The 72,089-nt window shown below is 38.1% G+C and overlaps 2 protein-coding genes across 2 annotated transcripts in view; one reads left to right on the top strand and one right to left on the bottom strand.

The window, feature by feature from the left end:
• Positions 1–4,874: 4,874 nt before the first annotated feature.
• UBE2N (ubiquitin conjugating enzyme E2 N) lies at positions 4,875–40,107 on the bottom strand. The gene is made up of 4 exons (XM_045830612.1): positions 39,919–40,107; positions 6,619–6,865; positions 6,291–6,431; positions 4,875–5,601 (listed from the first exon to the last, which is right to left on the bottom strand). Exons 1-4 carry the CDS (start codon positions 39,946–39,948, stop codon positions 5,561–5,563), a joined length of 459 nt encoding a protein of 152 aa, XP_045686568.1. The 5' UTR covers positions 39,949–40,107; the 3' UTR covers positions 4,875–5,560.
• Positions 40,108–59,350: 19,243 nt separating this feature from the next.
• The window catches only part of MRPL42 (mitochondrial ribosomal protein L42), a 23,221-nt gene continuing 10,482 nt past the window's right edge, over positions 59,351–72,089 (top strand). The window contains exons 1-4 of the mRNA XM_045830575.1: positions 59,351–59,425; positions 61,338–61,500; positions 66,291–66,354; positions 68,029–68,113. Coding sequence (XP_045686531.1) covers positions 61,431–61,500; positions 66,291–66,354; positions 68,029–68,113 — 219 coding nt within the window. The 5' untranslated portion in view covers positions 59,351–59,425; positions 61,338–61,430. The remainder of the gene's footprint in view (positions 59,426–61,337; positions 61,501–66,290; positions 66,355–68,028; positions 68,114–72,089) is intronic.

The following is a 72,089-nucleotide window of genomic DNA, read 5'->3' on the forward strand; positions in this document are numbered from 1 at the left end:
TAAAATGCCCTGGACTAAAGGGGTAATGGTTAACTAGTAACAGTTTCACATAATGGACTATTATAGACATAAAATACAACCCTGTCACTGAACAACTCCATTTCTGGGAGACACTTCGAGTTGCACAAAGTATGGTCAAAGGTGTGTACTGCAGGATTTATAAAACATCAATCTGAACTACAATGAACGGATTAAACTACGATCATTTTGTCAATAGATATCACTACCTAGAATTGTGCTGCCACAGGTGGAGGTCCTTTAACAGCGATTTAAAACAGAACTACTCCGAATTACTACTCAGAACTACTGAGTAGAACTACTACTCAGAATTAAAGCTCACATTTTAAAAAGGAGCCTATATGTCACATTTCAGGTTTTCCTTTAAAATCTGATTTTAAAATGAAACCTGAGAAACTCACAATGTGGGAACGTGCAGTAACCTTACATGAACACAAGGGGCTCCATGAATGCTCAATCTGTACATAAGCTCCATCTGTTCATAACTTTTATCAAAATATGTATCAACATCAAAGGGAAAAGAAACCTGTACAAATGTTTCCACTAATTGTTACTGGAATAGCTTTTTAAAAGGGGAAATACACATTTGCTTGTAACACTACAGCAGTGAGTTATCCATCAATCACTGCCAAGCAGGAAGGAAGCTGGACCTACAGGCCAAACCTAGCCCATACAGCCCAAAAGCTTAGAATGGGGTTTTTTTTTCACATTCAGTGATTTAAAAAGTTCCAAGTCACATGTGAAAATTCAAGTCTCAGAGCACAGAAGTCTTATTCGTTTAAAATTGTCTATGGATGCTTTCTCGCTACAGTGGCAGACTTGAGAAACTTACTGGAGACAGATCCGTGGCCTGCAAAGACCAAAATACTTCGTTTTAGAAGGAAAAAATGTATTGCAAGAATGTAATCAGCTTACATTCAACTGCCCTTGGTTACTCACTCCTGATTTTCTTGTCAAAACTGAAGGAAAACAGCACCAAGTTCAGATCTATTGCCATCAACCTAACCTGTCTAAGCCACTTTGGACTGGTCTTAAGTAGTCTACTGTTGAACATAAACCAGAATACTTTGTGAACTTGCTAGGCTGGGTTATAATGAAATTTAAATTATTGGGATTTACTAATCTAGATAATGGAACAATTTCAAAAGGAGTCATGTGTTGGGTGAGAATGGATCAAGAGTGTGTAAAAGTAAATACACTACTTATTCTACAATGGTAGGAACATGAGGTTATCAATCTTACAATTTCTAAAACATTTTGCCCCATGGATGTGAATGATTAACAGAAAAAAATTTAAAAGCTCCTAATAAATACCATAAAATGTACTTTTACAAGATAATGGGACTTCAGCTCTGGCTGGCGTGGCTCAGCAGGCTGAGTGCCAGCCTGCAAACCATGGGTCTCCAGTTCGATTCTCAGTCAGGGCATGTGCCTGGGCTTCCAGTCAGGTCCCCCAGTGGTTTCTCTCTCATATAGATGTACTGATATCTCTCCCTCTCCCCCACCTCCAAAAAATAAGTAAAACCTTAAAAAAAAGAGATAATGGTATTTCAGTTGTTGCTCCAACTGGAGACAATGAGCAAGGTCTAAATATTCAGGCAATTACTATATGCTTCCATAACCAGTAACTGAAAAATCACATCAAGTCAATAGAGAGTCCGACTGGCAGTAAGTCTACATTACACACTTCGAAGTGCCACAGGCACATATGAAATGAGATCAGTTGAAGAGCGGCAATGTAAAACTGGGGGCCAGAGGGAGGACCCAAACATGTTGAGTTCTACACTCAGCAGGAAAAACTTTAGTCCAACACCCAGTTTTGCAGCCAATGGGAACTTGCCCAATGTTTAACAGCAACAGCAAAGCCAACTCTTGGAACCAATCCTCCCAAATTCCAATCTCAATGATGAAATGGAAATTAGTGCACGGGTATAGATAAAAAAACAAAGTATCACCAGTCTTGGTGGTAGATTATTTATTCTTTGTAGTTCAAATCATTACATTCAACATGTTTTGCTTTTGTGATCAAGTCATTTAAAAAATAATTCCTTATACTAAGCAGCATGCTAAATAGCTAAATGAAGTGTTGCCCCAGATCCCAAAATACATTATTTCAATGAAGTATTACATTTTTCCTAAATACACCAATGAATTAGCTGCTCTATAATCATGGCATTCTTTTGGGCAGGGGCCGGGGGAGCAGCTTCTTTACATAAGGCTGTCTTTTTAAACTTTGCTACCCCAACAAATGTGGCTAGAGTAGCCAAAAGATTCCTGGACCATCAAATAGAAAAATTAAGCTAATCCCTATAGTTTCCATGACACCACTTAGTTTCATTTAGCTAAAATTGTGTTTACCATATCTTGTAGACTACAAGGTTCTGGCTTTTAAACAGTGCTAAGCAAGCACCTGTGGTTTCTGTGCTGATTTGTATTTGATCTTATTTTTAAATCCTTCTAAATTTTTGTACTCAAGTATGCTGTTGATCTAGAGCAAGAATGAAGTTCTACACACTTCAGATCAAGACCTTGCTGTGCTGCCTCCAAGAGAACTACTGTGGAAGCAAATCACCAAAGTAGACTACAACAAAATTGAAAAATCAAGTAACACAAAGTCCGTATCAACACCTCAGGATCTCAGAAAGTCATGAATGGGCAGAGCTGATTCTCAAGAAGCCACTTATTAATATATGCAGATTCTTTTCCTGGCTCACAGAGTTTTGCTCGTGCTATTCTCCCTGCCCGGAGGTATTCATCTGGCTGGAATCCAGAAGACCAGCCCCTCCCAAGTACTTTCTTCCTTTCTCCAAGACAGAGTCACTACTGCTGTCTTGTCCATGCCCCCTCTGTAATTAGATTAGGAAGTCCATGAGGGATAAAAAGCCTTATGCCAGTCTCATTCACCTAAGCATCCCCAACAAGCAGTATGATCTTGAGCACATATGAAATACTTTTATTTGTCAAATAAATTAAGTTTCCTTAAGCTTAGGAATTACAAACTCAAAGGCTTACAAGGGAACAGAACTACATAAAGGAGCAGGTGGGCTGGGGAAAAGGGCAGAAAGTCACTGGATAAGGATGGAGGACTACCACTCAGCCCCTCCCAGAAGACGCCATGCACAAAGGCAAATCACGTGTCCTATGTTGCCAGATATTCAGATATTATCAAAATTCTGGATTTTCATGTAAATCTGATTTTTAAAAATGTTGGCACTGAATTCAAAATATTTAACCAACCACACTATATGGGCCAATAAAAATAGGCCCCAAAGCCAGACACAGCTTCGAGCTCCGCCTTGGCCTCTCCCAGAGCCGCTTACACCCTACGAAAGCTCAGTGAACACTGTGACTCCTGTTTCAATCCACTGCTACCGAAAGCAGGTTTTACCAATCAATGCGGACTCACCAAAATTACAAAGAAAAAAAAAACATGATGCCATGAAGTTAAGAATTCATGAAAACTGAAATTCATGGAAATGAAAACTGAATTATTCCATTTCAGTACGTCTATCTCAAACTTAGTAGATATCAGTCCTATTTCAGACATTTTATAGTGCAATAGATTTAAATGTGTAATACTGTAACTATAAATCGCTGTGAAACTGTTCATGAGCAGTGTCACCTGCAGTAAACAAAGGCGATCCATTTGACCCCAGAATCAGATTGTTTCCTTAGTTGTAGGACACTCTCTAAAAAGCTTAGGAATAGTTATAAATGACAACTGCTGTTAGTAGTTTTTTAATTTACAATATTACAATTATGAACAATTTTATTCTGAATTAAACTTATATTTGTTTCCAAGCAATGTATTGATTTGGTAGGATACCAGTTACCAGTCATCAAAAACTTTTGTATGTTGAAAATGTAATTTTAATAGATAATTCTTCATCTTACATAGGAGCACAATAAAATACACCACATTCTGAAGAAACTCCAAAAGTTACGAGATTAAGAGTGGGGGAAATTCAGGTATGGGCTACAATATCCGTTACCTTGAAACTGCAAGAGACAAGGGTTCCAACCCATAGGTTAACATTTACATACTTAAGACTGGCTACATTGATGACTTAAAAATAACAACAATCAGGAATTAGATATGGAGAGTGGGAAAGAACAGTCTTGGGGGTACGGGGTGGGGACTGTTAACACAGAAAAAAGTTACTGAATATCAAAATAAAGAATAAAAGGAGCTCCCACAGCAAATACTAGAGGGATGAAAAAAAGAATAAGTAATTGAGGATTTGATGCTCTCAAATGAAGAAGCCTTTCTGATGACACTTACACAAGCTGTAGTTTGAGATTTGTTCATGGGGTCTATGAGGAAGACTCAAAAATGGCTCAGCAAACCCCAGATGATTATCAGACTGGTGTTTCCTAATAACACGCATCAGTGGTCACATGAAGTTTTCAGACAAGAATGAAGAAAAGGGTCATAACTCAAATGCCGGTCACATATGTGGCACAACATGTGACAGTCCTGCACAAAGTCAGCCACACCGCGGCTTTGCTGGGACTCTCACGTACAGTAATTTTCAAACATTGTGGCAAGACACCAACGATCATCTAGCTAATCAGACAACACAAACATTTATTTCAAATTTCTAGGAGGTAAAATAAAATGTTAGATATGGATGCTTTAAGCACGCTCAGGGCCAGCTTAAAAATACTCCATTCAGTGATATCTTAATACAAATTTGCATCAGTGAAAATAAACTGGCACAATCCATCTCTTGCCATTCGACTTGTCAGATGGTGAAGACCAAAACAGAATGTTCCATCAGTTTTAATTTTTAAATACGATTGTCACATTGGGAAAATGAAATAAACACAGTAAAATAAACTGTACAAAGGCGAAGTAGAATAACAAAAAAATATTTTACTAAAACATAGCATTTACAGAAGTTTTCAGACAAGCCATACAAAATGGTCACAAGCTTTTTCTTGAAGGGAGGATTCTACATTTGACAGCAAAGTCACAATGTTATTAGTGAGGGCCGCAATATTTATTTAATGTTCCCATTTTGGTTCAAATAATCAAGCTTGTCCATCTACAGCGTCTAAATAAAGTTAGACTTGGCTAGAGAGCGTATTCTAAAGAACTGGTTAGCTGCTTTTAACCAATGCAATTAAATCACCATAAAAAGGGGGAAAGGAGCCCATAAAATTAAAACTACCTCCCCCCCTAAAAAAAAATAAAATAAAGAAAAACACCCATTCCCCTGCAGCTAACCCTGACTACTACCTTCATTCACAGTGCTTTATACTTAAATCATGATGGGGGAAATGAATAAAAGCAGAGGGACCACTGCTTTTAAACGTTTCGCAACAATCCAGATGATACTTCTAGCCTCTGCTCATGCTTTGTAACAGTGAATCAGGACAAGACATAGATTTGCTAATATGCATTTAATCACCAAAGGACTGAAGATGTTGGGCTTTTATTCTGTAATGTTTCTAAGACTGTGTCCATTAAATGCAAACAAAAAAGGAAGAAGTCTTGGCAGAACAGGAGAAGTGATGCACACTTGATGATCAGATCGATTTAAATATTATTCATGGCATATAGCCTAGTCCATGCTCTAGCTGCGGACAAAAACAAACATGCAATTATTATTTTACTTAGTTCAATACATTACTTTCCAAGCTCTATAAAAAGGAGGTGAACAGTATAAAGTTAGTTAGGAAAATGTCATGCTGTAATCTCTTAAATTCATGCCATTTTCCACAATCTGGATCAGGGTAAAGACTGTTTATATGTCTAATTACCAGGAGTTCTACAACATTCAACAGAAGGAAAAGAACTGTCTCTTTTTGTCACCTTCATTTCTAGATATAATGACATAATGCCCCCCACTAATTGTTATAATCTGTAGAAGCAGCTTATTAATTTCAAACTCTACACAGCTGTATATACTGGTATAATTTAATCAAATGGACTGCAAAATCGGGTAGTTTTCCATTATCTTTATGTATTTGCTAGATGAATGGTCGACATAACAGTATTTGTAACATTGGGTGTGGTTACACAAAAGTACAAGATCTACCAATTACATGTTGACTTAAATTTGAGGGTTCTGAGTAGGTCAGAAAACAGGGTATGAAGATCTTTTGTTTAAGAGAGATTCATTTACATACTATAACTAGGATCTGTTTATTCCTTTTAATACAGTTTTTCTTCCCTTGTTTAAGACTCTAAAAGAAGTCTCTTAAGAAGTAGTAGAAACTTGTTTTGAGAAGTGGAAGTGGTGTAAGAGAGAATGAATACTAAATACCTGTTTCTATGGCTTGGGCTTCATTGGTCTTCCACTGCTCCGCTACATCATTTGCTAACGGATCGTCTGGATTGGGAGCACTTAACAAAGCCTGGATCGATAGCAGAACTGTGCGGATCTGCAGTGCTGGAGACCACTTATCTATGAAGGCAACAGGCCCAGAATGATCAAACATGAAAAAACTGCCCCAGAACTGCTACATTTCCCTCCCACAGACCTCTATGGTCTTTAGATAAGGCAAGATTGCAATGTACAGATTCTCAATATGGAATGCTTAAGAGTAAATGAAGAAATCTTAATAGCACATAATGATAAAGGTAACACTTACCTTTCAAAATATCTAAACATATTCTTCCCAACTTGTCTACATTAGGATGATAAATTTTGGTCATGAAACGTACTTTAGGTGCTGCCATCGGGTATTCTTCTGGAAGAAATAGTTCAAGTTTAAAAGTCCCTCCCTCAAAGGGGGAATCCTGGGGGCCAGCAATGACCACATGAAAATAACGGGCGTTACTCTCATCTGGTTCTGCTTTAATGCCGGGAACCGGTTCTGCCAGCAAACGCTGGGTTTCCTACAACAGAAAAACATAACACATCTGTAAAACAAATGTCATTTCGCTGAACACCTAAATAAAAATTATAAAGTTCATTTTTTAAAACTGAACACAACTGAACCTCTCCAATCCCTTGATGGGTGTTTAATATAGCTTATGAAACACAAAGTTCAAAGAAAAGTCCATTTAAATGATCACAGTCGGCTTAATGCAACTGCAAGCATATACTGGTGACACACATTCCAGCTAAGATGTCCACAAATACATTGATGATAAATTAGGCTAAAGAAACTGATTTTATACTAAGGAAGAAAAGAGGGGAGGGGAGGGCAGGGCACTAGGATTACTACACACAGCTAAGGCAACTTGCCCTCAAACCCCAGCTGTTAAAAAAGGAAACTTAGTTTTAAAGCCATTGAAAACAGCCCCTCCTAATCAGGTCTACAGAAATACATACAACCATGCCAATAAAGTTGCTAAGACTGACAATGAAACATAAAGGGACCCTTATTGTTCCCCAACTATCATATTAGTTCTCTTTTCCATTTTTCTCCTTCTCTTCTAAAAACCTAACATTCTTCCTCCTCTCTCTTCAAACTCCCAACATTACCTTCATTCCTCACTTTTGGCAGATGATTTTGCTTTCAATATTTCATAAGAAACCAAAAAAAACAACTTCCTGAAGTTCCCACTGCAACATTTGTACACCTACCCACATCTGTGCTCTGCCTTTCCTCCTGTCACTATGGATGAAATGGCTGTCACTATGGGCTAAGCCAAACTCTCCCCTTGAGCACTAGATCTTAACTCCTCCTCACCTACTCATGGACATTGCTCTAGCATCTCTTTCTTCTCCTGAATCATCAGTTTTTCCCCCTTTACTAGATCTTTCCCCAAACTGTACAAACTTGATGTAATTTCTCCCAATAAGAGAAGAATCTGACCTTGATCTGACCCCCCCCCCCCACCAGCTACTGCCCCATGGCTTTGCTCCTCTTTGAAAGTTATCTGTATATATATACTTCTCTCCGATCTCTCTCCTTCTCTCCTATCTTGAATACAATTCTCCAATCAGGCTTAGCCACTAGCCTGCTTGGTCAGGTCACCAATGATTCCCACGTGGTTAAACCAAATGGCCAATGTTTAATCTTCATCTTACTTGACCTAAATGCACATCTTACTCAGCTGGTCTGCCCTCCTCTTTCCTGTAGCCACACTCTCCAGGCTCTGTCTGGTAGCAACCTCCTAGCTGGTTCCTCCCTAATCTCCCCAATACCCCAAAGCTTAAGTCCAACATTGAAGTGTGCCAAGGATCTGTTTTGGGGCTTTTGTCCACACATTTCCATAGTGATCTCATCTAGCACAATGAATTTAAATACTGAACACACTCTTGTACCTGCTGAATTCTCTCCAAAATCATATCCTACACAGATCCTACCCTCATTTTGTGCCCCTTCTATCCATAACCACCTGCTTGATGACAGTTCCTCTTGAATGTCTAATAAACATCCCAAACTTGGCATGACTGTCTACCTGAAGCCTGTTCCTAACCCCAAAAGCCTTCCTCATGACAGTCAACCTTAAACCCATCCTTCCAAATGATCCACATTGTCCTTCATACCCCACACATCTAATCCAATCAGCAAATTTTGTTAGTTTAACTTTGAAATCTACCCATGATTGGACTGTTTCTTACCATTCCACTGCTACACATCTGATCCAAGCTACCACCAGCTCTCCCCTGGCATGCTGCTGTAGCCTCCTAACTTGTTCCCTGATTCTGACCTTGCTCCCTGGCTCCCTCTCTGGTCTGTATTCCACAGCCCCCTCAAAAGAGGCTTTATAAGATTCTTTCACTCCACCCATCTCTTACTCATCCATCTTCAGCTATGCTTTCCCCACCCCACCTGCTTTGTTCCAGTCAGACTAGCTTCTTTGTAGTTCTTCAACCTGCTAGGCACACTCCTCTTCCAGGGCCTTTCTCACCTGTTCTTCCCAAAATTTCTATATGGCTCACTTCCTCAGCTCCTAAGATCTTCATTCAAATCTGTTTTCTCGTGAAGTCTCTGTAATTAAAACTGCAAACCCTGTATTACCCTATCCCATACCCTCCCTATCCTCCCCACAGCACTCGAATACTTTACATATATCATTTATATCAGGATGGAAGTACCATAAAAGGAGAGATTTGTGTCTGTTTTATTTATTGCTATATCCTCAGTATTTGAAAGAGTGCCCAGCATCATAGATGTTCAATAATACTTGCTGAATTATAAATATGTATGGTATTATACAGAAAAAGGAATAAACTCAGAATCTCACCTTCAATATTAAAGCAGTGTTATTCAAAGTAGGATGTGCACTTCATAGCAAAAAAAACAAAAGAATCATTTCAGGTGTGGGACCAAATAATCTAACTTCTACTTATAAATTATTTCTACTCGTGTTAATATTTAATATGCAAACTGACAATGGTATCTGTGTTGTTTATATTAGCAACATATTTCCAACATTTTGAATAGGCAAAGTATAAATGTTTCCAAAAACATTTTGAACACTGCTATAATTAAGCTTTGAAAAACAATGAATGAGAATACTGTATTCACACCGCTTTCCCCTAAAAAAATTATGCACCTTACATCATATTATTCTGTCAGCAGTCACACACTGTAATAAGTCATAAGATACAGACACAAAACTAACTCCTTCCTCAAAATGAGTTAAATCCATAACCACTTAAAGTAATGCCTTTAGCGCTTTAATTCAAGACTAGATTTTATTTTAATTGTGGCAAAGCAAGGGCAAATGAAAACTAAAATGCTGTAAACTACTTTCAGCAAAAATGTCCTTTAGGTTCAAAGTAAAACATTTTTAGAGCATTAAAAATCTCAAAAAGTAATAATGAAGCTCTCCCATTTCAGGAAGTCCTCCAATATATAACTAGAACAAAAGAAGCTGGTCTTCATTTTTTAGGAAAAAAGTAAAGATATTAAGGATGAACAGCAGGAGTACAAGAATGATAAAAGAACTGGATGCTAAAATTCCTTGAATTTTGAAGAGGTCTCCCCACCTCAATCCTCCTTTTGTTTAGCTCCAGGTCACCGTATTTTTAGAAAGCCATAAAGAAGACAACTGGAAAAAAGATAAAGCTGAGGTCCAAGAGCCCCGAAAACACCACTCCCTGATTACACAAAATAGTCGCAGCAATACTCAAAGCTATAAAAAGCTGCCAGAAGGGCCTCCAAGATCATATCCCAAAATAGCTTCAAAATCACTCTCACTCAGTATACTGTCAGAGAGATACAGCATTAGTTTCCTCATCTTCAGTTCGCACTCTTAAAAAATGTACATATTAAATATATCATGTGGCCTGATCAAATTATTGGGTTGGCCAAAAGGTCTGTATGGTTTTTTCCATAAGATAAAGACCACATTTTTCATTTTCACCAGTAACTTAATTGATTTGGATATTCTGAGTATTTTGGCTATCTCCTGCTATTGGCTTATAGTGGGTAGAAGCCAGCGGTGCTGCTAAACATCTTTCAATGCCTAAGACAACCCCACAGCAAAGAATCATTTGGCCAAATTGTCAACAGTACCGAGAAACTCTGCAAACCACTTTTGACACGTTCAGTCAGTCACAGCACCTTCTCCATACACTGCACAAATCTTTGTGTTTCAGCTGCATTTTTACCTTTCCTGAAATAATAAAGCATAATACACCAAAAATGTTGCATAGGTTCTTCCATCTTCAATATTAAAATGGCTGCCAAAAAATCCACCAATTTTGATAACTTTTTAAAATGCAAGATGATTATGACGGCTGTCACAATACAATTGTGACACACTAACACAACTGTTTCTAGTGAATTAAAGACAACTAAGCACTACTAGAGCCATGGTATAGAAAAAAGTAAATGAACTTTTTGGCCAACACACTATAAGATTTCATCAGAACACATTCTAGAATAAGCTTTAAGGTGTGAAAGACTTTCTGAAATAGTCGGATATGCTCTCAAATTCTAATGGATTTTTAAAAAGATTTTATTTATTTATTTTTAGAGAGGGAAGGGAGGGAGGGAGGGAGAGAGATCTATGTGCAGTTGCTGGGGGTCATGGCCTGCAACCCAGGAATGTACCCTGGCTGAGAATCGAACCTGGGACCACTTTGGTTCCCAGCCCGCGCTCAATCCACTGAGCTACGCCAGCCAGGGCCCAAATTCTAATGGATTTTGATACAATGAATATTGTATCAAAAATATTCTGTGCATATTATCTGACTAGATGGCACTGATTTTCCAAACAAACCCAAAGCATAAATTATTGGAGGGGAAAAAATGAATAAAATCCACACCAAATGGACAAGTCTCACTCACAGAAGTTGGTGTAGATTTTCCTGTAAAAAGACAAAAACTAGATAGGAAATAAAATCCTTCCTGCTACTATTCACATGAGGTTAACTATGAAACAAACACCTTCTAGTTTTATACTACTCTTTGGTAGAAAGGCAGTGAAGTACAGTGTGATTTCTTCGAGTCTAGAAGTAACTAATTCAAATTCCCATTGCATTGCTTGCTTAACTATATTTTTGAGCAAGTAATTTACATTGCTGAGCCTCAGCTTCTTCACGCAGCAGAGAGCAAATGAGATAACACTGTAAAGGGACTTGACAAATGGATCACACAAGAAAGCCCTAGTCATATACAAGTAACTAAAAAAGAATGCAGTTTAAGAACCAAGCACAATAATAAATCTCAAAATTTATTAAGTAACAGTGTTTGTTTTTAATGAAAACAGAATAACCCTTAGGTGCATTTTGTGATCCTACTTGTTTAAAAGCAATCCTAGGACCGAATCCCAGGTAGTAGTGAGAGTAAGCCATGCAGAACAAAATGCACCACAGACTATGTTGAGGAAATCAGTCACTAAGAAGTAAAAAAGAAGTACATAGAGTACGGATTTAAGCTGCAACAAGATTAAGTTTCAAGGAAACTCATCTTGCAGAAGGTGTGTACAACAGTTCATGCTACAAATACTTTAAAAAGAAATAAAACATCAAAGTAATATGATTATCAATAGATTTATTGTGACTCAAACAGCAAATCCCAGAATTATACCACAATATCCTATAACACTGGACATCCTGTCAGCTACACTCCATTAACTAAGACTTTTCCCATTTTTAAGTTTATTAACAATTTGTGACTCTTTCTGCCACAAGAAGATACAATGAGAAATCTGTGACCCAGAAGAAGGCCCTCATCCAACCATGATAGCACCAAGATCTCAGACTTCCAGCCACCAGACCTGTAACAAAATAAATTTGTTGTTTATTTAAACACACACACACACACACACACACACACACACACACACAATCTGTGTTAACTATGAAGTAACTGGAAGTCTTATACATTCTGTAAAGTAATGACTGAATTACGAGCAGGGGTTCCCAGGCTGGATAGCAGTACCAGTTCAGGCCTGTTAGGAACCGGGCACACACAGGAGAGCTGGAATGTCATGCGCTTGAGTCGTCCCCAAACCATGCCCCCCTACCCCAGTCTGTGGTAAAATTATCTTCCACAATACCGGTCCCTGGTGTGTGTTAACTATGAAGTAACTGGAAGTCTTATACATTCTGTAAAGTAATGACTGAATTGTGAGCAGGGGTTCCCAGGCTGGAGAGCAGTACCAGTTCAGGCCTGTTAGGAACCGGGCACACACAGGAGAGCTGGAATGTCATGCGCTTGAGTCGTCCCCAAACCATGCCCCCCTACCCCAGTCTGTGGTAAAATTATCTTCCACAATACCGGTCCCTGGTGCCAAAAAGGTTGGGGAAACACTGAATTGTATAGTAAAATTTTAGATAATAAATTAAGCAGTAGTCTTAGGAAAAGAGTGGTAATTTGTGCATAGGAAAAGCTGGTCCAGTTTGTAACTATCTATACCCAACACATCATCTGTAGAGCAATTAGGTTTTTCTCCATTTAGAATATTTTGAGGAACAAAACTACATTGTATGATTAATAATACCAATTATAGATCTTTTAGTTCATCCCGCCCAAGAGCTATTTACTATACTCAATAACTATTAATCAATAGTTAACTATTAATTTTATAGCTATAAATAACTATTTATAACTATTAATTTTGTTATCACAAAAGTCTTCTATAATTGAGAAATGCTTCAATGATGCCCACTCTGTCTACTCCAACCTCTGTCACTATATCTTTTTTTATCCTCACCAGAGGACATGCTTATTGATTTTCAAAAGCAGGGAGGAAGAGACAAAGAGTGAGAAACATCAGTGTTAAAGAAACATTGATCAGTTACCTCTCCTACCAGCCAACCAGGGAGAGAATCCCCAACTTAGGCATATGCCCTGGGAATTGAACCTGCAAACTTTTGGATTATGAGATGAAGCTCCAACTGAGTCACACTGGCCAGGGCTGTGGCTACATCTTTTAACTGATTTTAAAATATTAACAAACAGGGGATCCTTTGGAGGATTTACAAATAAAACAAAAGTCAGTTTTTCATTATATACACAACTGTAAACTACTTAAGGGCATCTAAAAGTTCATCCTGTGTATGTGAGTGAGCATTTAAAAAATGTTACCAATGTTTTTGAGTGCCATGCCCCTAACATTTTAGCCCTGTGGTTTTTACCACACGATTCTGCTTAACAGTTAATTTTAGGAGCAGATTATGCCTCATTATAGAACTGACTGTATGTATTCTAGTTGGGATTAAAAACAGAGCCAAAGTTGTGTTCAATTTCCTAACTATACTACTTACTTATAAATTGTAAGGCCACCTAGAGGTACACTGTGATAAAAATGGTCAATTAAATAAATGTTTTCCTCTAGAGCCTATAGCACTGCTGTCTAACACAAAATATAATGCAAGCCCCATTAAAAAGTAAAAAGGAACAGGTAATTCAAGATAATATCATTTCAATATGTAATCAATATAAAAATTATGAATTATGTATTTTACAATCCCTTTTCATACTAAATCTTCAAAATTCAGTGTGTATATTTTGCCACGTATAATGATTACATACCATGGGTATAATAATCCCATGTACAATGTGCACAAAAATATGGGTACACATTATACACAGGAGCACACTATACATGGCAAAATACAGTAATTTATACTTACAGCCTATCAATTGGACCTAACCACATTTCAACTGCTCAAGAGTCACACAGGGCTAGTTACTATACAGGACAGTTAAAACACAAAACAATCCTGTTACAATGATATTACTTACAGGTCATTAAGAGTAATTTAACTTATTTCATACACAGTGAGTAAAATTTGGCAGAGAAACTTTAGTATCATTTTTTTCCCCTCAAAAAAATTCTACTCAAAAAGTCGTGTCGGAACACCTGAATCACGGTAACACGGATGTATGTGTTTTTGTTTATTATAGTCATAAGACTGTATTTGAAAATGATTTGTAGCATTCAAGAAAACTGTATAGACAAAAATTAATTCAAATAAGGCAACTGTATTATAAAATAAGGCTTAATCATTGAGGAATAATTTTAATTTTTACGGTCCACACTACCCCCTAGTGGACATTAAGTCATCATCTTATTTCAACCCCATTTCCTTTGTAAATGAAAAGCTGATGCTAATGTTATTTTACCCTAATTCACTAACTTTTAAAAAACTGCTTATCCTACAATCAGGTAAGAATAATATTTCTCAAGGCAAACTTTCTTTTTTCTTTTTTTCTCCTTCCCACATACTCAAACCTGATTTTTTAAGTGGTAGGCAGATTCAGAGGGAAAAAAAGGGAGGAACCTGTTTCAAAGTCTCAATCTTAAAAGATTTTAGATCAAGGTATCTGTTTGTTGAAATGCTTTATTTCCAGTCGAGTCAATGAGTAACAGGAAAGTACTCTGTATTCCAAGAGATGGGGTAGAATGACTTGGGCTAGAAATCTCTTAAATTCTAATTCTTCCCCTCACCCCAAGACTAGATCAATACTCCTGTGAAATTCAGTGAAGAGAACAGAAACCTAGAAGTCAGAGAGGGATTTCTGAAAGGCTAAGAGTATCTAACCAAGTTGTTTCTCAGATCTGAATTAGTCTGGAAGAGTCTCCCCTGTACTTCCACATTGTGCATTACCACCACTCCTCCTACTATAACTAGCACAGTAATTGTTGGTTTACTTGTCAGACCCTAAACAATTTAAAGATGAGAACTCCAGCTAGCATATGGTGGTGCTGAGTACTAAATAAATGCTTGTTTAATGAATAAATGCATGCATGCTTAGGTACTACACAGAGCTGGTGAGGATCACTATACCTGCTGTATTGTTAGTTGGTTAACTTCCACCCCGGGAATGGCATTTAGATTATTTCAATCACTGACAGTGGACAAAAATCTGAAAATCCTAACAAACTGTGCCTTTAACAAGGAAAAGTTAGGATGGATTCCTTCATTTCCTTTTCTACCAGTCCCCAATTCTTCTGCCCCACTAAACACATCACGTTATATTATATGTAGTTTTTTCCTTCCCCCTCCTACCCCTAGTTTGTAAATTCCTTTAAATCAGGGGCTCTATGCAGTTATCAAAGCACTATTCCCAGGTATGCAGAAAATCAAGAAAAGCTCAAGTAACAATAAAAACAATGCCAAATACTGACTTAAGTGCTCTGCATGTATCATTAACTCATTTAATCCTCACACCCATTTTACAAATGAGGAAGTAGGAATAACCACTTAAGAGTATAACCAAAGCTCAAAAGTTGTAGAGCCAAAACTGAAATTCAGGCTATTGGACCCTATTCAGTCTGGCTTCAGAACTTGTTTTCTTAATCTCAATGGGCTATAAAGAGACAATTAACAAAAAGACAGTAAATGTTAAATGTCTAGAAGGACAGTAAATAGCATGGAAGTTAAGAAAGAGCTATTTTCAGTCCTACATTAAACATGATGAAGTGTTTCACGAAAGAGGTCAATTAATTTAAGCCATAATGTCACTCCTTCCATCCCCTTTTCTTTTGGGACTGCAACTGAAGAAGTACAGTCTTATTAAGGTAAGTGAAAATTTTTTTTAAAATCTCCTTTGACTGAATATTGGTATATACCATTGTGACCTGGAATAATCTATTAATTATTTATTTTGTATATGGCATTGTGGTATTACGTAACTCAAAGGAAGAGTGAAACAAAATCCCCTGCCCCAGGAACTTACTTCACTGTGAGTATAAAGTATACATAAAAGTCAGTTTTTGAAAGGTATGATTTAGAATGAGTATGTCAAGGTCTTAGAGGAGGGACAGCGTATGAGTTAGGGATGCACAGGGTTTTTTTAGGATGCACTATATGAATAACACTAAATTGATGGTATATTATGTTCTTTATTTCTAAAGATATTTTAAAAGTTTTCTGGAAAGTTAAGAACTTTACGTCTCCATCTTTTGTTCTTGTTTTTTCAAAGATTTCTAAATATTGGAATCACAGTTAAAGACAGTGCCAACTACTCCTTCATAACACATTCATGAAATTCCTGGTAAAGAATGTCTTTTGAATACCCAGTACTGTAATAGGTAGACTCATGGAAGCTAAGCTTCTCCATTTTCTCTTCGTTTCTGATTTGATAGATGATATAACCCTTCATAGCCTGGATTTTCCTTAACATCAGCTCAAAAAAGTAAAAATAAGCCTTTAGTGATTTGAAGAATGTCTTAGAACTCTGAATGAAGAGGGGGCCTAGCTTAGTAACACTTTTGACAGTGCTGCCCATGTAAAGGGCATTATGGCACTGTTAACAACCCACCAAAAAGTATTTTTAAAGAACTGGCATATGTTAGATTCTGGGAGGAAGTGTGTTACTTAGCAGGTGGGAGAAAAAAAGGTCTTCTGTATTCATCCTGATTGAAAATTAGAGTCATTTTTCAAATGCCCTTTTTTGTGTGGTGTACACTAAAATTTTAAGTGATACATTTGCAAAAACCAGTGAATTTGTACTTTTAAAAAATCAGCTTTTAAATTACAAATAATCTAGGTTGTGGGATTCTTTCTTTCTTAAAATTTTTAACTGGTTATTTAAAGTTGATAACTCATTTTAAGGCCCTATGTGTAATTTCAGTCATCTGTCTTATAAATCTGTCCACTGTTAAGCAATGGTAAAAATTCCCCCATTTGTTATCTTCCCTCTCTCTCCTTAATATAACTATTGGAGTTGGGAACTTAGGAGAATGTGAGAATTCGAAGTAACTGCTGCAGAAAACAGGAGAACTTATCTATGGTCACAGAGAACATAAGGCAAAATGAAGTTTAAAGAGAACATTTCTTTTGACCAACCTACAGCTAGAACACCCTTGTTTGGGAGTAACATCCCTCCCTTCAACCTTTATGGTTTCCCACCTCCCTCACTAGAAGCTTTAGTCTTTTATCCTAACTCTCTTGTAGCTAAGTTTGTGAGATCTAGGCTCAGGCAAAACCTGTGCATCAGAAGCTAACTACAAAAGAATCCATGCTGGAGAGAACAGCAGTAGTTACCTTAGACAGCAACAGAAGAGGTTCTAGTGGAGCGTCCTGTACTCGGCATCAGTAATCACACTGCAGGGTGCATTGCACACAATTCCAGCAGTAAGTCTCCAGTATGATGTGATTCTGAGCCTTATTCCTGGCTGCCTCTTTCTTTGGTGCTCAAGATTGTATGAGGTACCTAAAAACTCAATATTTCTACTCACAAAGTTGGCTTCCACTGCTTGCTAAAAACACAAAGTCTAAACCAGATATGGGAGTGAAGAAACAGAGTTAATAGTATGTGTAAGATGAGATTAAGAAGCTAAATATCCTTCTGTGATTAAATGGGATCAAAGGAGAACACTAATGCCAGCTAACCTCTTTATCAAAGAACTTCTACCTAGTAAAAGCCTTGAAAGAGGGGACTAATTTTACCTTAGAGAACTAACTTCAACTGGGTGTACCTACTAGGGAAAACAGTCAGAGCTAGAACGTCTGAATTTAACTCCTATTCTAGTTGTACCAATTTGTTATGCAACCATACAAATTGATTTACCTCTCCAGCCCTCTAAAATTTAGAGGACCTTGAACATTTCAAAGGTCCTCTCTAGCACTAAAAGTGACTGAAGGTTTTATCACTGAAATGAGTTAAACCTTACTGCTATGTTTATTTCTACTGGAAGGTGCCCTTTTGTTATACTCTTTTAACTTGATTACTGTTCAATATTTCACCTTCCTTGTTGAGCAGAGAGAGAATATTACAGACTGTACCCCCAACATCTATGCCAAGGCGCAATATCTAAGTAAGAAAGAAATTTTTGCTAATGGTACCTGCATTGTTCCTAGGTTTTTCTTTTCTCACCTGCTGATTATAGTATATAATCTACTTTAAATGAGCAATACTACTAATAATCAAAATCTAGTTAACATTCTAGTATGTTTATGTTTTGTTCTGACAAAGACAAAAGCCCTTAAAAAGTTTAACATGTTTACATATTTTTCACTTACTTTGTCATTGCACTCTCTTTCCTGGTTGTTTTATAGGTAAATGGATCAATATGCTTTGCAAGCCATATAGCATAAGCAGGTACTTTTCCTGGCCTACAAGCTAGTGGCTACACTTTTACAGTTACCATGTATTACTTCCTCAGTCCTTTTCCTTGATCACTAATAATTTCAGGTTTTAAATGTGGTAATCATAACAAAGTTAAGTGCTAAATGCCTGAGGACTCCACAAATAGGAAAGGCCTATGCTTAAGTTGAAATTTTCAATGAAGCAAATAAAAACAAGTTACAGTTGTTCCTGATTTACAAACTAATTGTGCCATTACATAATTTTGTCCAAAACCCAAACCACCAGGAAGGAAGGATTCATTTTTTCACATTCTGCATACTAAGAGTAACTGGGAAGCAATCAGATACCAGGGTTTCTCTCTCCTCCAAAACAGGCTTCCTTTGACAAGTCTGCCATACTGGACAGCTCCAACCAAGAGAGGACCATTCACATTGGTCTGTATGAATCACACCCCCTAAAGCTGCACAGTGCAAAATCCTAACTACTCTGGACTACAGAATAAAACCAGTCTAGCAGCTATAAGAATCAACTTTATTATCGTCTAACTCATGGAAAATTGATTATATATAACTCTTTAAAAAATCGATATATGTTTACCCCAAGCATCCCATTCTCCTACCCAGGGTTGATAAACGGGCATTCACTGTGCTTTAAGAATCTATGCACTTCAGAAGGTTGTTTAATGTTACCTATTTTGTGGGAATAGTACATAAACATATAGTTTTCACATACTGGAAAGACATTAATTCTTTTCAAGATTATGGTGAAGCAGCATCTTTGTGAAATTAAATACTAAATATGGTTCAGTATTAGGATAAAACCTATTCTCTGCACCCTAAACCTCCCAGCCACCTTAGAGCTAGATTAGCATATTAAGCAGATAAAAAGAAGCAAGAAAGTCAAGTGAGGATGTCCAAGCTAGTGTTTGGCTGAGCTAGAAGTCAAGCCTAGAGAACCCAGCCCCAGATTCTGTGCTCCCCAAATCCTTTTGCTCTTGAGAATTAGAAGACCTAGGCCATTTAAGCCATACAATAATATTTTACCCACAAAGCAGCATTTCTACCATTTTGAAAGCCAACTGTTAGGTAAAAGGGTAAAAGCGACTGGCTAAATGCTATTAACATTGTTGGAAAGTAAGGGTATACCTTCTGTAGATCTCTTACACACTTTGCTACCCCACCGTCTCCCCAGCTATACTAATTCCTATACATCGAGGTCCAGGTCTAATGTTTGCAGCCCCAATGCTGAGCACCACAGTGTCTTACATGCCATACCAGCTGAATGAACAGATGTAACTCCAAGAACTTCCAAAAAGGTTGGGTCCAAGGCCTTAAGGAGCCAGATGGTGGCTGTAAATGGCAGTATGCAGGGAAATAGGACTTTTTAAAATTCCAAACCCAATCTTCACAAACTATTTCTTAGTTTTGTTAAAAAGCCTTGCCTTTGATACCTTCCCTACAGGTTGTACACTTAATGGACCAAAAACTAAGTATCTGAGATAGCAGGCTTAGGTTTCTTTGGCCCATTAGCAGCTTTGATGATGACAGTCATTTGCTCTATTTTAATAATAATCATTTGCTCAATACTGAATAGTTAGCACATTAAAATTCAGTCCTTTACTTCAAGGTTTTCAGAAGAATTTGAAATGATATGGTCTAAGAAACCAAATTAACACAAGATTAGAAATTTTAATATTTCATTGAATATTGATAGGTTTTGAAAGTTAAATAATCTTAAGAGATCCAGCTGGAGTATATAACTCAGCATATTTTTTATACTTCTACAATTTCAGATAATTATTTTGTCCTGTGCTACTGAACCAGAGCAGGAAATGACCCTGACAACTCAGTGTTAAGACAGGTAACCTTGCAGATATTGGGCTTCAGTTCCAGACCGCAGCAACGAACTGAGTCTCATAAAAAAGCAGGTTGTGCCCTGGCTAGTGTGGCTCAGTGGTTGAGTGCCAACCTACGAATCGAGTAGCCACCGGTTTGATTCCCAGTCCAGGGCACATGCCTGGGTTGCAGGCCAGACCCCCGGTGGGGGTCATGTGAGAGGCAACCACACATTGCTGTTTCTCTCTTTTTCCTCCCCTTCCTCTCTTCTAAAAATGTATAAATAAAATCTTTAAAAAAAAGCAAGTTGTAATCTCTTCTTGCCTTCAATTTATGAAACACAACATCTGTGTTTTGTAAGTGCAATAAAGCAAAACACAATAAAATAAGGTATGCCTGTATAACTGAAAGAGACACAAATATGCATACTGAGGGAGACATATTATATGAAAGAACATCTGTGTACAATAATATATTGGGTCACATTCATCCACTCTATGAAACATGCAACAATACACTTAAAAGAATATGAATGCTGGACCTTGGAGGCTTGGTAGCAATGGGAGTTAATAAGATATTATACAAAACTGTACCTGAACAAAAGCAACAAGTTACAAAATCATAAAACAACCGATTTAAATTCTGCAAGTAAACAGAGACTCAAGACAGTTTCTTAATGAGTACTTTTTTGTTGCATTTTATTAACTACTTACCCAAAAAATCAACAAAAAGTGTTTTTAAATAAAACTACCTAAGGAAATTATGTAAGTATTTGAGTAACTCTATTTTGAAAACAACAATGGTTGATTATCATCAAAACAATACCTAAAACTCAGAAGAGACAAAGATAAAAAGCAATGCTATTTAGTGTTGTGGAGAAAACTGATTCTACAAGCATGACCACTTGGGACTACAAACTCGTCTATCCTGTAACAGTTCCACCTCTTTGAATGTATTTGAAAAAAATGGGTATGTGCTCAAAACTACACCTCCCAAAATAATGATCATATCAAAGCCTATGGGGAAAAGATGCTGTAAATGTAATATGTAATACCACAGAAAAATATCCCTTTTATATAAACTGAAAGCACACTTCAAACAGTATAATCTTTTAATCAGTGTTGTGCTGGGGTAATGGAAATTTCTAAATCTTACTGAGATAATGAGTTCACAGCTGTACACATTTGTTAAAACTCAAATTGTACAATTAAAATGGGAACATTTAATTGTATGTAAATTATACCTTAATAAAGTTGACCTGAAAGGAAAAAAAATGTGTAATGTACACCTTGAGCTTACTGAGGGTAGATACTGGATCTTAATTTGGGGAGGCAGGGCTGGCTCTTTATTCACCTGAACACTTGTTGGGATTTGAGGGCCAGAGCTATGCTGTTTGACCAGGCATTCGGAAATTTGAGCAAAAGAAATGGGAAGAAAGAGAAGAAAAAATACCAATGAGGTGGCTTATAGCCATTTGTTGCTAAATCCTAACTCTTCCATAAAAAAAAACAATACTTGCAAAATGTTTGCAATTAGTAGATTCTTTTGTGGAAATTGATGAAAGGGCTGAGCTGTGTATCTGACTGAACAGCATTTACAACCCTAGAATCACAGACAAAAGGAAGTCTCAATACTTGAAGCTACTTGATAAATGTCCAAACCTTGGGCAGGGCACTGGCCTTCTAGGCTAAGCAATTGGAAAGATAGATACATTTAGTTAAAACTCTGAAGTGTAAGGACTGACACGTGGATTAATCCTTAAAACTGATTTGAATGTTCACATACATGTTTCGTTTAATACTCAGAACCACCTCTGAAAAAACTTTGTAGAAATGTGCACAGAACTTATTAAGTGACACAACACAGACTAGAAGCCCATTTTAGAGTCAAGAGCTCACTTCACAATTACAACTTGGAATCCTCAGCATCTAGCAGTGCTTTACACCTATGTATCTGCATTGGGTGAATGACCAACAGTTATAACCAAAAAAGGTGTATGAGAGCTAAAAATAGAACATTTTTCTTAATTTGTTCTGATATTGGTAAGAAGTACCCATAGAGCTGATGCAGGAGTCATCAAGGATAGGGGAAAGGGTAAACCCTTGAAGCACCATATGCCTGAATCCCTTGGCATTTTTCTTTCTCTAATCCTTTTCTTCTCCAATATCCTAGCTTGAAGGCACGCAACTCTCTGTCTTGAGAGTTGGGGTTGGCCCAACAAAGGAGGGGAAAGATTCAACTGATTTAGAACAGAGGTATTTATAGTATACACTAAGGCCCAATTTAAAAAAACCAACAGGTCAGATAATAGGTGGGGAAGGGGTCCTTCCCCTAAACTTAATCAAAATAAAAATGAGTATTTTCTAAAGTCTTCTAAAGCCTGGCCTGTGTGGTTCAGTTGGTTGGGCTTCATTCTGCAAAGCAAAACTTTGATTCTCAGTCAGGCCACAAGCCTGGGTTGTAGGTTCAGTTGCAAGTCAGGGTGCATACAAGAGGCAATCAATGGATGTTTCTCTCCCCTCTTTCTTTCTTTCTCCCTTCCCCCCTCTGTATAATACATACATACATAAATAAAATATCTTTTTAAGCCTCATAAAATTCCTAATTCTGCAAGACTGAGGTCAAACCAAGTACTGCCACTTCTCAAGGGCTGGGCCGGTGGTCAGGCAAAAACTCTACACTGGGGACTTCCAGTCGAAATGGAGGTATGAGCAAATAAGCTTCACATCTGCACACAACTACAGCAAAAATAACAATGAGACTACAAAACAAGTATTACTCAGATTCATCAGGAAATCTAGCCGCATGGAAGTCCGAACAACCAAAGATTTAAAGAAGCCACATTCACCCAGACAGGTAGGAGGGGTGGAAGTAAAGAGAGGTGGAGAGGAGCTGAGATTCAGAGTGGCATGGAGAGATGGTAGAATAGGTTGTCCCACATTCACGTGTGGTGTATAAAAACTGGAAAGGATACCTCAAGAGCAAGTGATCCTAGCCCCAGACCAGACCACCCAGCCCAGGGTTCCAACACCAGGAAGATAAGTCCCCATAACTTCTGTCTGTAAAAACCAGTAGGGGTTGGGGCAGCAGAAGAAATTGCAGGTTTCTCAGGAGACCCCTCTTAAAAGGCCCGCAAGATTATCAGGACTTATGCAGATCCACCCCCTCTGGGATTCAGAGCAACAGCTAGAAAGGCACAAGTGGCAAACGAGAAGGGGAGAAAATGAAGTGACTGCAAACAGCATGAGAGTTGGGAGACAGTTTCCTACCAGGCAATCCAGAGGCCAGGCAACAGCACTGTCCCCTCACAGAGCCACAACGCAGTGAAATGGGGTGCCCCATCCTGGCGATTATCTAACGTTCCTCCCCACATGATTTACAGGTGCCTTTTCTACAACAGGCCATGCTACTAAGACAGGAAGTCAACACAGCTCTACAGAATACACAGAAACAAACACAGGGAGGCTGCCAAATTGAGGAAACAAAGTATGGCCCAAATGAAAGAACAGACCAAAACTTCAGAAACAGAACTAAGTGAAATGGAGATATGCAGCCTATCCGATGCAGAGTTCAAAACACTGGTTATCAAGATGGTCAAAGAACTCACTTGGTACTGCAACAGCATAAAAAAGACCCAAGCAAAAAGAAGGTTGTATTTAAAGTGAAATAAAGAAAAATATACAGGGAATCAACAGCAGAGGGGATGAAGCCAAGAATCAAGTCAATGATTTGGAACATAAGGAAGAAATACGTTTTCAATAATAATAATGGCAAGAAGAAAAAAGAATTCAAAAAACAAGGATAGAATAAGGAGCCTCTGGGACATCTCCAAACATACCAACATCCAAATCATATGGGTGCCAGGAGAGAAGGAAAATCAAGAAATTGAAAACTTATTTGAAAAAATAATGGAAGAAAACTTCCCCTAATTTGGTGAAGGAAATAGACATATGAGTCCAGGAAGCACAAAACAAGTTGGACCCAAAGAGGACCACATGAAGACACATCATTATGAAAAGGCCAAAGGTTAAAAATAAAGAGAGAATCTTAAAAACAGCAGGAGAAAAGCAGATTTATATACAAAGGTGTTCCCATAAGACTATCAGCTGATTTCTCAAAAGATACCTTGTAGGCAAGAAGGGACTGGCAAGAAGTATTCAAAGTGATGAAGCTCAGGACTTACAACCTAGATTACTCTTATCCAGCAAAGCTGTCATTTAGAATGGAAGGGCAGATAAAGTGCTTCCCAGACAAGATGAAACTAAAGGAGTTCATCATTACCAAGCCATTATATTATGAAACGTTACAGGGAACTATGTAAGAAAAAGACCAAAACTATGAATATTAAAATGGCAACAAATTCACAACTACCAACAACTGAATCTAAAAAACTTGTTAGCAAACAAGCAAAACAGAAACGGAATCATGGATATGGAGGTCATTTGGAGGGTTATCAGCAGTGAGGGGGTAGGGGAAAAAAGGCAGAAAAAGTGCAGGGAATAAGAAGTACAAATTCGTAGGTACAGAATAAGGGTTTGTTAAGAACAGTATAGGAAATGAAGTAGACAAAGAACTTACATGCATGACCCATGGACATGAACTAAGGGAAGGGACTACTGGAGGGAATGGGGGTACTGGGCAAAGGGGAAAATTGGGACAACAGTAGTAGCATAATCAATAAAATACATTTTTAAGAAACTCTACACTGGGAAATTTGCACCTCTGCCGGATGTAAATTAATGTAATTTTCTCCACTTATCCTTCTAAACTTTGTGGTTCTGGGGCTGGGCCTCAGTAAACCATATTTCTGCTTTGCCATGGACTCCCTGTTAAACTCTGCAGGTGTGTGTTGAGTGGAAGTGGTGGGGTGTTAAAGGGAAGCTGCGAGAGGAGACTTGCCTTTCCCAGGCTTCTTGAGCCAGAGGTGCCTGTATCACCCAACATTTCTAAAGCACATTTATCCAAATTGCAGTTTCTCACACTGAGAGAACCAGCTTAACCACTGCCCCACTCCCTAGAGAACCAGACTCTCTTCAGATCCCAGCTGGGGCTACTTCTCCCAAGTTCCTAAATTTTAATAATTTCAAACTTTTCTCTTTGTTTTTTTCCCCTCAGACTTCGGAGTAGCAAATGCTTTCTACAGTTACTAGCTCTAAAACACATATAAGTTCTCCTTTCTCCCTTTCTGAAACCTAAGTAACAACTTTATGGATGTGATAGTTCTCATATGCTCACAAAATTGCCACAGCAAGAATTAGCCCAGTGGCCTGCATACCAACTAGTACTACCCCACCCCTCTTGCCTTCCACTCACAAAAGGATACAAAACACAGCTTGGAAATACTGGGTTGGCCAAAAGTCCATTTAGTTTTTCCCATAAAATAAAAGACACATTTTTCATTTTCACCAATAACTTTTTTTATTTGGATATTTTGAGTATGTTGGCTATCTTCTAAATGGTATAATGATAATTGTTGTCAATTAAGGTCTCAATTTGATCACTATAACTTCAACTCATCTACCCCACCATGGAGCATTGTACAAAAAATCTCCAGCACAAAACTTCACAAACCATTTTTGACTCATTCAATCAGTCACAACACCTTCTCCATACACTGCACAAATATTTATTTTTGCATTTCAATTGCATTTTCACCTTCCTTAATAAAGCATAACATGCCGAAAAAGATGGATATTTTCTTCCATCTTCAATATTAAAATGGCCACACAAAAATTCACTAGTTTTGAATTAAGTGTTCTTTAAAATGCACATTGATATGGCAGCTGTCACAATACAATCTAATAAAACTGTTTCGAATGAAGTCAAAGACAACTAAGCGCTACTAGAGCCATCAAACAGAAAAAAAATAAATGAACTTTTTGGCCAACCCAAGAAGGGCAGTTATGCCAGCTAAAGAAATGCCAACCCCAGAAGACTTCCAGCCAAAACAGAGGCATAGGTAGACACATTGCATCTCCTTGCACAACCAAAAGAAGTACAACAAATTTAAAAACAAAAAATAACCAGAACTGAGAAAATCAAACTGTATGGGAGCCCCACAACCAAGGAGTTAAAGAAACATTCATCTAGACAGGTAGGAGTGGAGAGGACTCACAGCAAGGCAGCAACTGGAGGACTGGGGTAGGCAAGGTGGCAGTTGGTGGACTGGGAGAGGTGGCAACTGGTGGACTGGGCAGTCTCACATCTGACTGCAGATAAACCAGGAGGAACAAATGGGGAAGAAGACAGACCACACAACCCAGGGTTCCAGCACAGGGAAATAAAACCTAAAAACCAATGGCTGAAAAAATCTGTGAGGGTTGAGGCAAAAGGAGAAACCCCCAGCCTCACAGAAGAATTCACTGGAGAGACCCACAGGGTCCTAGAACATACACAAACCCACCCACCAAAGAATTAGCTCAAGGGCCCAATTTGATTGTGGATAGCATGGGAAGTGACTGAAAACTGGCACAGAGTAGAGCAAGTGGCACTGTTCCCTCTGGGACACCCTCCTCCACATACAGTGCCACAATGAAGCCAAGTGGGTTGTCTCACACTGGCAAATACCTAAGCCTCCACCCCTTACAACTAACAGGCGAATTGAGATAAAAAAAAAATAATGGCCCAAGTAAAGGAACAGATCAAAGCTCCAGAAAAAATACAACTAAGCTACAAAGAGATGACCAACCTCTCAGATGCAGAGTTCAAAACACTGGTAATCAGGATGCTCAGAGAACTAGTTGAGTATGATCATAAAATAGAGGAAAAAATGAAAGCTATGAAAAGTGAAATAAAGGAAAATGTACAGGGAACCAACAATGAAGGGAAGGAAACCAGGACTCAAATCAACGGTTTGGACCAGAAGGAAGAAAGAAACATTCAACCAGAACAGAATGCAGAAACAAGAATTCAAAAAATGATGGGAGGCTTAGGAACCTTCAGAATAACTTTACACATCCCAACATCTGAATCACAGGGGTGCCAGAAGGAGAAGAGGCAGAGAAGAAAGTGAAAACTTTTTTCAACAAATAATGAAGGAAAACTTCCCCAATATGGCAAAGAAAAAGACTTTCAGGAAGTCCAAGAAGCTCGGAGAGTCCCAAAGAGGTTGGACCCAAGGAAGCACACACCAAGGCACATCAGAATTACATTTCCCAAGATTAAAGATAAGGAGAGAATCTTAAAAGCAGCAAAAGTAAAGGAGACTTACCTACAAAGGAGTTCCCATAAGGCTATCAGCTGATTTCTCAAAAGAAACCTTGCAGGCAAGAAGGGGCTGGAAAGAAGCATTCCAAGTCATGAAAGGCAAGGACCTACATCCAAGATGACTCTATCTAGCAAAGCTATCATTTAGAAGGGCAATAAAGTGCTTCCCAGATAAGGTCAAGTGAAAGGAGTTCATCATCACCAAGACCTTATTAACAAACTGACAGTAATAGAGGGGAGGGGGGACGGGATAATGGGGGAAAGAAGGGGAAGAGTTTTCAGGAACACGTATAAAAGGCACATGGACAAAACCAAAGTCGGGTAGGATCAAGGGTGGGATAGCTGGGGGTGGGGGAGAATGTAGACCACTGTACTTGAACAACAATTAAAAAAAATTTAAAAGAAAAAAATGAATAGAAATGCCAACCCCAGAGTGTGCTTATGCAATGACTTCAGGTCCCCAGATGGCTAGGAGCCCTTCCACTTCATATAAGCAGAAGCCACAATGCCCCGATGCAACAACTAGAAAATACAGTGGAACCTCAGTTCTCAAACTTAATTTGTTCTAAGAAACTGTGTGAGAAATGATTTGTTCGAAACCAAATCTTTGTTGCCTGAGAGACTGATCATACAGTTATGAGCATGAAAGAGTTTTCTTAGACAACTGAGATTTTTTTCCATGAACCTGGTCAAGAACTGAATTATTTGAGAACCAAGACATTCAAGAACTAAGGCCTGACTGTAATGAAACTTAGGATTCAAAAGGTGGTTTACTGGTATAAATATGTGAGTTTCATAGAAGTCAGAACCAAACCTATACTAAAATCCACCCCTCCTCATCTTTCAAAGCAGCATACCTTAGCTAGATGCTCTTCAGAGAATGTGAAAATATGGTCAAGGTAAGCCATAAAAGTGCGAGTGACCTAAACAGAATTTCATAATCTGGAGAGATTTTTGAGACTCCCAACCACCACTCTACCAACTTCTCTCCAATCACATTTCTCCTGTACCCCCAATAAAAGATTGAGGACCCAGCAATCATACACACAGCTTAGATAATGCTTTGTGGTAACACCTCCACATATTTGAGTCATGTGAATCTAAAGAAAAAGGTGAGCTGCAAAAATTAAGAGTAAGGAAAATAAACTCTAGGATCTTCCTGCCAACAGATATAAATATCCCTTCTCAATCATTCTCACACCCATTATAAACCTTTTTCAATTGATATGTGATAACAGTATCACACTTAATACTGAACAAAATGAGCAACATTTGTTTGCAATTAATCATTTTTTCAAGACATTTGTATTTTCCAATATAAGTTCTACGATTACCTCTATGATATAAAAGAGAGAATACACAGAAGGATAACATAAAACAGCTACTATTTTTTAAATCAAATCAGTATTTTAAATCAAATCAGTATTTTATTCATAAGGAGTAGGAAAGAAGATAGGAACAGATTTGAAAATCCTCACGTGGATCTTGGAGCGTATAAAGACTTAACAGTGAAAACTGCTGGGTTTCAGCCCATGGAAGAAAATTGCTGATTTAATAAATGGTTCTGACACAATGGCTGTCTTCGGTACACACCAAAATAAGTCTCCAGATACTTTCCTGAATCTTTCAGCAAATGAAATGCTCCAGCTTTCATGGAAATCCCCTGTGTAGGACCTCTGACCAGCATATGAGTATCCAGACAGATCTGAGGCTGTATCTCTAGTTTCTGACTGTCCCCAATATCCTTCCCTTCTTGCTCCAACCATACATTTGCTTTCATCATAACTAAAATCAAACACCTGAATTAAATCATTCTGACTATATATGCCAGCTAATGGTAAAATGAAGTGGCTGATATTATACCAAGCAAAATTAACTTCAGTATTTTTTTCCAGTCTGCCATAAACATAGGGGGAACTGTCTACAATCACTATGAGAAACACAGTAAATATTCAATGCCCTTACTAATACTTGTAATGTTTAAAAGATTAAAATATACTGGTCATAACTTACATATATAGTATACAACCACTGTTGGCCTGATGATACAACTTGAGAAATGAAGTATTATGAAGAAGTATGTGCACACTCTCAGAATATTAAAAATTGCTGTAACTAATTACTCATAAGAAGAAACATATGCTAGTTTTGCTTTCTTTTTTAACTGATAGTAAGCCTAAATATTGACATTTTATAAACACACACCTGTGGGGAAAAGGAAGCTAAAGCCTGCTCACAGACTAGGAATGGGTTCTTGGCTGGCAGGGTCCTACTGCATCCTAATACAGGAAAACCTGCTAGGGCAAGCCCTACAATGAAGGGAGAAAGACACTAGTTCTCCAATGAACCCCCTCCCATATGATCCCGTTATGACTAATCCATAGTTATCAATTAAGCAGTTGAAAACAAAATGGTCTACAGGTTTTTTTAAAAGTATATATGATACTCAAAACCTTGACCCAGAAAGTACCAAATATTTTGTTTTTCTGATAGTTATGAAGAGCAAATTATTTTTCATCAGCTTAAAAAAAGGAAATCCTGCCAATTTCGACAACTTGGATAAACCTGTAGGAAATTATGCTAAGCAAAATAAACTATACACAGAAAGACAAATATGCATGATCTCACTTATTTGTGGACTCTTCAAAGCAAAAACAAGAAGTCAACTCTTAGTAACAGAAAATGGTGGTTACCAATGGCTGGGAGGTTAGGGAAAAGGGAAGATATTGATCAAAGGATACAAATTTTCAGTTATAAGAGGATTAAGTTCTGGAGATCTAATGTACAGCATGGTGACTACAGTTAATAATAATGTAGTATATACTCGAAATTTGCTAGGAGAGTAGATCTCAAGTGTTCTGACAACAAAAAAGTAATTATGGGAAGTGATAGATATGTTTTGTGGTAATTTTTCACAATGTATACATAGATCAAAACATCACCTTGTGCACCTTAAATATGTACAATTTTTATTTGTCATAAATAAAAAAATTTTAAAGATTTTTCTCACTACAATTAATGATTCCACAATAGAACTAATATTTGTTCCCCAGAGTGTCTTAAGATCCTAGAAAATAAAGCAAGTGACTTAAATTTTATCCGATTTTCCTTTCATGGCACATGTAGAAATAACAGACTGTAGTATTTCTAGTTCTTAAACCACAATTTACCTAATACTAAGCATATAAACAAGATGACTACAATGAAGGTTTTCCCAGAAGAGCAAAGGAAACAAACCCAACCAACACAGTACTAGGCAGTCACATTTCACATGACAAATGTTCCCACTGCAGACATGGCATAATTCAGGAGTTAGCAAACACATCATTTTGACTAGTAAACAGTATCATTATCAAAGGTTGTATATGAGAGGGGAGACAAAGGAGAAGCTGTCAAAAAACTAATTACGATGAAAAGACCAGGTTTTGAAAAAACTTTATATGCCAAGTTAGTTAAGTTTGAACTCAACCTTATACACAGCAGAGAGCCACATGATGACATATGTTTTGGGCATAATGTGGCAGTGTGGAAAATTGGGGAGCAGAAGGGGAAGGAAGTAGGGGGAGGGGAGAGAGAGAGGGAGAGACTGTTAAGTGAAGACAGGGAGATGAGTTCTAAAATTACTGTAAAAAAAAAAAAAGCTGGGAGAGGATAAGAGCCCACATAAAGATAACTGGGAGAAAAGGAGACAAAAATGGGTTAGGAGAAGCAGAAGCATTCCCAAGGTTGAATCAATCAGGCTTCATGACAAACTACATGTGGAAGAGAGGGGAAAGGGAGGAGAGAAGAGTGAAGAGGTGTAAATCTCAGGCAACAGGATTATTGCTGACCAAGTAATAAACACTAGAAGTACTGATGCATATGAAGTTGAGTTTTAAATGTTTGCAAGACATCTAAGTGGTGGTAAAAGTAAACAATTGGAGAAAACTGAAATTCAGTGCTGGATATGAGAATCAATGATCAATATACTGAAGCCAAATAAGTGAAAAATATGTTCAGGAGAATACATAATGAGAAAAGGTCCAAGGTCTGAACCTCAAGGAAACACGTACATTTAAAGGCTTTAAAGGTAACAGCAGACAGGATACCGACCTTCTACTGGAAAGCTATATGCTTACTTCAGAACACTGCTACTACTCAGCATTTGCCTAAGTTTAAAATAGGAATTAGAAATAATTGAGGCCCAGGGAAAGTGATTTAGCCAAGGCAGCAAAGTTTCTTAATCCTCGACATAAGAATAAAAGTCAATTTTATCCACCAGAATTTGCTCAAATTTCTCAGGGTCCAGCAAACAAATCTAATCTCTAAAGATAAAGATATACTACCGATGACAAATTTTTAAAGGGGGGGGGGGCAAATGCAGCATATTAGATGGAACACCTTTCTTATATAAAATGCTTTCTTAGAACCATGTTCTGTTAAATCAGCCTTTAAAATCCCTACTTCCATATGATAGCCACAGTCCTTTCCTGGAGGGAGAAAAAAAAAAAAGGAGGGGGAAGCGTACAAGGCTGAAGGACAATTTCTAAAGCAATGAGGGTTTCAAACATGACCAGTTTTATGAGTCACTACAGATTATATTACCTACTGAAACTTCTGCTTTGCTTCATATAGCATTGTCATTTCTTACAAGTATTAGAAAACCTCAGCTAAAAAAATTTTAAAGGCATGAAGTTCAGATACATGCTACAATATAAACGAACCTTGAAAGCATGCAAAGTGAAAGAGGCTAGACACAAAAAGATGGTATGATTTCATTTATATGAAATATCCAGAATAGGTGAATCCATAGAGTCAAAAAGGATGTAAGTGGTTGCCAGGAACTAAGGTGGAGAATGACACTAATGGCTATGGGGCTTCTTTTGGAGGTAGGAGGGTGATGAAAATGTTCTGGTGATGGTTACACAATTTTGTTAATATGTTAAAACCAATGAACTGTACATTTTAAAGGGGTAAATCTTATGGTATGTGAATTATATATCACTCTCATATTCAGTAAGATTTTAGTATTTATCTATGAAGTAAAGACTGGAATAGCAAAAGAAAGTGAAGGGAAAGTTTCTATACTACTTGATTATTTTTAGTAAATAACATATTAATTGGACTTTTAGCAATTAAGTCATAAGCTACTTCTGAAGAAAAACTTTTCAAATTAAAAGATCAAATTTAAAGTGTGGTCCAAACAAAAACATGCTGACTCATGTTACAGTTTTAGCACTGCTCAAATATCTTCCTACAGTTGGATGTGTTAACCTGGAATAACTTACTATTCCTCCATCCCACTTTTCTATTTCTCTTTCAAAATTTAGCTCAAATCTCACCCCTCTAAAAGTCTCTTTCCCTGAACTAATCATAAGGGTTCCCCTACCCAGACTGTCACATCTTTGGTGTTGCCTTTGTTTTCTATATTGAGAAGGTACTGGCTGTATGATTTTATGTATATCCCCCACATTCTACTATCTTTGCAACGAAATTAAGTACACACGAGGCCACTATTTCTGCAAAGTGCACACTAAAATCATCTGGAGATCTTAAAACAAAAGCCCCAGCAACTGTTTAATTTATACATGCCCCAGATAATTCTGACACATAACCATGAACTAAGTACTCAGATCAAAAATAAATGTTCAGCACTGACAGAGTATGTCAGTTGTTTAGAGTGTCCTCCCGATGCAACAAGGTTGCAGGTTCAATCCCCAGTCAGGGCACATACAAACCAATGTTTCTCACTCTCTAAAAATCAATAAAAATTATTTTTAAAAAACTGTTCACAGGCACCCTCCTGCACCTTTCCTATCCCCCTTCTCTCTCCCCCAGGTGCACTACCTTTACCTTTTTCCTAAGCTAAAGAAAGGGCCCGTTCTTTTGCCTCTGTGAGTTGTTTCCTGAGTCCATTTCTTCTACAACTCACTTTTACCTGTAACTTTCTAAGTAAATTTTCTCTTATAATTTGAAAATAAAAATAAAAACAAGTGTTCATACAAAATATCTTCTAGTTCCTACCACTTAATACCTCAGCATCCCACACAAAAGCAGATATATAAAAGCAGATAAATAAAAGCTGGAAGGAGAGAGAGAATTAATGAATATGCATGAGAATATATATAAATGCATAGCATATTCCAGAAGTCCTGGAATATGCTAGTAGTGTAGTATTCAAATAGGCCTAAGGTTTGGCCAAGTATTCACTGATCGCTAATCACAGTCAGTGGTGGATGGAACCTGAATGGAGCTTCCAGCACATTTGGTTTAACCCTTATCTGAATCACACCAATAAAGACAGAGTGGACAGAGTGTTGTATCTGAAAAATATAGATAAATAGGAAGAGCTCTTTTACATCTAAAGAAACTTCAAGCTTTATAGCTGTAAATCACTATGCCTCCAACTGCAAAATGAAAACTAAAGCAAGAATTGTATGTGCAGGTGTAGGGGGAGTCATATTTGAAAAGTACTTCTTCCTTATTCTCTCCAAATGGTAGTGGGGAAATTAAGTAGGTACATATTCCCCGAGTAGAAAACACAAAATTCAAACTACAATAAGGAAACTTCTGGTTAAAAACAAAAATAAGAAGAAGAAAGCTAAATAATCACTTAGACTCTACACATGGACATGTTTTCACTTCATGTGTCCAAATAATAAAATATAAAAATACACGCATTTCCAGTTATTACACACAGGCAGCTATGTCCAGGCACATTCCATCTACAGTACCCACAGTCTACACAATCAGACTGTCTGGGTTCACATCACAGCTCTACCAACTACTAAGCACTCTGTGCAGGTTTCTACACCTGTAATATAGAGTTAAAACCGTACTTGTGTCATAGGATTGCTGTTAAAATTAAATAAATCAATGTATGTAATGTACTTAGAACAGTGCCTAGTACACAGTAAGTATTCAATAAAAGATGCCTATTATTTACACATTAAGAATTGTATGACCAATCTCCCTTCAAAAATAGATGCCACACTACACTATGGTAAATATGATTCACAGACTAAGCATTAGTTTAACAATTCAAAAAACAATACTTTGCCCAACAGTGCTTGATGCCAACTCTCTTAAGTTAGCAGTAGTTCTTGATGAGACCCTAATAATGATACACTATGCACAACACACAGGACTTCTGGAATATGCTATGCATTTATATATATGCTCATGCATATTCATTAATTCTCTCTCCTTCCAGCTTTTATATATCTGCTTTCTAAGTAAATTTCACTCTATCTCCTCTTCAAATTTAAAAACCCATCACAACTGTGATGACTACAACTGTAATGTCCAAAGCCCCAGCTGGATGCTAACCTCATTTTTTCATTTCTGGTGGCATATGCATCCATAACTCACAACAACCAATTTAAATGTATGTTCGGAATCCATACTACTTGAAACTATAGCATAAATTACTTTCTTCTTAAACCAATTTATTCTGGAATAAACCAAACTACGAGGTGTAAGGGAAAAAGCAAAGGTACTGACTTGCAGGCTAGGACTCCAGTGATTCAACTTCTTTGGCCTACAGACGCATCAGAGAAAAAAAAGGAAGGTGTTCTTTCCTAGGTAAAATGCCATGGCTGTAAATGGTCACAAGTGTGAAAAAAATTCAGAACTTCCATTAAAATAAATACATAACATTTCTGATGTCATCATCATTTAACATGGTGGATACTCAGAAAGTGCTTGATAATGACAAAACTCAGTTTCTATTGTGCGAGTTGATCGATCTGAACTAAAGAAAGTGCCTGACACTCAATTGACTACTATTTTTAGCTTACTTTCAATTATGCCCACATTTCATAATCAGCCCTTAGGTAGTATATTAAACAGTATCCTTACAGCCTGAAAATTTAATCACTACCAAAAGCAGTCTAGGGATTCTTAATCTGGAATCCATGGAGACAGAGGGAATTCACAAATAAGCTAGTCAAGAACCTGAATCGCCAGAAGTTATATGCCAAAAAATATTGTTTATTGTCCTAGGAAGGTCACAAAACTCAATTGGGACAACCAAAATAGCTAAGAACCACACTGTTCCCAATAAAATTTTTACTATGAGTTTACCTGTTTCCTAAAGATGTTTCAACCACAATTTATAAAAAGTCCATCTTCATCATGGTAAGTTTTTCATGCCTTTTTAAAATGGATAGTGGGACATTATCAGCCAAAGATTTTTAGGGCTTAAAAAAGGTAGTTTTCTAAATCACTTTTCTTACTAAAAGCTACCTTATGTACTAGAATGCATATTAAATGAATAACTTTTAAATAGTGAATGGAAAAAAGAATACTACCTGTATCTTTAAAATCAAAATTATTGAAGTAAAAAAATAAATAGAAGTCAAGTCTCAAAGCAAAATCAGATCCTATCACATTTTTAAGAATTTGATACTAAACCTCACAACAGAAAAATTTTAGGACAAATGATGAAATTCTAATCTCAGTTTACTGGGTTTTAATCAAGCAAGTCAACTCCTTCAGTAAGCAAACTATGGTTTCATAAGGTTATATTTCATTGTTTTCATTATTAATTTTGAGAAGACAAAGCAATGTCACTGTCAACGCAACATGGAAAGCTGAAATAAATTTGTTTTTGACCAAGACCACAACTACCGATCTCATTTATTTGTTCCCAAAATAACTCTGGTCCTTCTTTGTAACAGAGGGATTAGGGAGGATCTCTTATTTTAGGTAACTTTTAACCTACAGGACTTTAAGCTTTAATTGCTCAGTCACTTTTAGGGACCAAATGAGCTTTGGCCCTGGAGGGAAAAAGAGAAAAAATAAAATTCTAAAACTTCCAGCTGAACACAGAACTGCCAAAATTCAGTATTAATTCACACATGTGCAAGATACCACTATATATAAGACTATTCATTTCAGCATTGTTTGTGTGGCAAAATTTTGGGAACAATCTAAAAATTATCAATAAGCAATTAATTATATTAAGGTCTAACCACAAGGTTCCACTAAGTCTCTCTGGTCTTTCTGGAGGGTACACAGTAATGGTTGTCTCAGGAGGAGAGCTGGACTGCTGGACAGGTGAGACTGTTACATTTTCCTCTATATACCTTTAGAACCTTTCAAATGTTGTAGTCTATGTATTCCTAAGCAACAAAATAAAAGACTGACTTGTTTAGTTTATTGATGAATTTATGGGTGGAATTAGAGGCTGACTTTTAGCTCAGTGATCAGTTCAGATGGAATCTACTAAGCAGTAACAATGCCAAATTATAATATAGAATAAATTTCCTAAAACTTTCTTGCAAAGAAATTGAAGCATATCCTTTCATTTGACCAATATACCAGTGCCTACTACATGTTCTAGGTATTAGAGGAATGCCCAAATCATTTAAGAGTCCTGGCCTTAATGGGGCTTTAGTAGGAGTAAAGATAAAAAGTAAATAATGTAACTTGGAGTAATAATAAATACTAGACCACAGAGAGGGGAATATGATGATGAAGATAAACTAGGGTGAGGGAGGGGGAGAGGGAAACTGTGTTTGAGGAAACTTATGGCAAACCTTTCAGAGGACATGACGTGTGAGCCAAAAACTGAATATGACAAATCAATGCAATAACCAGAGGGAAAGCCCTGTGACTGGAGCAACCCAAGGAGAGACGTGCAGGATATAATCTCAGAGGTAGGCAGATCCCAGTTGCCCGGAGGACCTTGTAGATGGGGATGGGGAAAGGGGGTGGGGGGGCGTCAAGATTTTATTCTAAATGTGATGGAGAACCTTTGCAAAGTTCTGGGAAGGGGAATGAATGACATGTCCATATTTTTAAATATAGCAGGCCAAAGCAACAAATGATAGAAATGAACAATGGTTTCAGAGATGGGGAAATTGGTCTGATTCAGGATGTATTTTGAAAGTAAAGCCTACAGAATTTGCTCCTGGATTGGACACAGGAATCCAACTAGGTGAATAGTTAACTCTTATATTTGTATACTTGGAGGTCTAGAAGTACTTTTACATATATTATTTCATTTCACAATAACAAGAGACTGAGAAAGCTCATACTGAGTCAAGATTCAAATTCTTCCTCTTGCCAGTTTTAAGACCCTAGAAAAGTCATTTCATTGGGTTTCTAGACTATAAAACGTATTGTCTACTTCACAAGATTCCTGCAAGTATCAAATGGTTGAAGAATTTTGCAAATGTAAATAATGGCAATTTTGAGGTGGACAGCAATATATCATAGTTGTCCAATGAAAGGCAGTATGTTCCTATCATTCAAGATAGTCAGAGTTATTACTCCCACCACCACAACCATTATATTTCACAAAGAAACTTGTATTGTGGTTGTCAGAGAACAGGCAACTTATTTTTTTTTAATCCTGATACTTAAAAATAGGAATTTTCATTTTCGGTGTCTACATAATACAAAATACAAGCATAGGCACTAAAAAAAATAAAAATAAAAAAATAAAATCTTTTAATCCTTCCTAAGGATTGGAGAAAGCAGCTCTCTTAAGATACAACATAAATGGCATTAAAGTAGAACCACTTACATTTTACAAAATAAAACCCAAATCACAGCACCTTTCGTTAAAAAAATACTATCAACAAAATACTGCAAAATTAAAATTATACAAATTATCGCTGACTTGATATACATAGTAAAATGTAAATGCCTAGCCTAAACTAAATTATAGTGCATGAAATGAATCAAATGAGCATTTCAACTTATTACCTTAAATCATTATCACCTTAAATAAGGTTACACATAATTTACTTTTCCATCCAAGGCCTTCATGTTGCAGCAGAATATCTCCAGAATCAAGCAAAAATAGCAAACTTTAAGTTAAGTCTTTAATTCATAATGTATTTTGGAGAATATCTTGAATGTCATATTATGTACTTAGTTGATAACCTGAATAATAAATAATTGAGTCTATTTACTGTACAGCTTTCTCCTCTACCCCTAATTTTCAACTGGGACCTCAATAAACAACCATTGGAGCCATGTGACTGCATTACAACTAACACCACACTGCAAAGCCCTTCCCATGTATACTTCCTTGGACAAAGTCAGCGACCAATCTGTAATACAGTACAACAAATTTAACACTATGAAGGTTCACATGATTAGACTCAGAATTTCTACCTCATAAACTGTCCTATTTCTCTAATCAAGCACCTTTAGGTCAGAGATACGCCCCCGCCCCCCCCCCGCCCAATCTCAGATATATTTAACTACAATTACACGAAGAACTACCGAATACAATCAACCTTCAACAGGTCTTTCACTTAGTATGCATCTCCCCCAAACTTTTAAACAAATTACAATAAATACACGTTGAGGTTGTATCATGCAAAGTGATGCTGCAATTTAATCACCTTAACTCACAAACAGGGTGGGCAAAAGTAGATTTACAGCTGTTCGTATGGAAAATACAATACTTAATAATTAATATAATAAACTGTTTTGCGTAGTCACAACTGTAACCTACTTTTGCCCCACCCTGTATTTAACACACAAATTCAGCTCATTTTCTTCGTTAAAACTGACAAAAAAATTTAAGATTTTGTTTGAGAGTTGCAAGCAGCATTTCACATCCGAAGACTTGACGATACTGAAGATAAAGAATTTACAAAGCCAAGATTCCGAATTTTTCATGGTTCCGTATGTACTTGTCAAAGTACAGTATTAATAAAGAGCCGAAGAACGGTTCAATAATTGAAGCACGCAAAATCGAAAGCCAAAAGATTTCACAAGGTCCCCCATTCCTGCGCCCCCCAGTCCTGTATTAAACTACTTCCTCTGAACAGAAAGCTCTGAGTTGCAAACCAGAGTAAAATCACTTCGCGGAGATAACGGGCGGAAATGTATTTTAAAAAGATCGCGGAAGCTAGAGCAGTCCGGCGCAGAGCCCCCTGGTCCTCGGACCCCAGAGACGAAGGGTAAGCATGTGCGGACGGCAGCAGGACGCGCGGCCCTGCCGGGGCACAGGGCCTGGCCCGGCCTCAACCCTCCCGGTTCATTCATTCTGAAGCTGGGGTTGTCGTACCCCTGCGCTCCCACCCGGACCGAGAGGGGGATCCGAGACCGAGAGACCGTGTCGGGCCACAACCCCCGCCCAGAGTCCGAACCCCGCCGTGATTCCCGCGCGCCCGCGGTCTCCGCCCGTGGGTGGTCTGAAACACCGCGGAGGCCCGCGCCCAAGACCAAAACCCCGCAACCCCACCCTCCACCAAAGCGGGGACCAGACCTTCCCCGCTCTCAGGGGGCCCCTGGAAGCCCAGGGTCTCCGCCGCCTGGCAGCCCCACCGCGGCCGGAAGTATCCACGCGCCCCCTCCCCAGCGCCAGACTTTCCTAGCCGCCGTGGTCAGACCCTCTCCGTGCTGCCTCCGGCCTCCTAGCGCGGGGCGGCGGAAGCGAGAGGTTGAGCCGCCCGATCCGCCAAGCGGGAAAGAGCAGAGGAGGAAGCCGGAGGCCGGCCTGGGCGGTTACCTTGATAATCCTGCGGGGCAGCCCGGCCATCTTGTCAGATCCCAAGTTCGGCCTCCGGTGTAGTCTCCGGCTCTGCTCTGCTCACGCACGAGTGGAAGTCCCAGGCTCCACTTCCGGGGAACGTTGCCGCGCCCGCCGCCACTGTCGCTGAGGCCCCTCGGGAAATGTAGTCCCCGTTCCGGAGCTGACGCGAGAGGGTTTCCCTCAGGCCTCACCCCCTCCCCAGTGGTCCCCGCCCAGCTCCGGCCAGGGGTGGCGGAAGTGACGTAACGCGACAGGGCCGTAATTTAGGGGAGGCGGGGCGGGGCCTTGGCGCTAGTGACTGAGCCTGACGTGCGCCGGTCGGGCGCCAGCGCCCCACCGGCCTCCAATCCGCTGCCACGCCCTCGCCAGAGGGGAGGGAACAGAAGGCGGGCCGCCGAGGTAGCCCTTTCGTCGGTTTGTTCGTTCCTTCATTCAACGTTCCTGCATTGCTAGCTGCAAGGGCTGGTGCTTCAGGCGACGAACGACTGCCGGTCAAGTTGAAACGCTAGCTCCTTCCTTACCAGAAGGAGAAGACCAAAGCTTGGTAGCCAAGTTTTTAATTGGGTCTCAAAAGTTACCCAGGAAAACCCTAGCCAGAGAATTTTGATGTTCAGAGTTTGCTTAAATCGGGACTGTTTAACACACCTCTTAGACTGGAAAAGGCTAAAACAGAAGGGTTTGGAGAGAGTTGGAGGCGGGGAAGAAGAATGGCTTCTAAACGCTTGGACCTAGTGGTTGAGACGTAGAGTTGCTAGCTAGAGGAAAGACCAATCAGAGGATTAGAGAGCTCAGAGTAATTCCTTAGAGGGATTACCGATAGCTTGCAGGGGCCCTAAAAGGATTAGAGTGACGATGCCCGAATATGGGGTTGTTGGGGAGTCATTCCTTGATATCCAGATGATTGATTGCTATGTGATGGGCTTTTGCAGATATTTTACTTCGTCTTCACAGCAGTATTAAGAAGACGTGGTCTTTACCTCACAAATGAGACTCGGAGACAATAACTAACATTATCCATAATCCTAACATTATGCAGCAGAAAGTGGAGCTGTTTTGTCCTCAGGCAGGCCTGCCAAAACATGGACCCTTAACAGTGTTTCCTAGCACAATAGTACAGACACAGTGAATGAATGAAGATGTGTCTGATGCAATGTTAGAGGATGAAAATATAAAGACTCTGACTCTGCCTTCCGGAAACTTAAGAGTCCAGAGGAGAAGAGAGATAAGTAAACAATTAATTACAATCCAGTGTGTTAAGGGCTATAATAGAGGTTCTTCCAAGGTGCTATTTGAGGACAGAGAGGCATTAATTGCTTGAGAAGTCAGAGAAGGCTTCCCAACGGAGAAGTGGAGTCCTAAAGGATGAGGTAAGAGTCAAAGAAAGTAGTCTGTGAGATGGCATTAAGCTATAAGGGAAAAAAAGTACATTTAAAAAATGAGGAATATGAATGCAAGAAACCTAGTAAGAATAATGGAGAAAACATTTTGTCCTGGGCACAATACTAAATGATTACATGGATTATCTCAATTATAAAGTATTTAAGGTAGGCTTTCTCATTATCAGTGCTTTTTAAGTGAGAAACCAAACCTCAAAGGTAACAATGAGAACTTCAAATAACCAAAAGTCTGAACTGTGTGGTTCTGTGATTAGAGAAATCGGGGAAAGTAAATGACATTGCACAAGGTTATTTTCAGAATATTTAGAGAGGGCCCAGGAGAATTTACCCTAATAGGAAGAAAGGTAGAGTGACTACTGGGTTAGAAGTGTATTATTGTGCCCTGGCCCATGTGTCTCAGTTGGGCATTGTTCTGCAAATCCAAACGTGGGTTTGATTCTAGGTCAGGCCATATGCCTTGATTGTGGTTTGGTTCACAATTGGAGCATCTAGGAAAGGCAACCAATCGTTGTTTCTCTCTCACATTAATGTTCCTCTCCCTTTTTTTCTCCATCCCTTCATCTCTCGAATCAATAAGCATGTTCTTTGATGAGGGTAAAAAAAAAAAAGAGGAAGAAGTGTATTATTCCCTAACAAACTTAGTGCATAAAATGACAACAATCATTGATTTAGCTCTTGAATCTGCAATTTGGGCAGGACTTGGCAGGGAAGGCACATCTCTGCTCCATGCTGTGTCATTTTGGGCAGCTTGACTGGGGGCAGATCCACTTCCAACATGGCTCACATAGCTGGCAAGTTGGTGCTGGCTGTTAGTTCCTCTCCAAGTGGGCCTCTCCCTGGAGCAGCTTGGGCTTCCTCACTTCATGGTGGCTGAGTTCCAAGAGTGAGTGTTCTAGTTAGAAAAACCAGAAACAGAAGCTGAATCATCTTTTGGGCCTAGCCTTGTAAGTCACATAGCATCACTCCCTCCAAAATCTACCAGTCAACAAAGTTTCAAAAGCCCACCCAGTTTCAAAGGTAGGAGGCATGGACTCCACCTTGTGAAAGTGGAGTGGCAAGATTCTAGAAAATAGCAGAGTATGTGTGATGGGAGATACGGTTGTGGCTAACTGGAAAACAGTCACGGGTATGACATTTGTCAGAGTATGCTTACAAAACACCTGCTTAAGAATCATCAGCCTGTGATTCTAAGTGCTGGTTTAAATAAGTGCTCCTGAAGCCCTAAGATTCTAATTCTTTATGTCAGTGCTGAGGGCTGGGTGTCTGCATTTAAATATCATGGGTAATTTTGATGGATCCTACAATTTGAGAATAAAAAGTTTTGAATAAACAAGAGTTATACAAACAAAAAATATTGTCACATGCTTCCTTTTGGCTATTCTTTATCAGAATGGGTAGTGAGTATCATGCAGATTAAGAGTGAGGGGTTCGGAGCCCCAGCCCAAATTTGAAAATTTGCCTGTTCCTTGTTTTCTTCATTGGTAAAATGTACTTACTTTATTGTGATTGTTGTGAAGTTTCAATTATATATATATATATATATATATATATATATAGAAGATGACAGCACTTAATAAGGCTATGATTTTGTAATCTTGATAGAACCAAGGGATTCCTTAGGGAGTTTTAAGACTCAACAGTATAACCTTGTTTGGCAGAGATTAGTTTGATGGCACGAAATTCTGTTACAGTATTGGCACTTTAAAAAAAGACATATGTTCATGTGTATTCTAGTTGTTTTTCCCACTCTTTTTCTCCTTAAGAACAGCTCATACTATACTCATCAGTAAAATAAAATCTGAACTTCTGATTCATGAAAGTTTTGTAGAACAAGGTATATTCCAGCAGGACAGGTTGCCACAGGGCCAAGATGAGGTTTATTCTCAATCTAGAGAGCTGTTTTAGAATCCTACTCACTGTAGCCACAAAATGTGGGTAAAACAAGGATATTCACAAAACTAATTGAATCATTTTCTTCAGGGGGGAGGTATTGGGCCACAGGAGAACAGAGGTAAAAGAGAGACTTTTCACTATATACTCTTGTGACTTTTAGATTTTGAACTGTGTGGATACCTGTCCAAAATATAAAATAGGAATTCAATTCACTAATTTCAGCAGTCTAAGATATTCAGAGTTTTTTCAACATTGATCAAGAATGATTATACACTCAAAACAGAAAAATGATGCTGGCCCCATGGTATTGAGTAAGTTATAGTGACCTGTAGCTTCATTGAGATGAACAGTGCTACACAGAACTCTTAGTTAATTAATCTTCAGTTCTTCATCAGGCCTCACTCTCATCCATGCTTTCTTTTTTTCTGGTTTCTGTTCCTTCCCAGATTCAAACTACTAATGCCTTTTAATTATAATATAGAGAAAGAGAAAGGAAGAATGCTATGCTGGAAGAATTAGAGGAATCTTGTGCTATGCAAATTACTTACTCATAGAATATTGTTTCACTGCCTTCTGTTGCTTCCCCATCCCTGACCCCCTAATATTCCAGATTCCCTACTTTGGCTCTGTAATAGCGGATACATAACCCTGCAGGTAATATCTTAGGACATTATACCTGAGCTCCTCAGAGTCATGGATTTCTTTCATCTTGGTCACCACTATACCTCTAGGGCTTCAGTGTAGGAACTGTGACATGAGAGCCCCCCAGAAATATTTGTCAAGGGAATGAATCAATGACTGCAGGCTAAAAATAAACACCTGTTTGAGAATGCCTGCTGTGCATTCATGGTCCATAAGTAAATGCTTACAGAAAGCATGAGATGTTTGTGTTCATCCCTAAACTTTCCAACTTGACTTGATATATGGCAACAGACCTTTCTTCACTAGCTGTCTAATGCTTTTCAGAGACAACATAGAATAGATTGGTTTGGAAATCAGTCACCTTTAATAGAGGTCCTGTTTCAATTCATGAACAGTAGCATGAAGCAGAAGTATTTGTTTGCAACTATCCTTATTGTTTCTTGAAACATAGGAAAACTGTAGGCGATCAAGACAGAAGTATTTGTGAGAAGAGGGTTCATGAACCCTGACTCAGGGAGGAAGTGGATGGGGGAGGAAGAAAAGATTGCACACTGATTTTTAAAGAGAAAAAGGAACGCCTGCTGCCTCATATTTGTGACCAGTATAAATCGCTGAGCACCCACACACTGTTAACCCACACAATGCCAGCCTGCAAGAAGGATCGGAGTTGGAGCCTCCAGGCTCATAGGAGCACTCTCTTGAGTAAGGAAGCCTCTGGAAAGATGAGACCCAAGAGAATCAGAGTAGTGACATTTATCTTTGTTTAGTACTTTGTGCTTTACAATGAATTTTTGAATGTAATCTCATCCACAGAGCCTTTAAGTTCATGCACTCCTGGAGGCATTCTGTAGAGCCCATCACTGATTCCCTGATGTTTCTATAAAGGTAGATGGAGGGGGTATTCCTTTATCTGGGCCAGTTCCCATTGGAAACAGGACTCCATAGATGGTGACTCAAGACATTTGGCAAGAAGCCTGGCTGGAACAGGAACTCTAAAAGCAAAGCTCTCTTTCTTGTCTCTGTGTGCCATCCTTTCAGGTTCCCAAGAGAACTATTTGCATTCCATGTCCTTGGTTTGCAGTTGCTGCATAACTCCACCTGTGATTCAGCCTACCCAGGTAAACTGTTGCCCCATTCCTTCCCACCTGGTGTGCCCCACCCAAGTTTCTTTACAGTACACTACCATCACCCTTCTTCCCCCACAATCACCTGCCTCTCGCAAGAAATCTATTGATTTCTCATATGCTTCTCAGTTGTGTCACTTGCTTTCTGCAGAAAACTGCCCTCCTGGTTCCAGTATGATTAAAAATGTTCTGAAAACTTTGTTTTGCTTCCAAGTGTGATGATTTGGGATCCAATGTACTCTGGAGCAGAGGTTTCCAAGCTTCGGAGTACTAATCACCTCAGACTGTTTCATCATACAGTTGCAAGGACCCCACCCAAGATCCTTTTGAGGCCTGGCAAGCTCCCAGGTACCTTGACGTGTCCGAAGCTTAATAGTCACTGTCCTACCTTATCTGATCTGCTCAAGGAAGCAAAACAGTTGCAACAACAACCTTGACATATACTTCCTTGTTCCTGTTTTTCTGGATCCTTTTGATTCCTGTTTTCTCCTGCCTATTCTAATCCTCTTCCTTCAAGGGTTGATTATTCCAGATTCTTGGGGCTTAAGTTGGCCCCAAGTGTTCAATATTCCAGATTGGTCAGTATTCCAGGTTTTAGGAGGCCAATGTCAAATGAACTAAAAAAAGAGTTTGGAGGTTTTGCCTAGAAATAAATCATAAAGATTTTAAAAAGGGTCTCACATAAAAGAGTTTCCAAACAAGAAAGTCTTGGAAACATAAAAGAGATTCCAAACAACCCAGAAGTGTTCCACAGAAGAAAGAAAAGAGTTACTATAGTAAAAAGTACATTCTTGACAATTATCAGTCCTGCATGCCTAGCCCTAGGAAGATGGTTATCAGTCAAATGTCAGGCAGTCTAGATGATGGTTGCCAGAAAGTCTGGTCACATCCCATGGTCTGAGTAATGGATGTCAGGTGGCCTGAATACGTGAGTCCTTCAAGGGAGTAACCAGAAGGTTATTTGGAGGTCTGACGCATCTAAGCATTGACACAGGGCTGGAAAGTTCAAAAAGTTTAAGTTCCCAGACTAGTAAGAATGAGAACAAAATCATTTCCTCATGATTCCACCTTCATAATGTTAATAACTTTAGCAGCTTGGTTAAAGTGACCTCATTTTATATATTCCCTTTCTTTACTTTTTCCTCACCAATAAATAGCTCCCCTGTTCTCCTCCTGAAATTAAAACCAATCGAAAGAGATGGAGATAAAAATATTGCCTTCATTATCAATAAAGCTGACTGGAGAACACTGCTCTAAGTCAACAGTAATTTGGGCTTACTAATATATCAGCCACCATTTCCTCTGTTTCAGGGATAGCCACCCAGTCACTTAAAGGAAAGGGAGAGAAAGAATGAGAGAGGAAGGAAAGAAACAAAGCTGAGTAGACCCAGCTCATTATTTTAAACTCAACAGTCAGGGCCTGATCAGAGTGGCTCGGTTGGTAGTCATCCCATAAAGTGAAAAGTGGAAGGTTCTATCCCTGGTGGTCGTTCCGTCCCAGGTCTGGGCATGTACCAGAGGCAAACGATTGATGTTCCTCTCTCACATCGATGTTTCCCTCTCTTTCTCCCTCCCTTCCCCTCTCTCTGAAAATAATAAATAAAATCTTTAAAAAAGATAAATAAGTTCACCACTCAGAAAGCTTACTTCTCTTTCCTTCCAGTCACAAAAGCATTTGACATTTTTTTTAACCTATTGCTTACTTTCTATCTCAAAAGCAACCTCAGACCACAGTCTGGATAATCTCATTGCTTTGAATGTCCTGTGATCAATTGTACTTATATCCTAACACCTTGTTAGATACTTTTCACATCTTGTTCCCTTTTCACTCACATCATGTTGCCTTCTCACCTGCAGTTCCCTACTTCATCTGCCTGTGGGTGTCTCACCTTCCTCTGAGAAGTCTTCTCTACCTTCTACAAAACATCTTGCACATTACGGTCTAACAAATGTCCACTGTAGCACTCTGTTCACCTATTTCCCTCAGCACACAGCACACCCTTCTAAGTCAAGGAGCACCACATTCTTTGTGCTGTGTGTACAGCAGTAACATAATGGCTGGCACAGATGCTGTCCTTCCTGCCTCCTTCATTCTCTACCTAGTATGTATTACGCCCTCCCTAGGACCTGCATTTAAAAAATGAGCAAGGTAGGATCTCTGATCTTAAACTTCCTTTCTAATAGGAAAAATAGGTGTTTATATTAATATATTTGATGTGATAAGTTCTGCGATTGTAATATTAAGATACAATGAAGAATATATATAAGATACAGGGAAGGCTTCATCTACTAAATAGTTCAATACACATGTTAATGAGTGCCTACTAAACACCAGGTGTGACAGAAGACTCTGCAAATGAAATGGTGAGCCAAATTAGACATAGAATCCCCTCACAGAAAATCGATTCGGATGTATATTAATTAAATTATTATAAATGTGTAACTTTATTCAGGATTCCTGGTTGCAGGCCTAGAAACTGACTCAGACTAACTTAAACAGAAAAGAAATTCACTGGAAGGACACTGGGTGGGTGGTTCAGACTCAGAACACAGACAGCGCTGGCATTTCTGGGACTGGGTGAGGAAGGGAGCCAGGAGACTCACCAGTTTTCTGTTCAACACTTCTCCCCTTCCCTCCTCCAGGTAAGGGATTCATGAGTTCAGAGCCTCTCAGATTCAGACTCCTATTTATGACTAGGGTGGACTCATGGGTGTGGGAGTCAGGTCTAATCACACCTTACACTGACTTTCAAGCATTCTATAAATTTTCAGACCCCTCCTCACTCCATCTTCCTAAATACGTGACAGCACCAATTACTTAAACTTTGGTGGAGCCTGCAGGCTTAACTTCCTGTGTTCTAAGTCAGGTGCTGTGCTTGTATCTGCTGGCTTCCATCCTTGGTCTCATTGTTCAGGTCTGATTTTTGAGAGAAGAGGGGAAAAACATCTTTATGCTGATATGAGGATTTTGATGACTTTGGAGCAGCTTCTCTGCACAAGGAGATTATTTACAGATTAGTTTTTAATTAACACCCCATTTTTTTAAGTAATAGTAAAGTCTAGGTTTTCCTTATACTTTCAAAGCTCAATTTATGATTCTTGTTATTCTATTGATAAGACTTACAACTAAAATAAAACTCTTAAGGGAGCCTTTCATAAAACTAAATATATTTAAGCATTGTAAATTGCACTTATAAACTTAAAATATTTAATTTTTATTTCCAGCCCTTCAATTTTCTAACAGAAAAATATCCCCAGGTACCTAATAATTCTTTTTTTAAGATTTTATTTATTCATTTTTAGAAAGATGGGAAGGGAGAGAGAAAGGGAGAGAAATGTCGATGTACATGAGATACATTGACCAGTTGACCTGGCCTTCAACTCAGGCATGTGCCCTGACTGAGAATCGAACCAGCAACTCTTTGGTTTGCAGGCCAGCGCTCAACCCACTGAGCTATACCAGCTGGGCCCTAATAATTCTTATGTATTAAAAACAGTTTAATATAGTGAGCCTTCTATTAAATATTCTTTTTTGTGAAAAATACAGACATTTATTGAAGAAGATACCAGATACCATAAACACTGTACATAAGACAATGACACCTCAGTCATCTTCAAAGTAGGCATCTTGAGACCTCACACAGTTCTCCCAATCACCATCAGCTGCCCTGTTGTAATTTCCTGAATCTCACTGATGGTCTGAAATCTCTTGTTTTGGGAAAAGCCAGAAGCCTCAGGGCACCAAATCTGGGCTGTAGGGGAGCTGAGTCACCTGGGTGATTTGACATTTCACCAAAAAACTCTGCACAAGATATGTTGCATGAGCAGACACGTCAGAATGAAGCTACCAATCACAAGTTGCCCACAGCTGTGGCCTTCTGAATCACCTGAATAGTTTCTGCAGGGGAAGGTTCAAGCTTAACGCAAAATTTCATGCAGAATCATTGCTCTACTTGCTCAGTCATTTTGACTAGGGCCACACAGTACCCAGTATATATTCTAATTCTGCTTCCAGACCTAATACAATTCTTTTACACCCCTCAACATAGAATCACAAGTGCCAATCAGTTACCTTATGACAAGTTCAATTTATAGAAAATGCAAGGGACTTGCAAACATTAAAGTTTGCTGCAAGAATGTACTAAGGAAACTCTTGGCTGTGGGAATCTCTACAGGACAAACAAACCTTAACAAATAAATGCAAGAAAAAAAGAGAGAGAGACAAGAGGAGGGACTTACAAATTAAAGAGACTTAAAAATGATATTAAGCAACTAAAACATGCTGATCTAATTTGGATACTGACTCAAAACAAACAAAAAAGAAAATATGACATTTATGAGCTATTTAGAAAATTGCACATTGGAACTTCCAATCAAGATGGAGAAGTAGGTAGATATACTTTGCCTCCTTGCACAACCAAGGAGGGCAACAACAAATTCAAAAACAAAAAATAACCAGAATTGCCAGAAAGTCCAACTGTATGGAAGTCCAATAACCAAGGAGTTAAAGAAAAAATATTCATCCATACTGGTAGGAGGGTCAGAGACAGGCAGCTGGGGCAGAGAAGACACATGGCAAGGCAGCAGCTGGAGGACTGGGCAGGCAAGGTGGTGGCTGGTGGAAGGGGGCAAGGAAGGTTGTGGCTAGTGGACCTGGTGGTCCCAGGTTTGCTTGTGGATAAACTGGGAGGAACAACTGGGAAGTGAGACCCCACAACCCAGGGGTCCAGCGTGGGGAAATAAAGCCTCAATCCTCTAGCTATAAAAACCTGTGGGGATTGTGGCGGTGACCCCTCCCCCACATACAGTACCACAATGCAGCCAAGTGGGTTGCCCCACACTGGCCAATACCTAAGGCCCCCACACTTACAACATAACAGGCTCACTGAGACAAAAAAAAAAAATGTGGTCCAAATGAAAGAACAGATTATGGCTCCAAAAAATAACAGCTAAACAATGAAGAGAGAGCCAACCTATCAGATGCACAGTTCAAAACACTGGTAATCAGGATGCTCACAGAAATGATTGAGTATGGTTGCAAAATGGAGGAAAAGTGAAGACTATGTAAAGTGAAATTAAAAAAATATATATACAGGGAACCAACAGTGAAGGGGAGGAAACTGGGACTCAAATCAGTGATTTGGACCAGAAGGAAGAAAGAAACATTCAACCAGAAGAGAATGAAAGAAACGAGAATTCAAAAAAAATGAGGGGAGGCTTAGGAACCTCTGGGACAACTTTAAATGTTCCAACATCCAAATCATAGGGGTGCCAGAAGGAGAAGAAGAAGAGCAAAAAGTGAAAATTTATTTCAACATATAATGAAGGAGAACTTCCCCAATCTGGTAAAGGAAATAGACTTCTAGGGAGTCCAGGAAGCTCAGAGAGTTCCAAAGAAGTTGGACCCAAGGAAGCACACACCAAGGCACATCATAATTACATTACCCAAGATTAAAGATAAGGAGAGAATCTTAAAAGCAGCAAAAGTAAAGGAGACTTACCTACAAAGGAGTTCCCATAAGGCTATCAGCTGATTTCTCAAAAGAAACTTTACAGGCAAGAAGGGGCTGGAAAGAAGTATTCCAAGTCATGACAGGCAAGGACCTACATCCAAGATGACTCTATCTAGCAAAGCTATCATTTAGAATGGAAGGGCAGATAAAGTGCTTCTCAGATAAGGTCAAGTTAAAGGAGTACATCATCACCAAGCTCTTATTATGTGAAATGTTAAAGGGATTTATCTAAGAAAAAGAAGATGATAAAAACTATGAACTGTGAAATGACAACAAACTCACAACTATCAACAACTGAATCTAAAACAAAAACGAAAACAAACTAAGCAAGCAACTAGAACAGGAACAGAATCACAGAAATGGAGATCACATGCATGGTTATCAGTGAGAAGCAGGCAGGGGGAGAATGAGGGAAAAGGTACAGGGAATAAGAAGCATAAATGTTAGATACAAAATATGCAGGAAGAGGTTAAAAATAGTATAGGAAATGGAGAAGCCAAAGAACATATATGTATGAACCATGGACATGAGCTAAAGGGGGGAATGCTGGTGGGAGGAGGGTACAGGGCAGAGGGGAATAAAGGGGGGAAAATGGGACAAAGGTAATAGCATAATCAATAAAATATACTTTAAAAATGAAAAAGAAGAAGATTGCATGTTGACTGGCTATTTAACAATGTTAAATAATCATTGTCAATTTGTTTCCGTTACGTTACAATGTTATGGTTATGTTGGTAAAAGAGTGTGTATCTTTAGCATTTATTTTTTTTAATTTTTAAAAAATCCTCACCAGAGGACATTTTTTTCATTGCTTTTTAAGAGAGAGAGGAAGAGTGAGACAGAAACATCCATGGGAGAGATAAACATCAATCGGTTGTCTCCCATATGCACCTGGACCAGGTATCAAACCTGAAACCTAGTCGTGAGCCCTGAATGGGGAATCAAACCCACAACTTTTCATTTACAGGACGACACTCCAACCAACTGAGCCCACTGGCCAGGGCTCTAGCATTTCTTACTGTGATATTTATAGATGAGTTATAGGTTACCTGAGTTATAGGTTTGCTTTAAAACAGTATAGGAGAAGGTACATGTTGGGAGTATAGATGAAATAAAATTGGCCATGAGCTGATAATTGTTGAAGCTGAATGGCATGTACATGATAGTTTATTATACTATTCTTTTTAATTTTGTACGTGTTGAAATTTTCTTCACCACCCCACTGGGACATTTTTCCTTTGTTTTTAGAGAGAGAGGAGGGGAGAGAAACATGGATGTGAGAAGGAAACAATCAATTGGTTGCCTCTCTTATTCCCCTAGACTGTGGATTGTATGCACCTGGACCAGGAACTTAACCTGCAATCTCACATCCGACTGTGCTCCGACTGGAAATCGAACCCTCAACCTCATACCTTTGGGTATGGGATGACGCTCCAACCAACTGACCTACATCAGCCAGGGCTATCATAAAATGTTTTTAAAAATTAGAATCACAAACCCGCAAAGCTAATCTAACGGGTCACAAATTAGTAGTCCAAATTCTGTTATATATCATAAATACTGAAAAATATAAACAGAATACACATGTTCGTGTATGTGTGTTATATTCTCAAACCTAACTGGAAAATGGTATTACGTAGTAGGTGAGTTTGATTTACTTCATTTCTACACTTAATTGCAAATCTTTGTGCAGTTAAAAGTTACATACAAGGAAACAATTAAGTAATCCCCAAGTTATCTGGGGTTACCCACACAAGCAATTTGGGGTGTGCCTTCTAGGTTGGTTGTGAGGGTGAGGTCTGGAAGAGCAGAGTTCTGGGATCATCTTTGGCATGACCTGGAGGGAGAAGCACAGTCCTCCTCTGTGTTTCCTGTGCCAATAGGAATCCCAAGCCAGAACCCTCTAAATGGGATGGGCTCACTGCCCATGTCACCTGGCTTACCACGTTACATATGTAATTCCTAAATGCGATGTGAGCCTCTAAACTCTTACCCAGCTTGTTTCACTATTTGATTTACCAACATATTCAATAAAGCTATTTACTGCTTAATCTATTTACAATTCTGTTCACATTCTATCAATACAGGAGGGTCATACTGCTTATATTTAAATGACATCAAATTGGATTGTGCACCAGTCTCTTATTTTGCAGTCACCACACCACAAACATGCTAATGACATTTCTTCTGACATGGTGCCAGGTATCTCCCTTTCTCTCTTCCAGATCCATTTTTGACCTTGTCCTCCCTTCTCTCTGCCCAGAAAGTTAATCTGAATAAACTATACTGCATGGAGCAGGTTCCTTGCCCTCTCTTTTCTGATTGGTGTGAGCCATGAGGAGCCCCTGCAGGGGACTGAGGAAGAGAAAGACGGGGAGGTCGAGTAATTATTACCCTGGGTTGCTCCTGGCAAAGTTACCTCAGGTTGGCTATGCCATTCAATAGAAAATTACTGCTCCCCTCAAAACAATCAGCTACAGGATTCTCTCCTTCTGGGGTCCAGCAACTGCTCCCTCTCTTTATCGCCTCTGTCCTAGAAGGAACAGCCAGTGCTAGTAAGCCCCAGTTAGATTCCTCTTCCTTGTGATTCTATTCATATCTCTGTAAAGAATCTGCCTGTAGACGTGGTTCAGTGGATTGAGCATTGGCCTCCAAATCACAAGGGTCACGGGTTCAATTCCCAGTCAGGGCACATGCCTGAGTTGCAGGACAAGACCCCAGTAGGGGGCGCCAGAGAAGCAACCACACATTGATGTTTTTCTCCTTCTCTTTCTCCTTCCCTTCCCCTCTGTTTAGAAATAAATAAAATCTTTAAAAAAGAAAAAAAGAATCTGTCTATAAATAAACTGTCCCAGGATTATGCCAATTTGAGTATGTCATATGATTTCTGCTGAGACCCTAACTGATACATTAACTTAAAGCTAGAAATCATCACTGTAATTTTTAGACTAAATTCATTTTTAATTACATTTACCAGATTATTCCTGACAGGAAAAGGAAAGGATTATATTTTTAAGAAACAAGTAATCTCCTTGAGCAAGATATTCATAAAACACATATTATACAAATATTTATTAAGTACCTACATGGTACAATTATTGCTAACATTGAGTATTTTGCTAAGCATTCTACTTACCTTCTGTTATTTAATCTACTCAACAATTCTATAAAGTATGGGATATTATTTTTATCTGCCTTTGACAACAAACTGAGACTCAAATATGTTAAGTAAATAAGTTGCCCCAAATAACATAGGAAGTAAAGGGGTCAAGATTCACATTTAGGTAAAGCGATTCTCAGAATCCACCTGTTGAACTCTGCACTCTAGTGCCTCTCTACCATTATGCTGGACCTCAAAGAGCTATACAGAAGGGAAATAAGGTGGGCCTGCATACACAAAGCCTAAGACCTTATGGGTAGAGAAGACACAAGTGTAAACATTACTTGGAGTGTTCATAAAAGAGCTTTTGAGGGAAAAGTAGCTTCTAACTTGTGGTCTGTATTGTACTTAGTATTATGGAGGTACTTACACTTTACTTAACACTAATGTTTTCAGATACATTTTTCTTGACTCATTTGTGATCCAATTTATTTTCATTCTGTCATTTCAGCTAGGATATATATGTAATATATAATATATATTATGTCTATATGTGTATACATATATATATATACACATATATATATACACTATATATTCCTTATCCATTCATCCACTGATGGACACTTAGGTCTTTTCCACATCTTGGCTATAATAAATAATGTTGCAATGAACTTAGCAGTGCACATATCTCTTTGAATTAGTGTTTTCATATTTTTTGGATAAATACCCAACAGTGGAATACCTGCATCATATGGTAGTTCTATTCTTAATTTTTGAGGAATCTCCATACTGTTTTTCATGGTGGCTGTACCAAAATACATTCCCACCAACAGTGAGCAAGGGGTTGCTTTTCTCCGCATCTTGTTATTTCCTGTCTTTTTTAAAATTTGATTTTAGAGAGAGGAGGCAAGGTGGAAAAAGAGAAGGAAAGAGAAACATTCATTTGTTGTACTACTTATTTATGCATTCATTGGTTGATTCTTGAATGTGCTTTGACCAGGGATAGAACCTGCAACCTTAGTGTATCAGGACAATGCTCTAACCAACTACGCTACAGACCCAGGGCCTTCTTGTCTTTTTGATAATAGCCATTTCAACAGGTGTGAAGTTATATCTCATTGTGGTTTTGGCTTGCATTTCCCTAATAATTAGTGATGCTGAACATTTTCATGTGCCTGTTGGCCATCTCTATGTCTCAACAACTAAAAAACTAATAACCTGATTAAAAATGGGCAAAGGATATGAATAGAGATTTTTTCCAAAGACACACAGAAAGCCCTTTTTCAGTGTTACCTGTCACATGTGAAATATTTCTTAGAAACATACAATAGATTGGCCTTCATCACCAACCCCATTGTTTTTGCTAGCACTCTGTATTCTAGTCAGACTTTATTTTTTATTCTTTTTTGAAAAAAATTCTTACCTGAGGATATGTTTTTTTTTATTGATTTTTAAAGAGAGAGGAAGGCAGGGAGAGAAATGTTAATGTGAGAGAGAAATATCAATCTGTTGCCTCCCCTGCACCCCTAACCTAGGACTGAACCTGCAACCTTTTGGTGTACGGGATGATGCTCCAACCAGCTGAACCACCCAGCCATGGCTTATTTTTGATTCTTGACAGAATCATACTACTTCCTTACTTAGGACCCTCACTCAGGCTATTCCTTCTTCCTAACTTCTATCCATCCTTCAGATTTCTGCTTAAATTCACATACTCGGAAGAGCCTTTCCTAACCCTAACAGACTAATTAGACACCAATAGACTCATTATTTGCTTTATGGCATTCTTTTCCTCTGAGACAGTGCAATGATAATAAAATAATTAATTACACAATTATATACTTAATCTCTGTCATCCCCAATTCATGTACAATCTATGAAGACAGAAAGTGTTGCTCTAATGTCTTGTACATGTGACATGTGCTCAATAAATATTTGTTAAACGAATGAGTACAGAATAAATTTATAATTTAGGCGTTACAGGAAAGCACCTAATAATGAAATAACTTAAAAATGTAAACTATCGGGGGGGGGGGAAGGAAACTATATGGTAAGGGTCTTTAATAATCTAAAAAAATCCTGCTGTGGTGGTTTGAAAATAACAATATTTAGCCTATTCATAGGAAAGATATTTATCATATATTAAGTGGGGAAAGATATATTATATATATTTATAAAAAGAAAATCTATATGTATATGTGTATGTATCTATGCACATATATTAACAGGAATAAAAGAAAACCTAAAGATAATGTGTTTGCATGAAAGAGCAGGAGATCGAAGGAGAACCAGGCTGTGTGTTTCGCATCTAACCTCCACCAGTCACTGGCTGCAGGACTCTAAAACAATGCACATAGAGTGTCCAATAGATGTTCATTATTATCACAATATAGGTATAAGAAGAGCTAAAGGGTGAAAAGTTACTCACCAAAATATTATTAGATCCTATCTCTGGGGTTTTGTTTTTTAAATCTGTATTAGTTTTTTTTTTTTTCAATCTACATTTCCTATTTGGAAATAAGCATGGCTCAGTCTAACACAGTGGTTAAACTCATGGGTGCTGGTATCAGAACTTCCTGGGTTCAAATCTCAGTTCTACCACTTATACTTTGCATGGCTTTGAACGAGTCCACTTCTGTTACTTCATCTGTATAATGACAGTCGAAATTATACCTATCTCCTAGGGCCAAGAGTAGGAATAGACAAAAACAATATATGTAAAGTTTTTGAAGAACAATGTCTGGTACATATGTGCTCAAAAGTGTAGCCAATTTTATGTGATAAAATTTTTTTTAAGTTTTTGTAAAACTTTAAAACTTTATCCCTAATGGTTTGGCAGTTAGTTTGCTCAGCAGTCTTTGATCTCTAATTGACATAAAGAGTAAATTTATTCTGTGAAGTTAGAAAAGAAAAAAGCCAACCCCCTTTTCAACTGAAGCCTTTTGAAGCCAATTCCAAACCTCTACAGTTTTATGTTTTATCATTTTACTAGCATGAATTTGAACAGCTTTTATGTGGGCTAGTGTAAGTTATTTGTTGGTATTTCAAGTTTGTAATTTTGGAAATAATAGTTTAAAACTTGCTGGCACTGAACTCTAAAGTTATGAAATACTTCATGATATGACATGCCTTTCTTAACCACTCTCACACCATGGTCTCTTGGTTTACCTGCTGCCTCTGTCCCTGCCACTTCTGAAAGGCCCTTGCTGGCTGTCCTCCACCTAACCTCTAAATGTTGGGATTCCCTGGGGATGGTTTTGAGTCCTTTTTCTTTTTTCCTACACTCCCTACATGCACTCAACATTCCCATGGTTTTAAATCTGTGTCTAGCTTAACCTCTATCTCCAGACACATCTGTCCAACCACCTGCCTCATTTTACATCTGGTTGGTTTTTTCAGAGGCATCTCAAACTCAACAACTTCCAAATAGAGTCATTCATTTCTATCCTCATCAGATCAAGCCCCCCAATTCTGCTCCTCTTTCACTCTTCCCTATCTCATGAACCATACCACCTTCAAGCTAGTCATCAAAGTGTCATCTGAAGTGTCTTTCTCTCAACTTCCACATCCAATCAATCCACCAGCAAGTTTGGTCATCATTTTACTTTCAAAATATATCTAGACTCTCTTCCCTTCTCTCTATCTCCACTATTGCCCCCCATCACCTTATCACCTTCATCTCTTCTCTTCACCATTGTGCTGTACTACCTCTCTACCTTCATCTCTTAACCTGACTACAATAGCCTCATTAGACTTGCTTGTAGTCTTGCCACTCTCACAGTGCAGCCAGAGTAATCTTTTAAAAACATAAATTATATTGTGTCTCTTATTTTGAGTTAAAACTATTCAGTGACTCCCTACTACATTTAGAATAACATCTACACATATGGCCTATGTCCCAATTTCATGTTATTACCACCAAGGCCTACAAAGCCCAACATGACATAGTTCTTACTCACTTCAGGTCCCGCCACTCTCCTCCACACTGTTCTCTAGCAGAAAGTAAGTTATTTCTACTCCCCTTAGACTTTTATGTTGTTCCCTCAGCCTACAACTGTCTCTACTCTCTTTTCCAGGCACATGACTGGTTTCTTGTCTGGTCTCAGCTTTGCAAACCTTTCCTGGCCCACTAAGTGTGTCTCTATGTTGGTCAGTGTCCCTATTCTGCTCACAGCCATCAAGACATGTCCTCTAAAGTCATCTTTGATCCATCCCTCTTCCACTTTGCACAATGAGTGTTTGACAAGTCCAGTTGATTGTTCATTCACATCTGTTTCTCCTCTCTGTCTCTTCCTACAGCATAGTCCAAAAAGACCTTACACGGTGGCTTTGAAGGATGGATAAGATTAGAAAGGACAGAGATGGGCTGTCATTGTGGGTTTCTAAAGGGGCAATGATTAGCAGCAGAACAAAGCCTGCTATTCTGCAGGAAGTGAGGAGAAACACCACAGCAGCCCACATTTATTTTCCTTAACTGACTTTTTAAAAATTTATTTATTTATTTATTTATTTATTTATTTTTAGAGAGGGGAGGGAGAAAGAGAGAGAGGGAGAAACATCAATGTGCGGTTGCTGGGGGGTGTGGCCTGCAACCCAGGCATGTGTCCTGACTGGAAATCAAACCTGCGATGCTTTGGTTTGCAGCCCACACTCAATCCATTGAGCTACGCCAGCCAGGGCTTTAACTGTGACTTTATATTCACTTATTTTTAATATTAATCACTCAGGACTATGGCCCTTAACTTTTTGAGAGGTTTCTCAACCCTTGAATACATGGTAAAAGATATATGTGAGTTCTTTTCAGAAAAATGTACATAAACACAAAATTTGCATATCATGAGGGAAAGATATTTCTAGGTTAAACTGCCTCACTAACAGTTGATCATCTGCTATCTTGGATGTCTGCCTTGTTATTTGTCTTATTCATTCAGCAAATAATGGAGGCTTGCAGTGAGACCAAGCACAGTTGTAGATGCTGGGTTTGTATACAGTACAGAACAAGATAGACACTTGACTCTGCCTTTATGGAGCTTGTGTTCTAGCATGAAACAGACATTAAAATGAGGAAACAAATAATATGATGTCATATAATGGTAAATGTTATGAAGAAAAGTAAAGCAGGACAGCAAGATAAAGGTGAGTGAGGCTATTTAGTGGTGTAGTCCTCTGTGAGATAATATTTGAACAAGGCCTGTATAAAGTTAGGCAGTGGTCATTGGAAGTGAGAGAAGAGCACTGCTGGGAATGAGAATAGGAAGTGCAAAGGCCCGAGGGCATTTTCTCCCTGCAAGATAAAAGGCAAAGTCCAGGATACTGCACAGTTTCTTCCTCCCACAATGAATAGCATGCCCAATTCTCACAACGCAGTGCAGTGTTCGGATTCGAGGCTCTCCCAACTTCCCTATTTTAAACTTCATTTCCAACCCCAGCCCTTTTCAGTGCTGGGGAATTATTTCTATGAAATAATTCCTCTTCCTCTAGGAAAGGTTAACTCATCCACCAAAAAGCTATCTCGAGGTCCTCCAGATATTAACATAAACTTTAAAAAAATATCGCTTATTATTTTCTAAGGATATGTGCGGGGGACAGTGATTTTTGTTTTTGTATGACACGAGCACACACGCAGGTTAAACGGCTGCAACTAAAAGTGGAAGCAAGGTAAGTGAATCCCCGCCCTCCCGTGGCAAGATGCTCTTTCCCACATGACTACATTTCCCAGAGTGCCCAGCAGGTCAGGAAGTCGCGTAAAGTTGTAGCTCCTAAGACCCGGATTGAGGCAAGATGGCTGGGTCGTGGTGAGCAGCTGTCAAGGTAACCGTCGTCCTTTCTTCCTCCAGTCAAGTAGTCGATAGAAGCTAAGCTGGACAGGCCTAGAAAGTTTATCCGCAGTTGTCGAGGTCTCCTACTTGTCATTTGCGGCAGCATAAAGCCTCTGGCGTCACCAGACTCGGTCCGCCCTGCTGAAGAGCCGGCATGTGGCAGCGCGTTTCTCGTGGTAACACTCCCCTTGTACCGCTGCCAGTCGCTTGGGGATCCCTCCCAGGTCCACGTCTTTCGGAACTGCCCTCGGGTGTTAGTCCCCGTGCTTTTGGTAGCCTGCTCCTGAAATTTAGAGCCCTTCGAGGCTCTGCAGTTTTTGCTTCGAGGTTGAATTCTGGGCCTAGTGATTTACCCTTTGAATTATTCTCCCTGGGGTGAACAGTCTGATCCACTTGTGGGTGTGCTTTCCTCTGGGCCTCGGGCAGAGGGGACCTAATGCTCCCTGCCATCAAAAGTTTTGTTTCTTGGTTCATGCTCAGAAGACTAGGGTCTGTGTACCACCCTGGCCACCTATTATACACGCAGTGTATCGATCTCTCTGAACCGCTGAGTGTCTAAAATGAAGATGCCTACTTCACAGATTTGTGAAAGAGCACATAATGCATAGGAAAGTGGGTTGCAAACTGTAAAAAGCATGCTATGAAATCAGGGATAGCAGTGCTAATGTACTGACAGTGCAGAGAAACAGCCTGCAAAGTTTCGCAAACAAGACTCATGCTGATTTCATGTTATCAGTATGGGGGAAGGGAAGAAATAGTCATGGAGGCCGGTTAAAAACAAGAGATGTAACAATGCTTATATCCTTTTATTCACAACAGCCATGGAGGTTGTGGTTGTTTCCGTGTTTACCACGGAAGAAACTGAGTGTCATCTAGTTAATGACTTGCCAAATTTTTCCTAGTTTGTGACTGACTCTTAAACTTTGTACTTAGTTTCTTCATGAATCAAAATAAAGATAACCGCACATCAATATGAGAGTAAAATGAAATGGTAAAGAAAGCACCTTGGAAAATTAAAAACCTTATGCATACAAGATGGGACAAAACTATGTTTACAGTTTATATGGACAATAATACAATAATAAATAATAATACAAGAACAAACTGTTTTGTGTATTCACTACTGTAAACCTGCTTTTGCCCCAGCCAGTGTATAATGTGGGGAAATTATATTTGACACTTTGAAATGTTAATATGTATTTCTCTAAATCAGTATTTAATAAGCCAAGGATAAGCCTTATTTAATATTTCATTTAATCAGAAACAATACTACTTTAAGAGATGTAATAAGATCTTGTTGTGGTACCTGGGAGGTTGTACACAGACACATTAGCATTATGAAGGGGGATGCTCTGTGTAGCATGTGTGAGTGACTGATTCTGTGGGTAATCACACTTATTGGGCAGTCATTAAGTGGTAAGAACTACACTAGAAATTTGCATTTAAGAGAAATTGTAAAGGACATAGTTCTGGAGTTTCTGATCTTACGTTTTGATAATGTCGCTTGCTTTTATTTTTTAAGATTTTATCTATCTATCTATCTATCTCTTTATTTATAGAGAGGGGGAAGGGATGGAAGGAGGGAGAGAAACATCTATGTGTGGTTGCCTTTAGTGTGCTCCCAACTGGGGACCCGGCCTGCAACCCAGGCATGTGCCCTGACTGGGAGTCAAACCCGGGACCTTTTGGTTCTCAGGCTGGCACTCAGTCCACTGAGCCACACCAGCCAGGGCATGTTGCTCTTTTCTTATACCACATGGAATGGAGAGTCGTTTAAAAGTTGCGCTTTAGGTGGCTGGTTCTAGGTAATGATTCCTGTCTTGTTCCTGTAGCAGTCAGTATATCGTGTCACTTTGATTTAGCATTGGTAGTAGTAATTTCTTTTTTTTTTATCTCTTGCTTAGGATGAAAATAGGTATGCCTAGAAGCAAATTCTAAAAGATTTTTCTCTTCAAATCGTCTTTTTCCATACCACCTGCTAAGCATCTTGATTCACCATGGCAGTAGCAGCAGTGAAATGGGCGATATCAAACAGAACTATCTTGAAACGTTTATTTCCATTTCAAAGTAAGTGAGTTTTTTAATATTTAAAAAGTTTAAAACTTTTTCAAATATTGTAGAAACGTATTCATTATAGAAAATTTAAAACATTTACTTACTGTGTATGCTTTATCAGGAGTGTTTATAATAATGGAAAAAGGGAGAAGGAAAAAGAAAGAAAGGCTAAATGCCTATCAAAAGGAAAATGGGTAAATTATGGTATATCTTTACTGTGTGCATTGCCAAATAGAAGGGGAGAAAAGTTTGTCACAGAACAGTATCTATTATGTGATTCACATTTGTACATTTAAAAGATGATCTATTACATGTGTGTGTGTTTATATATATAGGTGCAGAGGAAAAGTATGGGCCAAATCAGTTATCTGTGTAGACCACAAGTGGGATTTTAACAGATGGTGAGAAAGGGATTGATAAAGAGGAATTTTCTCTGGTTTGAATCATAGTTACTGTATTTTCATGTATTACTTTTTTAGTAGTACTTAACATCTGCAAATAAAGGGCAAAATTACAATTCCATCTTACAGAGATCATCATTGTTAACATTGTGGTGTATTCTCTCCATGTTTTTATCTATATATTTAGCCATTAAAAATAAAATTTAACTTTTACCCACCTTTCCTTTCTTTTTTTAAGATTTATTTATTTTTAGAGACAGGGAAAGAGAGGGAGAAAGGGATGGAAAGAAACATCAGTCAGTTGCCTCTCCTACCGCTGGGACCTGGAGACTGAACCCACAATCCAGGCATGTGCCCTAACTAGGAATGGAACTTGAGACCTTTTACCTTGTGGGATGATGCCCAGTCAGCTGAGCCACCTCAGTCAGGGTTCGATCTACCTTTTCTGAAGTAATGTATGTAGCCTTTTCTTCAAAGTCTATTAATACATGTTTGATAGTTAACCCATATAAGTTATAGTTAACCCTTATATCAACCCATATAAGTAAATAGATGATTAAAATCTTATTTCCCAGCCAACCTTACTTTCACTTTCTTTTTCTACTGTGTGAATGCTATTCTCCCATTTCTAAAGCAGATATAGAGTGCCCCAATAGGTTTGCTTTGCATGTTTAGTTACATTGGCTAACTTTTTTACACGTTTGCTTCACCTCAATCTTTTCCTTCATGTTTCCTATTTACTGTCATTTGCAATTAAATGTTTGTTTATTGAATTAAGGAGAAAAGAGTAGTTTGAAGAGTAGGATTAAAAGTATAAGTAAAAGTGCCTTGGCTGGGTGGTTCAGCTGGTTGGAGTTTCATCCTGTACAAGAGAAGGTTCTGGGTTTGATCCCCAGTCAGGGCACATACCTAGGTTGTGGGTTCTTTCCCTGTTCAGGGCACATGTGGAAGGCAACCTATAGATTTTTCTCTCTCTCTCTGAAGTCAATAAATATATCCTTGGGTGAGGGTTAAAAAAAATATATGTGTGTGTGTATGTAAAAGTATAATTAAGTAAAAGAGCAGATTGCTGAGAGACTTTAGATGTAGATATCAGAGCCAAAACAATGGTCTGTCCTTGATTACCTGGGAGAATTTTTGTTCAGAATTGTGAGTGAGACCCCCCTACGGCCTAGCCTCCCCTTTGCCCTGACAGGAACCCAGCGTCAAGGCTAATGGAAATCAGACCTAATCAGTTTTTACCTAGTCCATGTCCTGAAACAGCAATCAGTCCTCACTCAGGTTAATCTGCCCTTGGATAATGGAAATTGTCTATGTATACTCTACCCAATAGATTGTAAATTTGTACAGTGTCTAATTTGTTTTGGTTCCCTCAGTGCTCCTCATACATGGTAAGTGATAAATAAATGTTGGAGTGATCTGAATGGATTGGAGTTGTCAAATATCTAGTTAGCTAAAAATTAATTTAAATTGCCCCCAGGAAATTATTCCATTATCACTTAGCCATCCTAGTACTCAGTGACTACCTAATTTCTTGCATCCTGAAGCCCCTTAGTCTGCACAATTTCTATTATTATCATTGAAGGTAAAGTATTATTACTATTATTATTGATATTTTATACTAAAAGAAAGGACATTAAGATTAAGGCAAAGCAAAACCATGATTAAGGGAGAGAAAATTCAATAAACAAAAATAAAAAGACCTCCCTATGTTTTAGAAGGAACTCCCAAAACCTTCCAAAAATATACAGTCAGTGTGGAATGTGGAATATTTTACAGTTTTAAAATATTTTATGCCATGTGTTGTTATGTTTCTGAAAACTTAGGCACTTGAGTTCTCTGGCCCTCAGAAGCTCGCCCAAGGTTGTTTATGAGGTAACTGAGAACTGTGATCAAAACCTAGGTCTCCCCATTTTACTTTATCCAGTATGCTTTCTGCTGTACCGCCATTCCTATAATAACTTAAAGTATTGAAAATTTGTAAAAAAGTGGAGCTATCAGCTTTTATATATCTTATCAAAATGCAATTCAACCTGTATATGTAACAGTAGCCCCTAAGTTACAGAGCTGATTCTCATTGGAATTTTTTTTTGCCACATTTAGTTGCTTGGGGTTTATTGATGTTGACTTTGGCATCAGTTCTAATTATATATTTAGAACCTCTGAGATCCTAGCCATGACTAGAATTCTTCTCTTGATAAAATGTCATTTGAATTTTTTAGGTATTATACAGAAGTTAACACTTTAGAGGCAGTTTGATGATAACTTTTTTATTAGTACCACTGTAGGGGACACAGTAATGAACATGTGGTTGCTGGCCTTAAGGAACTCACTTACCTGTATTTTTCAGACTATAAGATGAACCCCCCCCCCTCCCCCCCGCCGCCCTAATTTGGGAGGAATAATGGTTGTTAATGCTGCTGTTGAGTTCTGTTTACATTTACATTGGTGAAATACTGTGTTATTTATGTTATTAAATATTTTACCACATTTTTTGCTGCAAAAATTTTTTTCCTATTTCCCTCCTCGAAAACCTAGGTGCGTCTTATGGTCCAAAAAATACAGTAGATTTGCAGGTGAAACAGGTAGGAAATAGAAAAACCTGGAATATGAGGTAGAATGTGATACATGTCACAAGGGTTTAAACAAATGTCTGTTTAAGTGCAGAGTAGAAATTGTGCAGTTCCTTGTTGAACTGAAACACTGTTTTGAGTTTTCCTTTGTGCCTGTTGAAGAACACGGTTCTGTCTGTCCTGCCTCTGTTACCCACCCCTGTTTCTTTCAGTGAACACGCACATCACCTAGCTGGTTTGTATTCAGAGTAAAACTTCTCTTCGTGTTCATCCTGGCATAATTAGGAAAAGCATCAACAGTGTAAAACAAGAAAATAAAATGCTTAAATAGTTTTTACTTTATTCTCTGATTTGTCTTATTGAATACTTCTGTATTAGCACAATTGAAAATCAATGAATCTTTTGAGAGATGAGGTTAAATTTCTAATTCTTTGTATTTTTTTATATCAGTAGAATCTTGGGTTTGACATTTTGCTGAACAGTCTTTTGTGATAATAGTGAATTTTGTTAAGGTACTTTTTATGCTTTAGTGTAAGAATTTAAAAGATTTTATTTTTAGAGAGGGGAAGGGAGGGTGAAAGAGGGAGAGAAACATCAATGTCTGGTTGCCTCTCTCATGCCCCCTACTGGGGACCTGGCCCGCAACCTAGGCATGTGCCCTCCTGACTGGGGATTGAACCGGCCATGGTATGGTACACAGGCCAGTGCTCAATCCACTGAGCCACACCAGCCAGGGCGGGGGTAAGGATTTATATTTAGACCCATAAGTATATGCAGTCCTTGGGGAAAGAATAGGTATACAAAGATGACATCTTTTTACACATATTTGATGCATATCAATAACTGATGCAGAAAATACTGCAAAGAAGGCATAGCAGTGTCATTGGAAATGTTGGTCGTGGGACATGTAAAGTAGACAACCCTGCCCTCTGTACTTGGGCTTATGGGGTGGGGAGGGGAAAAGGATTTTATGGAAGAGTGGCATTGACTTTGAAGGATGAGTGATATTTGAACAGAGTGAGGCTTGTGTTTCATACTGAGGAGCAAGAGGCTCAGTTGAGAGAAGTTGCTCCTTGACTTTAGCCAAGTTATTTTCAGAACTTGCTTTTAACTATACTGAGCTACATTCACATTTTTTTCTTTATATTTGAAGAACACTCTTTCTCCGAATGCAGGAGAACCTTTCACAGACTTTTAAAAAGATAACTATGGCTCTTGAATTTGTAGGTATTCTAAAAAAAGAAAAATGTACTTTTAAATATGAGCATTTTGATTAAGGAAAAATAATTTGAAATAATTTGTTTTGTATTTCATCACTTACCTCCCCTGCCCCTCGCTTTATGAACTGTTCACTCCAGTCACCTGAAAATTTTCAGAATTCCCAAATATTTCATACTCTTTTTTACCTCTGGTCCTTGGCACTTGTTACTACTCCCTCTGCAAGGAACATTATACTCACCCTAACTCCTACTTATTCCCTCATCCTTCAGAGTACCTTAGACGTCCTCTCGACTGGAAAGGCATTCGTGAACCTACACTGTTGTGGTTTGTAACTTTTCTGTGTTCCCTTCTCTTTCCCAATACTTACCCATTCTGACAGGGCTTATCTTTTGTATTGGGATTGTTTGTTCACTTGTCTGTCTCTCATCACACTTGTACCCTTTCCGAGGGCACGGACTTGATCTTGTTGAATCCCTGGCCATTAGTATATCCCTGTTTCATAGTAAACAGTAAATACTGGTTGAATAAGTGAAACTAGCTTTACATTTATGTGAGAACATATGCTCAAATTAACTAAATTCACTTTATTTTGGGGGGGGTTTTGCAGATGGAGCTTTATTTTGTGTTTGTCATAAGTCCACGTATTCTCCTCTTCCAGATGACTATAATTGGTATGTATTAAAATTCAGTTGAAAAAAATAACAGCTGTATCTGAAATGATTTACTTTTATTTCTTGTCTGGGTATTTTCTGCTTTTTAATTATTCTGTCTTTAATTTTGTTTTTAAAAATGATTTCAGTGACCTTATTTACCCAGTATCAAGGCTTATAAATGTTTTAAATAAAAATTATTATTATATTTCAGTGAATACTTAATTTGTTATTAGACACGCATGTTAGAAATGCTCTTTTATTCCTTGAAGATTTTTTAGCTTCTTGAAAATCTTAATTTTTATAATTTTCTTTTAGGGTTCATATCTATTACTTATGCAGTTATTTATCTTGTCTTTTGTTTCACAATAAAGAATCCTAAATCACAAACATTTAATTCAACCACAGTTTATTTGGTACTTACTCAATTCTAGTCACTATGCTAAGAACTAGGAATAGCATAGGAATAAGATGTCTTTTGTCTCTATTAGCAGAGTCTGATGTGCAGAAATTGCAACGTATTTCCTTAAGCTGTGGTTTTATCACAAATTTTAGTAAAAATATATTTTCTTCCCTCTTGACACTATTTAGTTTTAATTTGAGTTTTAACTGTATATTTAGTAAGTGTTAACATAATGATGAAATTATACAAGGTAATAGGTAATACTTTTTGAACCTGAAAAGAATGAGTCTTATGGGGGCATTATCTAAAACTCCATCCTTCATCAAAAATTATTTGATAGATTAAATGTTCATTGTAGTCATTTTATGATATTTCATCTTAAAATCATGGTGAAACCACCTTATCCTGTGTTAGCTAAAAAACACTATAGTATCCTTGCTGGTCTGGCTCAAATCTGGTTGGTGTTGAAAACCTAGGAACTCAAATTTATAGACATGTAGAGAACACAGATGTTTAATAAAAGCTGAAAGTTGTGCTCCTTAGATTGTATATGGATCTAAGTACAATATTAATTGCTAGAGTCTTTAAAAAAAAAAAAGAGGCTTGGTTAGTTGATACTTGAAAGAATGAGATCCAGTTCAGAGCATTCCTGGAAGTGTTTAGAGGAATATTGCTCAAAATGTGTTCTTTTGAGGGCTATTAATGGAAGGAAGAGATAATATTCAGTAGTTTCCAAATTTATATGACCATGGAACCCTTTTTATGGGAACCTTTTACTGTTGTACTCTTTTGCCAAAGGCACTTTGAAAAATCCTGATCTAGACAAAGTGTTTAGCTACAGCCTTTATGATTAGAAAGTCAGGTGATCCTTTACCTGGAAGACTAATACTTTGTTGATTTTCAACTTTAATAATTCAGCCAAGTAATGTCCTTCTTACAATTTTTGAAGGCAGTTTTTAGATAAGAAAATAAGAAAAAGAAGTTCTAATAATAGTGACAAATAAATATGAAAGTCTCTTCCAAAGATCTGGGTAGTCTAAAAACCAATCATTTCAAGAATAATTTACGTATGATAGTGGGTAATGCATTAAGGGTTTGTCATGGTTGTTAAGCTGACATATTTTGTGGGATGGCCTGAGTTCTGTATGGTATGGGTATCAGGTTTGCCAGTCCACTGACATGGCACCTATTCTTCAGGGATTCATGATTAATTAATTTTAGCTCTAAGAATAATTATTCTGCCTTGAATACAGGATAACTCTATTTCTGAAACTTTTTTTTTTTTTTTTTAGCAAAGTAGAGCTTGCTTTGACATCTGATGGCAGGACAATAGTTTGCTACCATCCTTCTGTGGACATTCCATATGAACACACAAAAGTATGTATGAGGAAATCTCTTATAATTCTTAAGTTGCTATTAGAAATAGTCACACTTCCTTATTGTATCTAAAAAGACAGATTTCCTTTTATTTGATTTTTTAAAAATTTGGTTTAAACCTTTTGGCTTTTTTATTGTACTGTTTTGATTTTTCTCACTTCTGTTTCATCTTTTGTCTTTAAAGGTTTTTTTCAGCACAAAAACTGAATTATTAAAACATAATTATGGCATCAGTTTTCTGATCTAAAATTTGGTGGATTTTTGAAGTGATCAAATACATTTAATATAAATACACTGTCCCATGCTACTCTATATTATAATCTAGTAAATTATGAAAAACTTGTATTTTAGAGTGCTCTTTCCTAACTTCTATATTGTATTGGGTATAATAATTCTTTTACTGTTTGCTAAATTTTTATTTGTTAGTTTTTTCTAATTGGCCAACATGGGCATATGTTTTAAGTGGCTTAGTTTAATTGTTTTCATATTTCTTTAAAAGCAAAGTACTAGATAGAAGAGGTTTTGCTTTATTTTTAATACAATTTGTCCTTGGCCCAAGTCTTTATTATTTTATATTTGAAAGAGTTTCTTCTCTTTCTCTAAGCCTTCTTCTACTATATTTGGTAATGTTTGATTTGCTTTTTGAGGAGAAAATAATTAAATAATTCAAATCATCACATGATGCATCTAGTAGTACCTATTTTTAAAGATTACCATTAGGGCCAGAATACTGGTTGATTTGACAGAATTGATTATTTTGCTAGTTTTTATTCATTTTTTAACCTCACCATTTTGTCTGCCTGCTTTGTATTCTAGCCACATATCCTAGTAATAATTCAGTACCTCTTTCGTTTCATTTCTTTGGGCAATGTGCAGAAAACAGGCCTAAGTCAGTGACTTTTGGCCTGTAAACCTTCCAACTCATACTATTTTGTGGCTTCTTCCCTTTTTATTTTGTGGTATATTTCTGGTTAAGTGCTTTTCCCTATTTTAGTAGTAATGCTAAGAAGCCCAAGACTATGACGTTATTTCTCAGCATCCAGATTCTCATTAATATATGGCTCTTTACATCCCTGAATCTGACCCTTCTCCTATCCCTCCCAACTCTCAAAACTTTTCCACAGTACTTTTAGAACTTACTGTCATCAACAAAATCCCTCATAAACTTAACTTTTTCCAGAATGTTGCCTTCATCTTCTGACTTAACAGAAACCTGGCTGTACCCTAGGGCCAGTGCTTCCCCAGCGTTCTTAAGTAGTTGCCGTTTTCTTTCCTATATCTTTTTTTTTTTTACTGGGCCAAGAGGTGAGGTAAGTGTCTCTGTAGCTCCTCATTGTCATATCCAGACTATTTTTCCTTCTACCTAACAATTTCTAGCTTTGTCATTTATGTCATCAAACTATACCATCTATTACCTTTTGGTGTGGCTGTTATCTACTAACCTGCAGTTTTCTTTTCCTCTCCCTCCATCCTTCCTTGAAGATTTTAGATGTACTTTCACACTTTCCAACACTGTTTCTGTCCTAATTCTTTGTTATTTCAGTATCCAGGTAGATAAGCTGTCTAAATACCCTGGCCTCTCACTTGCTCTTTTCTCCCTACCTCAGCCTCTACTCCCATGGTTGTACCCTAGAGATAGTCTAATCACAAATAACTGGTTCACCAGTCTCCTGATCTTGCTTTTAAGATTTCTACTAGCTTACTACCAACTGCCCCTAGTGTTTCAGCTCCAAAAATTATTTATCCTTCACTGAGACCATTATCAGTGGATTGAACCACCTTCTTACAGTTCCTCATGTATCTCACACATTCTGACTTCTCTCCTTACCCAGCATAGATTCCGTGATCCATCATTATAATCTCTTGCATATATGCCTAACTCTCTGCTTTCTCTTTTTTTTGTTGTACTCCCTTTGTTGTAACAGTTGTCTGCTCTCCCACATCGATAAGTATTCTTCTCTCTAGTCTGGAAGATCCCTCTTAATCAGTTTACATGTCATCACTCCTTTGCTGGTACTCTGGCATCCCTACTGTTCTACAAGTACATTTAGGCAAGTTCCTGCCTCAGGGCCTTTGTATTTTCTGCTTCCACTGCCTGTAATGCTTTTACCGCAGAAATCCTCATATTTCCTTTCCTTTAGATCTTCTTATTCCTTACCTAGTGAGGCCTTCATTGACTACTGCATTTAAAGTAGTAGTACCCTTACCTGTGGGCTCTCTATTGTCCTTTGTTCTACTTTTTTCGATAGCATTTATCATTGCTGACACACTGGATATTTTCTTATTTTTTTGTCTATCTCCCACCACTGAAACCTAAGCTCCATGAGGACAGGGCCTTATCTGTTTTGTTCCCTGCTATATGGTCAGCACCTGGAATCACAGTAGGCTCACAATGAATATTTGTTGTTTAAATGAATAAGTTTATTTCTCTCTCACCATGCTTAGGTGAGGATAAGCACATCATTAAACTATACTGTCTACTGTTTTCTGTTTTAGCGGTAGGAAACATTCACATTGGTAGGCATGGCTTTTTTTTGTTTGTTTCTCAACTAATAAATTGTAGATTGGGCTGCCAATAAGAACCATTTGTGAAAACATGTTATTATTAGAATACAGCATGTTCTTTCTGAATCCAGATTTACAAATCCCATGATGATAGTATATAACATCAAACAAATATCCTCAAACCTGACTTGAAATTTAGACTTGATTTTCCTCCTTTCTCTAGGAAGCAGGGCTACAGCTCTAGTGGACCCTTTGACTCTCTAGGGCCTGGAAAGCATAGAGTGTACAAATAATCTGGCCATATGTAGAAGTACTAACTAAGGCTGGCTTTAATAAAGTTAAGATGATTTGCATCTTTGGTTTTCTAGTCATTTATATTTGAATCTAAAGCATGTTGATTATCTTCTATAGATCCAGGTAAAAAGAGCCTCTTTTCTGCTTCTGGCTGGTGTATGTTTTATTAAAAGCACTAATATTCTCAAAATGTTTTCCAAATTTAGGATTTCTAGTTTAGGAAAATAAAGGTATTCTACCAGAGGCAAAAAGTAATAATTAAAATGATTGGAAAAATAAAGTAAAATTATAAAGTGCTAGGCAGTTCTTTTTGGTGGTTTATTTAGTGAAAAATTTTGAGTGTCAAGTTTTTTGAACTCAAGAAAACCTAGAAATTCAGAATGATAGTTATGAATGTTCTATGAAGTTGAGATTCAGTTTTATTTTAGTTTTTCCTTTTAAATGAAACATTCATGTGTTCTTTCTTTGAAGTTGATCAAGGAGATCAAGTAGTACCTAATAATCAGTTCTGAGTCTTCCGGTGGCTCCTGGTATAGACTTCAGAGAATCTAGAATTCTAATATCTTTTATATGTATGCCTGGGGAGGGTGGGGAAGGAACCTATTTTTGATCACACAAAGCAGAGAGAATTTGTAACGTATTAGAACTGAGCCTACTTGGGAATAGAACCCTAGACCATGAATATTCATTGACACTCAAAAATAACTTAACTTTTTGATAATATTTAAAACATTTGATCTTAAGCAACAAATTTAGTGACCCAAAATAGAAAATATAGGTTCCAATTCCATATTTCTTAGCACCCCAAAGAGTATGATGCAAATAAGAGATAATATTTTAATATAATTTTAAGTGTCTATGGAACAATTTTTCTTTAATTTTATCTCTTTTTTTCTGTTTGAGGACATAAAAGAAATATTAATAGCTACCTACCATTATTGAACTCTGACAGAATAAGAGACAGCTAAGCATACTATATATTATTATTTCACTTGAGTCTCATCAAACCTTTATTAGATAGATATTACTCCTCTGATTTTATAGAAAAGGAAATGAAGAGCTTACATAACTTGCCCAAGGTCACAGAGCTAGTAAGTGATAGACCCAGAGGCCAAAGCTCAAGTTCTTCTTCATTATACTTCCTCCTTACCCCTCCCATACTGCATAAGCGGTTACT

Source organism: Phyllostomus hastatus, unplaced genomic scaffold (genome assembly GCF_019186645.2).
Source record: "Phyllostomus hastatus isolate PE091 unplaced genomic scaffold, TTU_PhHast_1.1 phas_contig_152, whole genome shotgun sequence".
Classification (NCBI taxonomy): Eukaryota; Metazoa; Chordata; class Mammalia; order Chiroptera; family Phyllostomidae; genus Phyllostomus; species Phyllostomus hastatus.

Coding starts and splice junctions, on each gene's coding strand:
- UBE2N (XM_045830612.1), bottom strand. CDS start 39,948: ATGGCCGGGCTGCCCCGCAGGATTATCAAG. Junction 6,866..39,918: donor TGCCCCGCAGGATTATCAAG/GTAACCGCCCAG, acceptor TTTCTGTTGTAG/GAAACCCAGCGTTTGCTGGC. Junction 5,602..6,290: donor AGCCCAAGCCATAGAAACAG/GTATTTAGTATT, acceptor TTTTGTCCGCAG/CTAGAGCATGGACTAGGCTA.